A 72,089-nucleotide genomic window follows, 5' to 3' on the forward strand; every position below is an offset into this window, starting at 1 on the left:
GTGGTACAATGTATAGAGTACTCAACCTGGGTTCAGGAGGACTCAAGTTCAAATTCTGCTTTTGCTAGCTAGCAAGTCACTTAACTTTTGTCTGCCTCGATTTTCTCAAAGGTAAAATAATGTAATTATAGTATATTATGTTATGATATCACATAATATATGTTATATTTTATGATGATGATGATAATAATAGTATCTACCTCATATGTTTGTTGTGAAGATCAAATTTATAATATCTGTAAAGCACTTAGCACAGAGCTTGGCATACAATAGGTGGTTAATAAATGCTTATCCCTTTTACATACCCACCCTCAGTTTCTCTGAGGATCAAATGAGATAATATTTGTAAAGTACTTAGCATATAAGAGGCACTATATAAATGCATTTTACCTTCCCTTCCTATCCATTTGCTAGACTCTATGGATACAAAGACCAAAAAAAAAGCCAGCCCCTGTTCTCAAGGAGCTTGCATTCTACCAAGGAATACAACCATATGAATTCTTGCTCTATAAAGCAGATAGTCTGTACACAGACTATGGATTCAGAGATGACTCCCATACCAGTAATCATTTCCTGTGTGTTAAAGTATAATTTACTTCATTTTTCGTCATGATATTTGGTGATCACCATATCCAGTAACTCCTAATTCAATATTTATTAAGTATATGTTATGTACTCCGTTGTTTGCTAGGTGCCTAGGATATAATTTAACTCCTCAGGTATTTATTATGTATCGATATAAGGAAAATATTTTGCCAGGTGCTAGGGAATAATGATGATGCTAAGCACCTTATAAATACTATCTCACTTGATCCTCTTAACAACCCTGGGAGGTAAGGACTATTATTATTATTCCTATTTTATATTTGAGGAAACTCAGGCAAATAGATTTAAGTGACTTGCCCAAGGTCACATAGCTCATAAGTGTCTGAGGCTGGATTTGAACTAAGGTCTTTCTGACTCCAAGCCCAGTGCTCTGTCCACTGCACCACTTAGTTGCCTAGTTGGGAATACAGTTCAATTCAGTGTTCCTAAATGTACCAGACTCTATGCTAGGCAAGAAGATACAAAGACAAAAATTAAAATAATCACTGTCCTCAAGAAGTTTACATTCTACTTGAAACCATAAATTTCAAATTTTGACAATGTCTTCATTGTTCCTCTTGTAGGGTCTTCCACCTTGAATAAAAGTCCCAAGACTTGTGCTCCCTAACGCCCCCTAATTTCTAGACTATTGGTGATCTATAGGATTGTCATAATACCTGGCATTTCTATTAAACCTCATGTTTTATAAACCATTTTCCCCACAACAAATGTATGAAGTAGATAGTACAAAGACTATTATGTCCATTTTACAGAGGAAGAAACTGAGGCTTGGGAAGGATAAGTTACTTGCCCATGGTCATATAGGGGCAATTTAGAGCAAGGATTCAAACCCAGTCTCTTTCTTTATATGCATTGTAACAATTACCTTCTGCGTCTCATTGTTTAACCAGAGCAGACCAGTTTCCCACTGGTTTTTGACCTCCAAATATCCCAATACCAATGGCCCTCTTAGTCTTCACTTCTATCATCTTATGTTCCAGTAATTTGGGGGGAAATATTGAGATGTGGAATGAGTGGGAACTCCCACTGGATGCACATCTACTTATACTGATGTATTGGTTGATGGTGACCACACTACCTGGCCCCTGGTGATCTGACCCAAGCAGCCTCTTATGACACACAAAGGTCACAGGTGAGGAGTCATGCTAGCTGCATGGAGAGTGTGAGGGGTAAGAAAGGATTGTGCCAGTTCCTTAGTTTACATGTGTGGTCACATAGTACTTCAGGTGATACTGTTGCATCGCATTGTGTCTGCTTAACATGAGATCTCCAGAGAGTGATGTCAGGAAGGACTACAAATTTACCAATAACTAGCCTGCAATTTCTTTATCCTTTGTCCTTCCTGCCAAACATTTCTCCAGCCAACATGGCCAGCTCCCTCTGTCAGAGCTCACTCTGTTGGCTCCATCACCTGAGGACTAGCATCCTATTTAATTATTCCTATCTTACTGTTGTGGTTTAAAACCCAAATACACCCTTTTCCTCCTAGGTTGACCATGTAGTCCTTTGCTAGATGAAATGACTAGGTTTTGTTGTTGTTCAGTCATTTCAATCATGTTCAACTCTTCATAAACCCATCTTGGGTTTTCTTGGCATTGATACTGGAGTGTTTTGCCATTTCTTTCTCCATTTCATTTTACAGATGAGGAAACTGAGGCAAATAGGGTTAAGTGACTTGCCTAGGGTCACACAGTAAGTAAGGGTCTGAGCCAGATTTGAACTCAGGAAGATGAGTCTTCCTAACTCCAGCCTCAGCCCTCTATCCACTGCACCACCTAGCTAGATTACTTAAGTTATCTGCCTCCTTCCCTTTGGCAGACATGACTGATCTGGAACCATGACTGTCAAGGGATTGTCCCCTATGTTAATGAATATTAAAGAAGTTAATCAATGCAACTTCTTGAACATTTAGGTGAATGAATAAATCCCACCCTCTGGTGGCCAGCTCAATCACTCTCAATAGATCAGAATGGGGGAAGAAAGGCATGTTCTTCAGAACTAAGAAAACTTTAGAAGGAAATGGAAAGCTGGATGCCTGAAGGAGAGACTGAATTCAAAACAAGATACAGATAATTGGACATGGTCAATGTGGGAATTCATTTTTTCTTTACAGTGCCTAGTTGTTTTCCCTTTTTCTTTCCTCACCAGTGGAAGGGGGTGGAAAGGAATGAAATTAAATACTTGCTAATTGAAAAAAAAAATTAATAGGAAAAGAAAAAAAAGAGATTGACTTTAACTCCTACGGTATGTCCTAATCTGGTCTTGAAGCATAAAAACCTTGCAGTCTTAAGGGTCAGCCTCCCCAAGAATTGTTTTTAGGGCAATTAAGGACTAAAACAAGTGACTCTTGGACATCTCTAATCAACATTTTTGAATGTTATTCTAATCAGCAAAGGCATCTGGGATTAAAAATTAATTTCCCATTGTCTCAATCCATTCCTCTCAGATATATGGGGCAGCGTGCTGATCTTCTTTTAGTATCTTCATTCTTAGTCCTTTATTTCTAAGCGACTGCAAACTATTGCAAAGTATTTCTTTTTTAGGAATTGCCGCCAAAGGACCCTTTCTGTTAGTAGAATTTCTCTACCACTATTTTGTAATTTCATAGTTGATGCTGCCCAGTCATTTCGGTCATGTCTGCCTCTTCAGGGCCCTTTCTGGATTTTTCTTGGCAAAGATACTGGAGTGGTTTACCATTTCCTTCTTCAGTTAATTATTTTACAAATGAGGAAACTGAGGCAAACGGGATTAAGTATCATGCCCAGGATTACATAGCTAGTAAGTGAGGCCAGATTTGAACTCAGGAAGATAAGTCAACTGTCCACTATACCACTTAGCTGCCCAGTTATGTAGCAGTAGAAGTGGTGGTAGTAGTAGTAGTAGTAGTAGTAGTAGTAGTAGTAGTAGTGTAGTAGTAGTAGTAGTAGCAGCAGTAGTAGCAGCCACAGCAGGAGTAATAGTATTGGTAGTAACAACTAGAGTTTATATAATGCCTTAAAATTTGCAAAGCACTTTACAAATATTATTTCATCTAATGCTCACACCATCTCTGGGAGGTAGGTGTTATTATTTTATTGTCTTCCCCATTTTACACATGAGGAAACTGAGGCAGGTAGAAGTTGCCCAGGGTCACACAGTCATGTCTGAGGCTGGATTGGAACTCAGATTTTCTTGACTCTTTGTCCAGTGCTTTATCCACTGTACCACCTAACTACCTCAGATAAAAATAGGTTGATTTTAGAACTTGATGAAACCTTAGAGCTCATCTAGTCTAAATTCTCATTTTATTGGTGAGGAAAGAGAAGTTAAGTGACTTACTCAAGGTCACGAAAGATAGCACACAAACAAATCCTGGATTCAAACCCAGCTCCTCTGAGCCCCAATCCAGATCTCTTTCTACGGCACCAGGCTGACCAACTCTCACTCTCTCCCCTGACGTGGAGTAAGGATAACTATTGCCCTTCATCTGAGTGACAGCTTAGCTAGGCCTCAGGGGTTGCTGGGCTCAGATCCACAACAGAAAGTCAGTCCTTCTTTCTGAGATAACCCCATTATATCCTGTATCTATTTTGTTTGTACACAGTTGTTTGTTTGCTATTTCTGCTATTAGACTGTGAAGTTCTTGAAAGCAAGGACTGGTTTTTTTTTGCCTTTATTTATATATCCAGTAAAAGCTCCTAGAACATAGTAGACATGTATTGTATTTTGACTAACTGATTCATGACCTAAGGCATGGGAACATGTGTTCCATGCATGTCTAGAATAAGGAGGAACTTTCCATTATCCAGTCCTGAAGAGATGGAAGTAGGAGCAGAGAAAGAGAAAAAAAGAATATGAATTCTCCTGCTTTCACATAAACCCTCAGCTGGTTTTCCTGTGTGGTTACAGAAACTGAAATGCACCTCAGAGGCCGCATAACCCTACTACTTCATTTAAGCCTTAGGAAACTGAGGACCAGGGAGGTTTAGGGATTTGCTTAAGGTTACCCATGTAGCAGATATCATAGGCAGGATTTGTATCCATGTCTAAGCCTGGGGGGCATCTAGATGGCACAATGGAGAGAGCACCGGCCTGGAATTAAAAAGATCTGAATTCAAATCAGGCCTCAGACATTCAGTAGCTGTATGACCTTGGGCAAGTCACTTAACTCCATTTGCCTCATTTCCTCATCTGTAAAATAATCAGCTGAAGAAGGAAATGGCAAACCACTCCAGTATTTTTGCCAAGAAAACCCCAAATGGAGTCACAAAGAGTCAGCCACAAAGGAAACAACACAGCAGCAACAGCAACTAAGGCTGTGAGGGGTAGTAGGTGGTTTAGTGGATAAAGTGCCAGGCCTGGAGTCGGGAAGACTATCTTCCTTAGTTCAAATATGGCCTCAGACACTTAGGAGCTGTGTGACCCTAGGCAAGTCACTTAACCCTGTTTGCCTCAGTTTCCTCATCTGTAAAATGAGCTGAAGAAGAAAATTACAAAGCACTCCAATACCTCTGCTAAGAAAACCTCAAATGGGGTCATGAAAACTCACACATGACTGAAAATGACTGAACAACAATGACTAAGACTGTGATTGATGATTAGAAATTCATACCGAAAATCAATTTTTAAATATCTTAAATTGACTAAGAGATAATGTAAGTTATATTTTGCAAGAATATTATTTATCAGTGCACCCCATGAAGAAACCTGATAGCTATCCAATGGCAGACTGTGCATCCATAATAGTCTACAACTTGACTTCATTTTTATCATTATATGCATTCCTGAGGTTTCTGGGAAATGAATATTGAATCTTATTTTCCCACCAACTTTCATTATAATTTCGGAGGCACAGTCTCACAGAAAACATTTCAGATTCAACATGTAATAAAATTTACATTTAAGAATCTTAATTCTCACTTCAGAGAGCAACGTAGCACTGGGGCTGCCCTTGGAGCCAGGAAGACCTGGTTTTCAAGTACTGCCTCTGACACATATTAGCCTTGTGACTGTTGCAGTCTTTTAACTCTTCAATGCCCCAGAAAATTCTCTAAGACTGTAAGTTCCCCATGAGTTCCTCATCTGCATCAGTAAAGGGACTTTCCACACTGGATATTCCATATGCTGATGAAATCACACATCTGGACCCTTCCCCACACGGTCATCCCCAAAAGTAGTCAGTTCAATTCAAATATTTATTAAGTCCCAGCTATGGGTCAAGGATCGCGTTAAGCACTGAGAACAGAAAGGCGAAATAAAGAAACACTTCCTGGCCCTGGGGAGCTTCCATTCTCCTGATAAAAATACCATGTATACAGATAAGTCAATATAAAATATAAACAAAGCAAATGCAAAATAATTTGGAGGGACAAAACAGGAAAGAAAATAGGAATCTGTAGAGGGATTCACCATGAGTTGGAAGGGAAGAGAGAAAGTATTCCAGGTATAGAGGACAAATGGTTCAAAAATAGGGAAGCCAGAGAAAGGGTATCAGGTTTGCTGTTCAGTCGTTTTTCAGCCATATCTAACTCTTTATGATCCCATTTAGGCTTTTCTTGGCAAAAATGTTGGAGTGGTTCACCATTTCCTTCTCCAGTTCATCTTACAGATGAGAAAACTGAGGCAAATAAGGTTAAGTGACTTGCCCAGAGTCACACATCTAGTAAGTGTCTGAGGTCAGATTTGGACTCAGAAAGATGAGTCTTCCTCATTCCAGGCCCAGTGCTCTATCTGCTGCATTTCAAATCCCACTTTTGATGCTTACTATCTCTATCACCTCAGATAAGTCACTTAACCTACCTCAGGGGCAGGTAGGTGGCACAGTGAGTTAGAGAGTTAGAGTACCAGCCCTGGAGTCAGGAGGACCTGAGTTCAAATCCAGGTTCAGACACTTGCTACCCTAGCTGTGTGACCTTGGGCAAATCACTTAATCCCAATTGCCTTGCCTTCCCCCCCCCAAAAAAAAGTTTCCTCTTCAATAAAATGGTTGGGGAGTTTGGATTTGATGGCTTCCAAGGTCCCTTCTAGGTCTACATCTATGACCCCAAAGAACAGAAAGTAGACAGCTTTGACCAGAGTGTGTGATGGAGGGAGGGAAGGAAGGCTTAAATGCAAAATCTGTCTTAACAAATAATTTGTAGAAGGGTTGCTGAGGCCTTTAAATGCCAAACAGGGTGTGTCCTATTTTATCCTAGGAGGCATCAGGTCTTCTTTAGCAAGGGGGTGCCATGGTGCAAGAAATAAAGTCTCTGCCAGAAGACCCAGGAAAGTTCAAAAACACCTGATGGGAAAATTGAATCATCCAATAAAATAAGACCAGTAGCCCAAAGTCCCTTTTACTTCCTGGTGAGAAGCTGGAATATTAACTAGCCTTCAATTTGCTGAGAAGCCCACCTACCTCCACTAGCATAAATCAGCAGCAGTCTGCAGCCCCAGGCCCCAACCAGGGCTATTCATTTAATTCTCCTTCACAACCCCTGCAAGAAGTCAGCCACATGAATAATCTACTTGCATGATCTTTACAGACTCCTTAAATTATTCCAGCAGAGGTGTCATTCTCACTTAAATGGCCAGTCAAGAGAATGTAAACTCGAAGGAGATGATGGAATTGGGGACAGAAGACACTTTTTTTTAACATGGCCAAGGTGACAAGTATTTTGCTTTGACTATACCTATTCATTACAAGGATTTTGTTTCCTTTTTCTCCAATAGGGAGGAAAGCCAATGAGAAGAAGAGAAAAGAGATTTTTATTTGAGAAAAATAAAACAATTTTGAAAAAGAGAGTGCAAGTGTCTTTAGGGCAGAGATGCTTTTGGTTTTCTCTGTTTCCTCGATATCTAGCACAGTTCTTGGCACATAGCAGATGCTTAATAAATTCTTTCTTGAATGAGTTAATGATGGCCCATGTCTCCATGTACCTTTAAGGTTTAACCAATGACACTTGTGAGTGCTATGACATATTCTGCAGTGGCAGCTATCTGGAAGAACTAAAGTCAGTTTCGATTGGAGCTCAAGAACACACTCCCAGAGACATTGTAAAGAGTAAAAGAGTAAACTCTAAAGAGTAAAAACCATTATTTCAACTATCAATACATGTTTGAGCATCCAATGACTTTAATAATGATTACAAAGAGGTTCTATTTACCTATCTCTTCAGCAATTTTTTGGTGTTGCCAGCAATGATCTTCAAAAAGACATTTTTAACTGTTCCAGGAAGCCAGATTTTCTGTGAATTCCACTAAAGTGGGGAGAGACAGATAGAGAAATCTATTAATCTAGCCATAAGAGAGCATGTGCAAAGAGGGGCTGATTTGTCAATCAGTCAGCAAGTACCTATTGAATCATCAAAGAGTACCTAGTAAAGTTCTAGATGCATGGAATACCTATGGAAGAATCTAAACTAAATAATATAGCATAGCATACCAGTCACAAAATTAGATATGAAGAGCTGGGAAAGGTCTTGGAGATCATTTAATCCAATTCTATCATTTTACAAAAAAGGAAACCGAGGGCCAAGGATGTTTAAGTGACTTAGCCAAGTTCAAACAGGCAGTAAGTAGCAGGGCAGCTCTTGAACCTCAGGCCTCTAAATCCAGATTTGATGCTCCTTACATTCCTGTGGAAACAATGATATAATCTAAATACGAATTTATGTGTGTAATTGCAGGAGTGAGTTGAGGTGCCGGAGGGTGTGGACATTTTTCAGTTAAATGTCTAAAAATTCTTTTTTTCTTGAAAACCATAGGCATTAGCCTTTGGCTAGAGAGCATTATGACTTTGGTTTGGGGGACTAATAGGTTAGTTTGTGTGAGAGCTACTGTCCTATTAATGTGTCTTATTATAAGAAAGAGGAAGAGGAATTGGAATGTGCTTTATTCTCCACTACTTCCACTTTCCCACCATGATTCAACAATCTCTCTCCCAATATAAATTCAGTATTCTCCTTCTTCTTCTTCTTCTTCTCTCTCTCTTCTCTCTCTCTTCTTCTCTCTCTCTCTCTTCTTCTCTCTCTCTCCTCTCTTCTCTCTCTCTCTCTCTCTCTCTCTCCCTCTTTCTCTCTGTCTCTCTCTGTCTCTCTGTCTCTGTCTCTCTCTCTCCCCCACCCCCGCCCCTTCAACCCATTATATGACCCCATCCTCCTTATCATCTTCTCTATTTACTCACCTCAGATCCACTTTACTATATCTTTCAATGACTTCAACACCCGGTTCCCTTTTTTTCCCCACCAAGTGAATTTAATTTTCATATTGACAACCCTTTTAACAATGTAGTTTCCTAATTTAAAAGGGAGTAGCAGTGGCCTGTTGGTTTGCCTTTGAAGCCCACTCAGATCACCCAACAGTTATGCCCTCTTAAGGGGCTCGCCTGGACCTGCCTATATCTCCTAAGATGGAGACACTCTTCACTAGCCTCCTCTGATTGACTTCATTTTTAAAACTTCAGACTGAGACTATCATTCTGTTTCTGCCACTCTTTCTGTCTCTGGCTCTGTCCCACACAATCCTTCTTGCTGCATCTAAAGGATAAAGTTCATCAATAGTGTGAATGGTGTGAACTGAACCAGAAGGTAGACACTTTCCCCCCACCCCTAGGCTTTTACCTTGGCTCTGAGTAACGGGCCTGGGAGTGTTTGTGTTTATTCCTTGTTTTTTGTCCTCAGTTTCAGGTGTGGGTGATCCTCACCTGATTGGGAGTTCTATCCATGCTACTCAGGTGGGTCAACCAGCCTGGCAGGGAAGCCCTGAGGAGCCAGGGGGCCTGGGAATAACCCTAGGTGGGGAAGGGGTTCATCTTGGAACTGGGACTGGGCTATATAGGAACTGAGTTTAGCTAAAGGGGAGGTTAATAGTATAGTTAACAGTATGTCTGTATATTTGTCATCATGCCTTTGAAATAAATATTCGTTTGTAAAAGCTAATCCAACTGTTGGTGACTAAATGGAACTGGGTGCATGGAACTACCCCCTATAACAGAGGTAACATCACTGGGGGAGTAGAGCCATTTGCAGAGAGCTTAGACACCCTGTTTGCCTTTAAAAGTATCAAAGAGCCCTAGGGCAGAGGTGAAAATGTAATACACCTGATTTTCAGGTAGTGAGGGCCAGGGCAGTCAGTGTTACATATAGGATCATGCTTTTAGCTTTGCAAAAGGCCTTAGCAGTTATCTAGTCCAATGCTTCATTTTACAGATGAGGAAACAGAACCAGAGAAATGAGTGCCTAATCTCACCCAAGTCATGCCAGAGCTGGGATTTGAACCCATGTTTCTGTGACTCCAAATTCAGTATTCTTTATACTCCAACACAAGTCCCAGAATGATTTTATCCACTCTACTTCAGCCACCCACAGAGAAAGTCACACCTAGAACTCAACATTAGTTGAAAGTGCTCCACTTACAACAATTCAGACTCTGAATTTATCCTTTCTGATCACATTGTTCCATGGTCTCATTCTACTCTTCCATTGATCTTTTTTCCTCCACTCCCAGCCGGGTTCCAGTTCTCTTCCTCCCAATCTTTATAGTCATTTCAATGAGGAATTGTTTTCTATCTCTGAATCCCATTCCCTCTTGCTCTTGTTCCTTTTATCTTTCTTTGTATCGCCAGTGCTAGCATGACACATAGTAAGTATTAATTAATGCCTATTGACTAAATGTCACTATCAATGCTCTTCTAGTAGCTAACCCACATAGCATCTACCACCTTACCTTTTCTACTCTTACTCCAAGTACTATGCCTCATACACACCTAATATGTGTTTACTGTATTTAATTGAATTATGGAAGTAGGTCATGAAATAGCGAGAATACATTCAGAACAAAATCATGTTATCTAGCCTCAACTGAGTCCTCACTAGCGTAGTGATATTTACCAGCACAGAGCTTTTATTATTTTTAACTTAATACAATCCAATGCTTATATTCCAGTAAAATAATTTAAAGCCAGGCTTTGTCTTTTTTCTAGTTATTCATAAAATATAATCTATTAGTTTCAAGAGTGGCAAATGCCCATTTTTATGCTCATAAAATATGTTTAAGCATGCAGTGCCTTTCCACTTGAAACAGCATTGATAAATTTTCACCAAATTGTAGGGGGCTTGGATGGGACTTGAACTTGCCTTACTGTTGCATGTTTAGATTTCATTCTCTTTGTTCTCGGGTTAATGTATCTGGGAGCACTAAAAGAATATTTGAGGTGGGCCATGGACATCATCCTATCTTCAGCACAGTAATGTGTATAGAAGACATTAGAGGTGTCCATTAATACATTTGGATATTAAGTAGGTTCTACCAAAAGGCAATAACATTTTCTGGAGAGATATGTTGCTATTACTATGCTGTCAGTGCTGAAAATAATAATTGAAAAATTGATGAGATCTCTGGTTATATTATAATTAAGAGTTTGCTAAAGTGAATTGAGGTTCCCTGTAGCAGCACACTGAACAAAGAATCTAAATCTAACTGAACTTTTACAAGAATTCCTGCCTTAACTCTTATTTACTTGAAGGTATTTTAGTGTCAGGACACTGTGGATGGCTTTTTCCATAGCTTCACATATTTCACATTTATCTTTAAACTTGCCTAATTCCACATCTTTGCAAAATCAGTAATGTTGTACCATATTCCCTTTGCTTCATTCTCTCTCCTCTACCATCTTTTCACACACACACACACACACACACACACACACACACACACACACCCTAGTCCTAGTGTCCTCCCTTAAGCTGTCAATTCAGTGCTATAAGTGTGTGTTGCCTATGAGGTCAGATTTAAGCTTTCTTCAAAGCCCAATAAATCTACAGCTGTTATTTCAACCAACGCACCATGGCCAAGATAACTTTGTTATGCTTTTGTTTATAGGGTTCCTGTCAAGGTAGGAAAGACACTACTGAATTAAATGACATGGTGAGAGAATGATTTATTGCAGACACTGTACTTGTAAGGGCTATATATAGCAAAGATGGACTGAGATGTTAAGCAGTGCTCATTCATTAAGTGAAAAGAAATCAAGCATTTTCATCTACCTTTCCAAACTGCAAACTGGGGTACATACTTTTGTCAAATGGCTAAAGCTTCCTGTTTGAAAAGTTTAATCCTATAAGAGCCTTCTTCCAAGCACCTCATTCTCTTCGTGATTTAAAAGCTATTCTTGGCATTAGAGCAGAGAGGAAACCTAACTCCAAAGGGGAGTAAAGTCATTGATTTCTCAGATATTGATAGAAGACTCCCAAGTTCAGCTGAGAAGTCCTTAACAGCATGATTCTTAGACTTTTCCAGTAATGTTTTCCAGGCTTTCATTCTTGATTTTCTATTCTTTGAAAAAGCTTTGCCCCACCTATTGCTATTGCTGTAAATTTAAATGCCATGAATTACATATATTTAAAATTCTACAGTCACTCAAAACCCCGCTTACCCTTTGTACCAGGTATAATCTTTTAAATAGTGTTTTCTTCTATTAAAAAATACCCACAGGCATGTACACAATAGATTAACAGTACATTAAAATACATGAAACACATAAAATATAATCATAGCATTTTCAAGCTCATCAAAGTCAATCCCTTTGTTTTGTGGGTAAGAAAAAGAAAGACCAGAGCAGGGAAATGGATTGTCACGATCACACAAGTCAGCAGTAGACTAACTGGCAATATTCTCCTGACTCCCACCCAACTCTGAGCCATGCTGCAATGATGACCAATATCAATTAGCAGCAGCCAAATGCCAATGTGCAGAAATACATATATTGCCTGACCTGAAACCAAGTAAGCTATAGCTCTGTCAAGTTCCCGGAGCAAGAACAGAATTCTGTAGACTCTAAATAGATTCTACCTACATCAGAAAGAGAGGATTTGGAAAGTACCCAAAGCCTAACCCATTTAAACCTGTATTGGCCATAATTGATACTTAGCCTGCTCTAAAAGGCAATTGGAAAGTCCAGCACTAGTGCATGCTCCTTGTCACTTCTACCATTCATCATTCTTTATTAGCCACCTTCAGTTTACAAATGCTTTTCCTAAAAAAGCCCTCATGGAAATTAAATGCCTCTATGACTGCTAAACGGTGTTTTTACTCTCTGTTTCATGTGGGGCTCTTCTTATCCCCATGAACCTCCACATCCTCATATGTAAAATGGGCATAATAACACTCATACTATATACTTTATATGGTTTTTCTAAGGATCAGATGATACATGTACCACTATTTCCAGAGCTTCAAGTGTTATAGAACTCAGTTTTACTACCATCACTATCAGTATTACTTTAACTGTATATTTTAATTAGAAAAGGAATGAAAAATGCCTCATTGACAGAGCTCTAAAAGAGGAAAATGACAATGAAACACAAACTCATTTGTACACAACTGCTTCTTTCCCTAAAATGTTTATCAGCATGAAGACAGCAAACAAAGCCACCTGAAGAGGATTAGGATCCAGAGCCTACTGAGAGTTTCTCAGAGCAACCAATACTCCTGAAATGGGGCAGCATAATTTCAGATTATGATAACCTTCCCTGTTAATGGGTTTTGCTTGGTTAACTTTTATTGACAAGAATCCACTCCATCACTTTAAGTCCCAGCATTATGGAAGCTTTGAAGACAACTGGCATCCTAGAGAGTCAGGACTTGTCCTAGAGACAATGGGAAGGCTGATGAAAGTTACTGAACAGAAGAGTAGAGAGAAAACAGTGCTGTATTTACTCTACTCTACTTAAAATGTGTGTGACTATAGGTCAGTCACTTAATGTCTCTGGACCTCAGTTCCCCATGTCTAAAATAGCGGTTCAGACTAGATGACCTCTAACATATCTTCCAGTTCTAAATCCTCCATAAACTCTTTAAGAGAAAAAAGACCACTTTTTTATTTTATTTTTTTTATTTTTATTTTATTACACAGACCCTAAGACCTAAGGGATAGACAGAACATAATGTATATAATCAGATAAGGAAAATGCTGAGAAGATATTTCTGACTACATGATGGTGGTCAATTCAGTCTTCTAATTGGAAATCCTGCCTGGGGTATCTCATTTTCAATGGCCTCCATTTATTATGGTATGCCTTTAACTAGATCCTATTTTAATCCTGACATTTTTAGCAAGAAGCTAAAGAGAGATTTAGTTAATTAGTTCATTATGCTCATGTACTCTCCTATCAATTAGCATGATGGTTCTCCAAGTATAGTCTAGGGACTACATTGCACCCACCAGAGTCTTCCAGGTGTCTCATAGATACTTAGATTAAAGTACTCATGTCTATATTATGGCATTTTCCACACTTTTGTTTCCAGCATAGATAAACTCATTTCTTAATTTAATTTTTAAAAATATACTGTGAAGTGATGTGTCTTATTCATCAAATGTTCTATTAATTCTGGAGAAAGACATTTTTGTTCTGCCAAATAAGGAAGGAGTAGAATATGTTCAGTTGCCTTTGTCATGAAGTTATTTACCAACAAGAAATGTGATTAGCAAACATATTTACCTAACCACTAGCTTAGCATATCGTTTCAAAGACAGAGCTCCTCAGTTAATCCATGAAAAGTGCTCTCTTCCCAATTAATCCATTCTTGTTGGTGGCACCACTATCTTTGAAGATGCTAAACTTAGAATAATTTTCTGCTAATTTCTCTCCTTCAATTCTTATACAAGAGCTATCACTAAGTCCTCTGGACTGTCCTTCATTAGATTTCTGAGTATATTGCTTTTTTTTGTTACCATGGCAACAAGCCCTACTATAGACCTTAATCATAGCTCTTATAGCACTTTGTTTGTAACTCTTATGAATTTTCACACGGTACATTTTACAAATTCTAACTCAAAATTATTTACATATGGCTCATTCTACCTGTCAGTACCATTGAGAGCATGAGGATACTACAACCTGTGGAGACAGAAAATGGCATGGGTAGTGTTTTCTCCCACACTTCTGCCCTGCCTTGCCCTTGAGGAATCTCCCAGGAGGAGCTGGGCCTGCTACAAACAGCTTAAGTAGGAAATGGTTACACTGTCACTTCAGCCAAATTATTTAGGGTATAAAGAAAATGGGTATGGTGATATTCTACATAGAAATAAATTGGTCATTTCAGTGAGAAAGTGTGGCAACTGCTAAGACATGACTGAATGAGCATGAGCAGAGAAGTACATCGTTAATCTGAAGTGTTTGATCCTGGCTTTTTCTTGTCTAATGTGATCACTGCCTTAAGTAGGGAATTGTTTGTAGGTGCCTGTATTAGTTCAGGGTCAAAACTAGTCTGTTTCTAAGGCTGTACACTGGCATGCACCAGAATTGCTATAAGTGATAATGAAATCTTGTGGCCAGATTTAGCCTACATCTGCCTATTTGAACTGTATCAACTTAGGTCTTTCATCCAAGTTTCTTGGCCCTAGATTAGAGTCCCCAATGGCAGGCATAAGACATACATAATATCTCCTTTCCTTCCCATAAGTGAGCACCTAGCATAGTGCCTTTCATGTGGTAAGCGCTTTGTAAATGTTTGTTAAATTAAACTTTTGGCTGAATTGATCCACCATGTATGGTAGTTAGTTTTTTTTTTGTCACTGTCCTTTATTCTTGATAATCTTCAAAACCCTCTTAATAAAAGCAGAAAGGATTATTCTTCTCAAGTGTCCTTTTTATCATATTATTCCTTCTTTTCCAATTCCTGCTCTCCATAGCCTCTTGCAGAAAATTAAAATTCCTGTTCATGAGTTCCAAAGTCCTCTATCAATTGCCCCCCCCACTTACTTAAGGGCCTTCTTTCCTCACTATGCCCTGCCATTCTCTCTGCTGTAGTTAGGCAAAATGAGAAATGTGACATTTCCCTCAAGAGATAGCAAAAGAAAAAGAAAAATGTCAGGTTTGCCAATCCTGATTCAAAGCAGAATGTTATCAAAGGAAGGCAAAATAAAATCTAAGCCTACTAACTTGCAAAGTCTCATACTTGTCAAAAATAAATTGATGATTAGATGAGAAGTCTTATGAATAGCTCAGATGTTTGGCTGTAATTTTAAAGGGGAAACTATGAATTGTCCTGATAAACATTTTTTTGTCTCCATCTACTGGAAGCAGAGCAGTTAAACATGCTTATCTATCAAAGCATAAAAATGAAGCCAAACCTTGTCTCAGTAAGACATGTCCTTTCTGTACAGGTAACGAATTCTGAACCTATTATCTGAGGATAATTGAAAAGTGAATGATTCAATCAGAAGTTTTTAGAAGGATTAGGTCAAATGAAGTGGGTCAGTATTTCACATTTCAGATGTTAATGGATTTAAACAGCAGCCTCTCTCTTCCAAAAGCCTAAATACCTAAGATATTCTTCAAATTGTTGGAGAGAAAACATACGATATTGCCTAGAGAAGAATGCATTTAACTCCTTTTTTGGAAAAGAAGGTCTTGGAATTTTATAGCTGTGTAGAAATAGTATTGCCCAGTGAACCTAGAAGAATTGAGATGCCCCCTTTTTAAAAATCTGTCATCAGTTTTGCTGAATGAAATATTCCTTTGGTACTTACTCCCTAAAGGGGTAGAGGGAGAATGAGTGTTTCTCTGTTCTTGTGAGATGTCAGTCATGCAGCCATGAACATAAGACGTCACATGAATCACTTTTCTTTCAGTCATAATCTTTTTTTCACAGTGACAAAAGAATCTCAGGAATCAATCCCAGTCTTCTTTGGGGGTTTTGTTTGAGGACTATGGAAACAAGAGGCATTAAATACCAAGTCAAGGGCTAGGCAAAATGAGGGTGAGTATAAACTAAGTGTCAGGTACATCAAGGAGGGTCAATCCTTAAAGGTTTGTTCCCAATGATATTCATTTTGGAACTCACAAAAAGAAAACATTTTAGGTCATGTAATGTATTTGGGGGGAAAACAATCACAGTGAAAGTCAAGTCAACAAACCTCTTTAAGTGACAACTATGTGCTAGACATTGGTGCTGAAGATACAAAAAAGGCAAATAATAATTCTTGCCTTCAAGGAGTTCACAATCTAGTGAGAAAGACAACATGGAAACAAGTATGTACAATCTAAATACAGGATACATTTAAGATAATCACAGAGGGAAAGTGCTAGAATTATGGCAGACTGAGAACAGTTTCTTGCCAAAGGTGGGATTTTAGCTGAGACTTAAAGGAAGCCAGAAAAGCCAGGAGATAGAGAGGGAGGGAGATGATTCAAGGCATGGGGGACAGCCAGTGAAAATTCATCTAGTCAAGAGATGGAGTGTCTTATGTGAAGAATAGCAAGGAGGCCAGGGTCACTGGGTCATAGAATATGTGGAGGGGAGTAAGCCTGGAAAGTTAAGAAGAAACCAGGTTGTTAAGGGCTTTAAAAGCCAAATGGAGGATTTAATATTTGATTCTGGAGGTTATAGGGAACCATTGGAGTTCATTGAATGGAAGAGGGGGTGACATGGTCAGATCTATGTTGTAGATTACTGAGTGGAGGATCAACTAGAGCAAAGAAAGATGAGGCAGAAAGACCTTCAACGGATTATTATAATAGTCCAGTCATTAGTGATGAGGGCCAGCTCTAGGGTGCCAGCTCCAGAAGAGAGATGTTGCAAAGGTTAAGTCAACAGAGCCTGGAATCAGATTGGTTGTGGGAACATGAGAGAGAGTGAGGAGTTGATGATGACAACTAATTTACATACCCAAGTGACTAGAAGAATGAGCATGTCATTGACAAAAATAGGGAAATTAAGAAGAATGATTTTGGGGAAAGATAATAAGTTCAGTTTTAGACATGTTGACTTTAAGATGTCTATAGGACATCCAGTTTGAGATGTCCAATAGGAAGTTAAAGATATGAGTTTGGAAGTTGGGAGACAGGTTAGGGCTGGATCTGAGTATCACTTGCATGAAATAAATCCATTGCATTCCAATGAATCCATGAGGAGCTGACTAGATCAAGGGATATAAATAGAGAAGAAAATAGAGATTAATATAAAAAGATATACTTCTCCTAGCAATTCTCCTTGTTGTCAGTCAACAAACATTTTTAAGTGTTCACTATCTACCACACACTCTGCTAAGCACTGGAAATACTAAGAAAGGAAAGAAAACATAATTGTTGTCTTTATGTAGTTTTCTAATGAGAAGAGCCAGATGCTCTATATTACTGAGGAGAAAAGGAGCAGAGAAATAGGAGATTGGTCCTTGCCATATCCCCTACTACACTTAGATGTACTGCCATACAACAGCTCAACGATGAATTACAAAGCCCTGACTATGCACCACAAAGGGTCCCTCAGACAGAGACAGAATGGACAAGAAGCTAATGTATCCTGAATCTTTATATGTTTAAGTGTACCTTGGACAATGGCTTTGTCTTTAGCTACATAAAGCTACACAAGTAAAAGTATAGCTTCAGTAGTCAGATACCAAGACAGCTAAGAAGTATAGAGGATGAAGCAATGTACCTGGAGTCAAGAAGACTTCAGATCTGGCTTCAGACACTTACTAGCTGTGTGACCCTGGGCACGTCACTCAAGCCACTATCTGCCTCACTTTCCTCATCTATAAAATGAAGATCTACCTACAGAATTGTTATAAAGATCTAGCAAAGTACCTGGACCATAGTAGGTCCTATATAAATACTTATTCCCTTCCCCTTAGGAAGGAGATATTAGCCCTAGTTACATTAGATAGTAAAGAAGAAATGTGAAGAGAGGATCAACACCTCCTTGCCATACTTGGTGAAGATTAGAGTTAGAGCTATCTAAGCAAATTTTGATCCTGCTCCTTTCCCATCAAAAAACTACCTTGTTTATATATTGACTAACCAGAGCAGTTTATGAGCCCCAGGAGAAAGAGTTGGCATAAGAACAGAAAAATGCCAAATGGGGAATATCTTTCTAATAGTCTATCCATCCCAGTACACCACTGAAAGTGGCACCAAATGATATTTTATGGAAGAGAGTATTAGTTTTCCTCCATGACCTCAATCCCAAACAATGTCAAGAATTTCAGAGAGGGGAAAAAAATTACTGTGCTCCTGGAAAGGCCACTCATTTAAGTCAACAAGTATTTATTAAGCAGCTACTACATGCCAGGAACTGTGCTGAGTATTGGGGATACAAAGAAAGGTAAAAACACAATCCCTGCCCCCAACAAGCTTACATTTTGGTGGAGAAGATAACAGGTATAACAGGTATGCATGAGTATATATAGAAAGTTTAGACAGAGTAGATGGAAGGTACTCTGAGACTTTGTACTCCTCTCAATGAATCAGGTTTTTTCAGTGTGACTTCAACTTTGAATGGATCAGTTACCGAATCCATGTGGACCATTCACAACCCATCCACACCTGGTCACCAGGTATGAATGTTATTCATGCCTTTTTGTAAATCCCCGAAAGGGAAGCTTAAATAATGTGATGAAGGCCTTTCTCAAAGGATCTCTTGACACTCCACAGATACCAATAGAATATGTGAACTATCATAAGTTACCTTTTCCTTTAAGTAAGTGGCTCATCTTTTTTTTTTTCCTGGAAGTATATTTCTCTAATGATATCCTCTACTCCCAGGGGTGGGAAACCCACAGCCTGCAGGACACATGTGGCCCTCTAGGTCTTCAAATCCACAGCCATTTAACTGAATCCAAACTTCACAGAACAAATCCCCTCAATAAAAGGAGGTCACAGGTTCCTCATCCCTGTTATGCTATTCCATGTTTGCGATATGTGGAAGCCCATTCAAAACTACCATGAACCTTTTCATTACCCTTTCACTATTTTTTGCTTTGTCCAGGTATTATATTCCATCATAAAAGGTCAGTAGTGATTCACATGGTTAGTAATCCTTCATTCAATCAGTTTGTATAATATTACTTTGTACATATTCATTAAATTTGCTGTACCAAAGTGCTACTCCAAAGCTTCATTGGGCTTGGAGGGAAGTTTGGATTCATGAAGGCTATGTCAGAATAGCACAAACACTGATAGGTCCTAACAAACTGGAAAGGTTCAGGGTAAAATTCAGTGATCAAATGGTTGCACATCTGTTGTCTAATTATCAGATTAAACATTGAACAATTCACAAGAGCTTGAAAAAAAATGTTCTTTGAGTATTTCCCATATAAGTAGGTTTTTTCCTTCCCAAATGAGTGGCCATTTTCTAAAGGTTAGAGATCAAGTCTTCTTTTGCTTTTGTATCCACTCACGATTAATTCTGTTCTGTGACTAGAAGATCAATTAGCTGAGTTTTCATCAAAAAGGCGATAAAAGGAAATTTTACAGAGGTTAAAAGAAGAGAGGCAATTTAATTTCCTTTGCCCACAACTCTTCCCCTCCCACCCCGCAACCATGAACCTACCAAACAAGTTATTTGTCTAGAAGAAATAAATAATAGCATTGGATTCCTGGTCCATTTAGTTTGTTAGTCTTTGATGCTATTTTCCTAATTCGTCTTCCCCCCCCCACCTTGTTTACCTGAATCCTTGTTTCCTGAAAAATCTGATAATTTGTGATTTGTCTCTGTCTTTAATAAAAATTAGCAAGGTTATACTATATGCCTCAGTGGAACTTTGATTGAATACTTTGGCTTGTACATATTAGACACAATTACTGTCAAGTAGGAAAATCTCTTGGTGGTTCCAGAGCTCCCATTGCTACTCATTAGAAAATCCTGAAGCCAAGAGAGCTGAAGGAGCAAAAGGGTCATGAAAGTGCATTTTTAAAATGGAAAAAAGGAAGTCAATCACTACAATAGCTTTAGGCATTTCACTTTATACTAAATTATCTGGCCTCTTAAAACATACCGATATTTTAGGGAATAGAAGTAGCTAACAAAATTTTCGGTCTATTCCATACCTGTTGATGAATAAAATGAAATGTGTACTGTATCTAGGCTAATTAACAAGCTGCATAGATGTGACAAATAAAGAAGAGGAGTCAGGAAGGATGATGGAGACAGATCAAGACTCCTTAGAGAAGACTCAAGGACAAAGGGGGGCATACAATTAAAGCTGAAAGTTTAGCCTTAAATTGATGCATTTTTATTGCCATTAAATCCAGTATGGTGTAAACATATTTTCTTGGAGGAGGATTTCACCAGTTCCATTTATATGATCATAAAATTTAAATTATTATAGATAAAGTAGTTGTACTTTTGTTAGGTCATATAGAAATGCAACATATTGAAATGTTAGCATCAAGATCTTGGTTCTATTCTTTCTTTCTATTCATTTTTCCTATCATGGATCTGCTTACAATAGCTGTAAAATCATTCCAATTCTAGTACATGGCTTCAGTTCAGGATCCAGATATTAGCATATAAAAAGTTATCTTTTTTATATCCAACTATAGCTCACCCCTGGCTCTGGTTATCTTTTGATCTTTAGTTGGTCAACGCTGTTGGAATTCTCAGTTCCTGTTGAAAATATATCCCTATAAATATTGTGTTATATTATCTTCTGTAATTATATTCAGTAATGATTGGTGCACCAAACAGAAATGTCATATTTATTCCCTTTTGGGTCTCTATACCTATTGTATGCAATTCCATTGTAGTATTTAAGAATACTGGGGTGGCGGAGGTTGGAAAGCAGAGAGAATACTAGTAAATAAAAATGAGGAGACTGGCCCTGGATCAAAAAATACATAATCATTTGGCAGGGAGAGAATGAAAGTAATCATCAATTTGCAATTTTTGTTTGCTTGTTTTCCAAATACAAATTAACACCATCATTGAAAATAGGAAAAACCATGCCTGATTTCCCCTAAATGCATTTAAGGCTGATTATAGGCATGTTCTGTTGATGTAACCAGCCCATCAGCAATGTCTTTTGTCAGTGCTTACACTATACAGACTCCTGCCATATTATCATAGAAATATTGGCATCAGCATTGTAGACTCATGCTGTGAAAAAGGAGAGGAGCCAAAAATATGATAAACACAGTACTCAGTTCAATAATTTTAAATGCTTTTCCCTCTCCAAATTCATGTTCCTTTTTTTTCTGAAATAGTTCTCAAAAATAATGCAAACAAATCAACATTTAGTTGTTTATCATGGTGTGGGAGAATTTTAAAAGTCACCATTATTCATTCCAGTCTTTTGAGGGCTATTTGCATTTCTTTGTGTGTTGGAAAGAACACTTGCTTTATTAAAAGAGCTCCATCTTCTGGTAAATACTAAGAAATAAAGATGCTGATTCACTAAGAAGAAAAGTTCTAAAATCATTTACAAGCTCTAATGAAAAATTGATCCTGTGTGAAAAATATCTAGAACTATATTCTACAGGGAAATAGTGACATTTTTGGTGTTATATTAATTTGCTACTCGTTAACCTTGACCTTTAACCTTTTCCAAGAAGTTTAATGTCAAATGGCTACTAAAATGACCATAAATTAATAAAGTCAAGTTGGGGGAAAAGAGTAAAAAGAATGACAATCTGAATGGAGGTTTTCATGTTGTGCATCAATTGAAATAAATATTTCCAATTTTACCAAAATGGTGTCTGAGGAAGATCCTAATTCCCAATTCACTGGGAACTATTCTGCCCTTAGTAGTTTAAGTCTAATATTAGAATGAAATGAAAAATTCATAAATTATTCATTATTTAACAAAAGGAGCCACAGCAGGGGAAGGATACTCAGCAAGGATATACAGCGTGTTCCTAAAGTCTGGACACATAGGAAAAATGCGTATTTTCAAGAAATGAAATGAATGAAATTTTTATTTAATTGGAATATTAACAAATAACATCTTCACTATGATTTCCATCATTTGTGATGCGAAAGTTGATGCACTTTGCAAGATTCATGTGAACTCCACATTGTCAGCAATTTCCTATGTGTCCAGACTTTAGGGATACCCTGTACATTGTGTACTTCCTGAGTTGATTTAGGTGATTGAAACAGCCTTCTATTGAGTTGTGCATAGCAGTCTGCCAGCCAAGCATCAGATTGATTCTTGTGCCCATTTTGTACTCAGGCCACCATGAAGTGATGTCAACAGCTAAGCCTTTAGTGCTATGAGCCAACTAATTCTTGAGTATGATTTCAACACCTGTTAAGGAAAAGTTAATCTCACTTGTTCAGGATCTGGGGGTACTTACACTACAATCAGGATAACAATAACAGCACAAAGTAAAAAGTTAACCTTTTCAGTAATTTTTTTTGTAGCCACAAGGGAAATATGATCAACAAATCCACAAATAGATATTGAGTGCCTGTAACACTAGGGCATTATCACAGAAAAGATACTGAACTTGCAACAGGTGGAACTATTCATTAGATGAAAGCGAAATTCAGGTATTGTCAATACTCCCAACTGCTGGTTTTGTGACATTTCTTTTATTGCAAAATTGAGGCAAATAAACTGGAAGTCTATGCCACAGTTCTTGGGAAAATCTGAGAGTAGGTCATGGTCTAGAAAAGTTGGGGTTGAACACCTTATAAAAGCAGGAAGCCAACAGGGTAATAGAAAGGACCAAAACACATGATCCTTAACCCTGACTGGAACCAGAGAGTCCTAAGGGTAACTAAGGTAAAGGTTGAGCTCACATCAAAAGAAATATCTGGGATCTCTCTGAGAGAGGAAAATTGTCTTGACGGAATCTCCCTGAGATCACACAGCTAATTAGAGGAAAGGAAAGAATTAGAACCCAAATATCTTAGCTCCCAAGTCCAATATCCTTCTACTTTATACTGAATTTCATAGTAGGGTCAGGTGTATTATGATGAAGTAGCAGTACACCATCATTGATATCATACCCAAATTCCTAGCACTATAGGCATTTAATGAATTACTGCTGGCATAGGAAGAAGGAACTCCACGAAATAATTCTGAATTATTAACATAAGAATGAGATGATATCATATGTCTCATATTTAGTTGATATTAAAAATAATGCATTTCTGCAAACTCTAATAACCCATTATTGCCTGCCTACTCTTTAAAGTACAACTTCAAAGCCATTCCTTCCAGGAGGCTTTTCTTTGTCCCCTCAGATGAAAACAGCCCTTTTTCCTTTGGACCTTACCCTGCATTTTGTTTTGTAACTTTCTTATGCTTATCATGTATAAGAACCTCAATATTCTCCACAACCCACCAAACAATGAAACCCTGGAGAAGCTTGAAAACCAGCAGTTAACAACCAGAAACCCCTTTCCCTGCACATAGAGGAATTTGATGCATCCTTGAGAAGCCAGAGCTAAATAGAAAAATTAACTTTCAAATACAAGACTTGAGAGAAGCATGATCCCCAAGTGATTAATACTTAAAGGTTATGAATAGGCAGTTTTGAGAGGAAGAAATTAAAGCTATCTACGGTCATGTGAAAAAATGCTCTAAATCACTATTGATTAGAGAAATGCAAATCAAAAGAGCTTTTAGGTACCACATCATACCTATCAGATTGCCTAACATGACAAAATAGGAAAATTATAAATGCTAGAGAAGATGTGGGAAAATTGGAACACTAATTCATTGTTGGTGGAGTTGTAAACCGATTCAACCACTTTAGAGAGCAATTTGGAATTCTGCCCAAGGGGCTATAAAAATGTGCATACCCTTTGACCCAGCAATACCACTTTTAGGGCTATATCCCAAAGAGACCATGAAAATGGGAAAATGACCCACATGCATAAAAAATATTTATAGCAGCTCTTTTTTGTTGTGGCCAAGAACTGGAAATTGGGGGGATTCATCAACTGGGGATTGGTTGAACAAGTTGTGATATATGAATGTAATGGAACACTATTGCACTATAAGAAGTGATGAGCAGGTGCACTCAGAAAAAAACTTGGAAAGACATATATGAACTGATGCTGAATGAAGTGAGCTGAACCAAGAGAATACTGTACACAGGAACAGCTACATTGTGTGATGACTGACTTTGATAGACTTAGCTCCTCTCAGCAATGCAAGGACCTAATACAATTCCCAAAGACTTACAACGGAAAATGCCATCCAGATCCAGAAAAAGAAATATGGAGTCTGAATGCAGATGGAAGCATACTATTTGCTCTCTCTTTTTTGTTTTTTCTCTTTCTCATGGTTCCTCCCATTTGTTCTAATTCTTCTATACAACATGACTAATGTAGAAATATGTTTAATAAGAAGGTATACATAGAGCCTACATTGGATTGCATGCTGTCTTAGGGAGGGGGCAGGGGAGGGAGGTGGGGAAAATTTAAAACATATGGAAGTGAATGTTGAAAACTAAAAATAAATTAATTTATAAAAAATGAATAAACACCTATTGACTTGAAAAAAGACAAGCATAAAAAGGTAAACAGGAAAGAGAAATCATAAGGGACTTATTAAAGATGAAATGTTCACATTTCTATATGGAAAGATAATATTTGTAAATCATGGGACCTTTCTCAGAATTAGGGTAGGTGGAGAAATATACATAGACAGCAGACACAGGATGAGTTGAATATCAAGGGATGATATCTAAAAAATAAAATTAAGGGGTGAGAGAGGAATGTACTGGGAAAAGGAGAAAGGGAGAGGTAGAATGGGGTAAATTATCTTACATAAAATAGGCAAGAAAAAGCTTTTACACTGGAAGGTAAGAGGAGGGGAGGTGAGAGGGAATGAGTGAACCTTACTCTCGTTGGATTTGGCTTAAGGAGAGAAAAGCATACACACTCAACTGGGTATGGAAATACAGGAAAGTAGGGGGAAGGGGATAAGAGAGGGGGCTTAATAGAAGGGAGGGCAGATTTGGGGAGGGGGTAATCAGGAGCAAACCTTTTTTGAGGAGGGATAGGGTCAAAGGAGAGAATAGAATAAACAGGGGGCAGGATAGGATAGAGGGAAATATAATTAGTCTTTTACAACATGACTGTTATGAAAGTGTTTTACATGTCTACATATATATAACCTATATTGAATTGCTTGTCCTCTCAATGAGGGTGGGCAGGAAGGAGGAAAGGAGAGAATTTGGAATTCAAAGTTTTAAAAAATGAATGTTAAAAATTGTTTTTATATGCAACTGGGAAATAAGATACACAGGCAATGGGGAATAGAAATCTATCTTACCTGGGGGAGGTAGGTGGCGCAGTGAGTAGAGCACAGGCTCTGGAGTCAGGAGGACCTGAGTTCAAATCCATCCTCAGACACTTGACACACACTTACTCGCTGTGTGACCTTGGGCAAGTCACTTAACCCCAATTGCCCTACCTTCCCCCCTCCAAAAAAAATTAATCTATACTACCCTACAGGAAAATAGAACAGGAAGGGGATAAGAGAAGGAGGGAGGGAAGATTGGGGGAAGGAGTAATCAGAATGCACATCATCATGGAGTGGAGAGAGGGGAGAGATGGGGTGAAAATTTGGAACTCAAAATCTTGTGGAAGGGAATGTTGAAAACTAAAATAAATTGAAATGTCAAAAAATAAGAACCCTATAAAAACCAATCAGACTTTACTTGTTCGGGGCACCCAATTTCACTCAAGGTTCCAGTAGACTTGACCTGTTTCCACCATTCTCCCTGACTTCCTCTCTTTATGATTTTCCTCAATAATGAGATATTGCTTTACTGTCTTATTGTATGATCCATATTTTCTTGTACTGAACTACTGGTTTCCCAAACCTTATGAAACTTATGCTGAGATATCATCTAATAGTCAGTGAGTCAACTAGCATTTATTAATTGCTTACTACATTCCAGGCATAGTGCTACGTATTAGGTATATAGAGAAAAGATGGTCCCTGCTCTCAGAAGTTTGTGGTCTAATGGGGGAAGATAACACACAAACAATTATATAAAAACAAAATATAGATATATAAATAGGTGTGTGTATACATGTATATGCATATATATGTACTGCATATATATACACATATATAATTGGAGATTAAATTGTGTATTATAGCTCTAAATTGGTGTCTTACCTTCCTACCAGAATATAAACTCCATGCGGGTAAAGATTGTTCACCCTGCAGTGGTAGGAAGCATAGCTGGGGAAAATGTGCCCCAGGTGATACATCAATGAATTCTGTTTAGACTTTAATAATTTTATATTAATTTGTGTTTGAGGCAGTAATTGGTGGAATTTTGCCTTTTAAAAAAACTCTTTCATTGACATATTTAAACTCTTGCAGTGTGACAAGAAAAATTGCTTTCTGATGATTGTGTTAGCATACTTAAATAATCAGTATGATTTACATTAAAGTGTAAGTCTACTTTAAGGAAATAGATCTCTTATTGGAGACTTTGATTCTCATTGATGGAAGGTTCATTACCCAGCCTGTTTATTCCAATAGAAGACATATTTCATGTAGAAAACATTTAGTACTGACAAGTGTAAATCCAACTATAACCTGAAAATGCCATGCCAACAGCTTGTCATACCTCACTGACGTTTTTAAGGAAAGCTGCAACCCAATCACTGAAGACCACTCCCGTAGTTACATTGAGAGCCCAGGGAAAGCCTGGTTTTGACTATTGCAACTCAGTGAAATTGCCAATACAACTCAGTAAGCTTTCATACACATTCAGATTCTCTCACTCAGTCATGCAAAGAACCCAAAGGCATCTGACCTGCTAAGTTGTCTGAAAATATGGAACTGTCTTCCTGAATAATTTTCCTCTAAAATAACTCACATACAGTTTGGGATTTATTATGGATTAACTTTTAGGCTGTGAAGAAAAATAACATGCTTCATGGAATGTTCTTGCTAATATAGAAGAACCTGGTGCAGGAGACACATCATAAATACCTTTTGATTGATACAATTTCTTTGAACATTAAAATATACACAGCCACAAAAGCAACATTTTGAGAGCTCTGTCCTATAAAAGATACTGTTGTTCTCTTTCACGGCCATCTATAAAGGGAGCTATGTCAAGAATATAGAAGCAAGCATGGCGTGGAGTAGTAACAATTGTGATGGGAGTGAGAGCTTTCTAAGGACTGGATGGGATAGCAAGGCAGCTCTGAGGATAGAGTGCTGGGCCTGGAGTCAGGGAGACTCACTTTCCTGAGTTTAAATCTGGGCTCAGTCACTTACTAGCTGTGTGACCCTGGACAATCATTTGACCCCATTTGCCTCAGTTTCCTCATTTGTTAAAAAAATGAGCTTTGGTATCTTTGCCAAGAAAACCACAAATGGGGTCATGAAGAGTCAGACATGACTGAAACAACTCAACAACAATAACAAAGGATTGGATGGCATATCTTAAGAAAGCATGCTCTAAGACAGAGAGTTGTAAACTAATGAAACTGACCATAAAATAAAATAATTCCATACAAGAGATCTGGAGGAGGAAGAATTCACAATAGTAGAGCATAGGATGTCATATCAAATAATTGTACGCTGAGGAGGACAAGATAATTCCATCCTTTATGATAACAATCCCAGGAAATCATGAACTTGATTCTTCTCTTCACATGGGTATGAATGAGGCAAACACTCTCCAGGGTACAGTAAGGCTCATGCCCTTTTTATAGGATCTCATCCTTGGCAAATCCCTAGCTTCTGTGTCTAGCTGAAGGAGAATACTGTTCTCTTGGCAAACACTGTATTTAGGATCTTCCAGCAGTTGCATGGCACCTGGTTATCTCAATAGACTGCCTCCCTGGACCATAGTTAGAAGAACTAAGTGAAACATTAGCTACCTCTACCACTTAGTATCATAGCTCTGCAGTTGGAAGGGATTTCCATTCAACTCAACTCCCTCATTTTGCAGATGAAGAAACTGAGGCTTAAAGAGGGTGAGTTGTTCAAAATCACACAGACAGAAAGCTCCAGAAAGTGATATTTGAATCTGGGTCCTTTGCTCACACAAACAACTTTGCTGATCTACAGTGGGGGGAAAGTTTTGTACAAAAATATAATTGAAATCATAAAATAGTAGGGAAAACTAAATGTCCTCTGTTCCTTCTTTAGCATAACTTATTTTATAATTGATCATTGAAATTGTCTGTAGAGCTTGCTTTAAAAAAACCCTACTGAAATCATTTTAAAGGTTTGAATTATTAGCATTACCTACAGTTGACCAAATTTGCTATCATCTGAATTCTTCTCCCCTTTGCATATTTCAGTGCAATGACAAGTGACATGGAGTTTGAAAACTATACTTAGTCACAGTCTTCCAAAAATAGTAATGAGGCAGAATCTCCAGAATGAAATTTTGTTTTGCAATATCAGCTATAAAAGAATCATGATCCCAGAGTTGGAACTGGCCTCTGGGTAATTTAGTCCAACCTGAGTGAACAGCAGCTCTTTCTACAACACCTTGACAAGTGGCCATTCTATTTCCCTATGAAAAACTCCAGTAAGAGGTTATAATACCTCAAAGAGGTCAATGACAAAAAAAGCCCCAAGGTATTCATAGCAGCAAAGTGACAAAGACTTGGAAACAGAGTCAACGTCTATCAAATAGGATTGTGGTACTTTAATGTCATAGAATATATTGCTATACTATAAGACATTTTAATATGATGAATACAGAGAAGCTTGGGAAGATTTGTATGAACTGATACAAAGTAAATTATGTAGAACCAAGGAAACTATATTCACACTGACTATACCAATCTCAATGGGAAGAACAATGATGATAAAACAATGAAAACAATTCTACTAAATGAAAATGACCAAGTTTGACCCTAAACAAATATATGAGAAGGCATCTCTCCTCCCTTCTTCCCAGAGGTGGGAGACTATGGATGTGTGATATTGCAAATAATATCAGCTTTTAAAATATGTTGGTTGGTCCTTTATTATAACAGATGGTTCATTGAGAGGCACATTGGAAAATGTAAGTGATTTAAAAACAAAAATGATCAATAAAAATTTATTTTTTTTAATTTAAATTTATTTATTTAACATACTTGGTTTTCAGCATTGATTTTCACAACAGTTTGAATTACAAATTTTCTCCCCATTTCTACCCTCCCCCCCACTCCAAGATGGCATATATTCTGGTTGCCCTGTTCCCCAGTCAGCCCTCCCCTCTAGCACTCCCCTCCCCTCTCATCCCCTTTTCCCTTCCTTTCTTGTAGGGCAAGATAAATTTCTATACCCCATTGCCTGTGTATCTTATTTTTTAGTTGCATGCAAAAACTTTTTTTTTGTTCTTTTTGAACATCTGTTTTTAAAACTTTGAGTTCCAAATTCTCTTCCCTCTTCCCTTCCCACCCACCCTCCCTAAGAAGTCAAGCAATTCAACCTAGGCCACACGTGTATCTTTATGTATAACCCTTCCACAATACTCATGTTGTGAAAGACTAACTACAGTTTGCTCCTTCCCAACCCATCCCACTTTATTGAATTTTCTCCCTTGACCCTGTCCCCTTTCCAAAGTGTTTGTTTTGATTACCTCCACCCCCATCTGCCCTCCCCTCCATCATCCCCCCCTTTTATTTTTTTTATCTTCCTCCCTCTTCTTTCCTGTGGGGTAAGATTCCCAACTGAGTATGTATGGTATTCCCTCCTCAGGCCAAATCTGATGAGAGCAAGGTTCACTCATTCCCCCCTCACCTGCCCTCTCCCCTCCTCCCACAGAACTTCTTTCCCTTGCCACCTTTATGCGAGATAATCCACCCCATTCTATCTCTCCCTATCTCCCTCTCTCACTATGTTGCTTTCTCATCCCTTAATTTCATTTTATTTCTTTTAGATATCTTCCCTTCCTCTTCAACTCACCCTGTGTCTGCTCTCTCTCTTTTACATACACACACACACACACACACACACATATATATATACATACATACACATACATACATATACACATAGATATATACATACATACACATTCACTTCTATATATACATAAACATATCTATCAATCTATATATATATATATATATATATATATATATATATATATATACATGCATATTCCCTTCAGCTACCCTAATACTGAGGTCTCATGAATCATACACATCATCTTTCCATGCAGGAATGTAAACAAAACAGTTCAACTTTAGTAAGTCCCTTGCAGTTTCTGTTTCTTGATTACCTTTTCATGCTTCTCTTGATTCTTGTATTTGAAAGTCAAATTTTCTATTCAGCTCTGGTCTTTTCACTGAGAAAGCTTGAAAGTCCTCTATTTTATCGAAAATCCATATTTTGCCTTGGAACATGATACTCAGTTTTGCTGGGTAGGTGATTCTAGGTTTTAATCCTAGCTCCATTGACCTCCGGAATATCTCATTCCAAGCCCTTCGATCTCTCAAAGTAGATGCTGCCAGATCTTGGGTTATTCTGATTGGGTTTCCACAATACTCAAATTGTTTCTTTCTGGCTGCTTGCAGTATTTTCTCCTTGATCTGGGAGCTCTGGAATTTGGTGACAATATTCCTAGGAGATTTCTTTTTGGGATCTATTTGAGGAGGCGATCGATGGATTCTTTCAATTTCTATTTTGCCCTGTGTCTCTAGAATATCAGGGCAGTTCTCCTTGATAATTTCTTGAAAGATGGTATCTAGACTCTTTTTTTGATCATGGCTTTCAGGTAGTCCAATAATTTTTAAATTATCTCTCCTGGATCTATTTTCCAGGTCAGTGGTTTTTCCAAGGAGATATTTCACATTGTCTTCCATTTTTTCATTCCTTTGGTTCTGTTTGATAATATCCTGATTTCTCATAAAGTCACTAGCTTCCACTTGCTCCAATCTAATTTTTAAAGTAGTATTTTCTTCAGTGGTCTTTTGGACCTCCTTTTCCATTTGGCTAATTCTGCCTTTCAAGGCATTCTTCTCCTCATTGGCTTTTTGGAGCTCTTTTGCCATTTGAGTTAATCTATTTTTTAAGGTGTTGTTTTCTTCAGTGTATTTTTCAGTATTTTTTTGGGTCTCCTTTAGCAAGTCATTGACTTATTTTTCATGGTTTTCTCACATCCTTCTCATTTCTCTTCCCAATTTTTCCTCTACTTCTCTAACTTGCTTTTCCAAATCCTTTTTGAGCTCTTCCGTGGCCTGGGACCAGTTCATGTTTTTCTTGGAGGCTTTTGTTGTAGCCTGTATGACTTTGTTGTCTTCTTTAGGCTGTATGTTTTGGTCTTCTTTGTCACCAAAGAAAGAAACCAAAGTCTGAGACTGAATCTGGGTGTGCTTTCGCTGCCTGGCCATATTCCCAACCAACTAACTTGACCCTTGAGTTTTTCAGTGGGTTATGACTGCTTGTAGACTAACGAGTTCTATGTTCCACGTTTGGGGGGGAGGTGCCAGCACTACTCCTTCCCCAAGAACCCCCAGCCCGGGCTGGGCTTAGATCTTCTACAGGCTGTGCACTCCTGCTCTGATCCGCCACTTAATTCCTCCCACCAGGTGGGCCTGGGGCCAGAAGCAGCAGCAACTGTAGCTGCCCCACCTCCGCTGCCCCCGGGGCTGGAACCCGAACCATGAATTCCTTCCACTCCCGCAGCTTTTCCCACTAACCTTCTCCGCAGTCTTTGGTGTTTGTGGGTTGAGAAGTCTCGTAACTGCCGCAGCTCACTGATTCAGGGCGCTAGGGCATGCTCTGCCCAGTTGCTGGTCTTGTTGGTCCACGCCGCTCAGGCTGGGCTCTGCTCCACTCCGTTCCCAGCTCCCAGCTCCCAGCTCCGTGTGGGATAGACCTCACCCAGGGACCATCCAGGCTGTTCTGGGCTGGAGCCCTGCTTCCCTCTGCTGTTCTGTGGGTTCTGCCATTCTAGAATTGGTTCAGAGCTATTTTTTATAGGTTTTTGGAGGGGCTCGGTACAGAGCTCATTCTAGTCCCTGCTTACCAGCCGCTATCTTGGCTCCGCCCTAAAAATCTATTTTTAAGTAAATTTTGAGAGTTAAAAAGAAAGAGAAAGAAGGCAGGAAGGAAGGAAGGAAAGAAAGAAGGAAGGAAGGAATGGAGGAAGGAAGGAAGGAAGGAAAGAAAGAAGGAAGGAAGGAGGAAAAAGAAAAGTTCCAGTGAAATAGTACATAATACTTCTCAGAGCAGTCCATTTTTAGACAGCCCTCACTGCTAGAAAGTTTTTCCTTACACTGAATGGAGATCTCTCACTTTGAAATTTCCATCCTTTGTTCCTAGTTCTGCCCTCTAGGGCAAAACAGAATTAGTCAAACTATTTTCCACATGGAGGCCCTTCAAATTTGTGAAGACAGTTATCTTGTTCACTCTAAATTTTCTCTTCTTCAGCCAAACATCCCCAGTTCTTTCAACAAGTTATCATATGGCTTGAATGTAAGTGATCCCAAGTTCTATGAGCCCATCTTGCCAGACAGACACTTTAACTGTTGGGTGATTATTGGATGAAGAAGAGAAGAATGTCTTAACTGGTTTTAGAGCTGAAAAAGGCAAGAGACAACTAACACTTATGAGATAGGTACCAGGAGAATGGCCTTGGTTTACCCTCTTAAGTGAGGAATCAATGATCTCATACAGGTGCTTATAGTTCACCTACCCTGTCATTTGAATTATACATGTTAAATATTAGCTTAGATTCGGTAGCAGCACAGGATTAAACTTCCAATGCACAGAGGTCCTAACAAGGAAATAAAGATTCTAATTATTAATATAGCTATGTATAAATGTACATATAGAAATATATCCTGTAGCAAGCAATATTAATTAACATCTTCTGAGTGAGAAAGGCTAGCACATGCAGTTACCAAATTCTAAGAAGCAAAATCACTTCTATACATAATTTAAAATGGAGTGTAGTGGAGATTATATATAATGGAAAAATGTTACAGAAGTTAAAATTTTGTTGATCCTGCCACATTCAGTCTTTTTCATTCTACTTGAAGAAATGGCATTTTCTGAAAAGAAAAGCATTCAAAATAGAGTGCACAAATAAAACATTTCCTGGCTCTCCAATAGAAACATAAGGCCAAAAGAATATATTAATTTGTCAGTATGCATGTAAATGTGGCTAAGCAGAAATGTGCCAGAGAAATAAATACATTCACAGAAAAAAAATAACAGTAAAATGCAGAATATAATTAAATGTGGTAAATTATAGCCCATTCATAGACAAACAGATGTACCATTGACTGTGTCAATGCATTGTCTAAATATTAGTATGAAAAGTGGGATAATGAGTCAATTATGTGGCTACAATTATGTTTTAGATACTTGCTATATATTATTTGGGATATTGTATTTATATAATGCAAAGATACTTCAAAGAATTTGCAATCTTATTATTGTGTATTCTTCTTCTACCAGCATAGATTGTAACTGAAATAAGCCTTCTCATCCTGAAAGACTCTTGTCCATGTACTTCCATAAATACTCCTCCAAAAAAATAATGAAGAATTTTTTCCAAAACTCTTAATATTCCATGGATGTCAATGTAGCACCTAGGAAACATCCCTGACCAACCCAACTCTGTTTCCAGTCCTCTATTTCCTTGATGATATTTTACACTACTTCTTAAACACATATCATCAGTGATAATATGCTATAAATAAGGCACACCCATCATACATCTCTCCATTGTCCTTTGAGTCACCCTTTGAGTTTGGCTTCTTTGGGAAATGTGATAAACTATGCTTTACAATCACATAGTATTACATGAAGTATGTAGATGTTAAAAAGGTAAGGTTGTTGTTTATTTTGGGATCGAGTCTGGAATCATTGAAAGAATTTTACAATTTCCCATATCAAGACCACCTTGCTCTTTTTATCCTATTCAGTCCTCAGAGTAGTTCTATTTATTGTCCATTTGTAGATCATATATTGTAACAACAATGTTACTAGCAGCTGCTGTAGAGGTGTAAGGCCAATAACACCAGCACACAGGAGGGCTGCTAGTACAGGTTCTTGATCTGCTTTTCTAAAGAAAGCAACTTTAAGGGGTTTACAATCTCACTTTAATTAAACATACGTATATCATTCACTTAGTTCAGGGGAAAAAGTCAACACCTTGAACTTCAGAGAAAACACAAACAGGAATTACAAGCAGAAATTATATAAACAGAGCAAATAACACAAATCAGTACAAAGGGCTTCTGTCCATAGCAATACATACATATTTATCAGAGAGCTAAGCACCAACACCTGGTACTAATGGCTACCCAGAGTCTCGTCTGGCCAAATCACATGAACACTCTTCCAATGAGTGAGCCCTAAAGCAAAATGCTAACCTCAGAGTATACATACACTTCTTCAGGGTCAGAGAGTGTCACAACCATGTGAATCAAACTCGTGTGATTTAGGCTTTTTGTGACTTAAACAGGTCATCAAAGACTCTTGATTCAATCAAAGGCAAGGCTCAATCAAAGCCATTTGATTGCCTTAGTGCTGAGAAGCACTCCAAAAGAAAAAACAGCAAAAAGTCCCACTTTCCTTGTCATTACACACACACACACACACACACACACACATATGTATGTATGTATGTGTGTATGTATGTATGTATATTTGTGTGTATGTATACACATACACACACATATATTCTGATAGACTATCTCAACTTGATGCTCATTTAATTGCATATAATCTCATCTAGGAAATATGAATTCTTCATCTGTTGGAGTCCCTGTCACATTCTGGGGGCAATCAGCACAATGTCATTTTACCATCTATATATAGGGCATCTCTCTCCCATTTGGACTCTATAAGATAGCCTACATGGCAATGGTAAAGACCTTTGTTTGACAAGCATATGTAGAGTATACACAGAGCAGTAGAGTGGCTAGAATGCTGGATCTGGCATCATGAAGCCTTGGGTTCAAATTCCATGCCTGACACTTACTATCCATTTGACCATGGGCAAGTCATCTAACTTTTCAGAGCCTCAGTTTCTTCATCTATTAAATAGATGTATTAATACTTTATATTGTTGTCATGATTATTTGCAAAGTTTTACCTCAATTGTTTTACAAACTTGAAGGTGATATACATTCAAATACTCAAATGGATCTGGGGTTTTTTCAGTTTGGATGTTTTCTCCAACACTGCAAATGATACAAACATCCTTTGTGGCTCTTAATTATATCTTCCTGTAAGTTCACCCCAGCAGATCCATCCAATGTACTGGAGGCCTTCCTTGACTTTTTCTGACATCAGTAGGTTACCAGTGAAATACCTGGGTTGTTTTACATATCATCCCTCACCCTTGACATATGGCCAGTCCATCTTTTCTTTCTGTCACACATCAATTTTCGATAGCTTTCACTCCTGCTCCTCTTCAAAGTTCAATATTAACTATACTTTGCAGCCCTCCTCCTACCATATACTTCTCTATTGCCTTTATGATAACACTCATTTTCATATACTTTGTAGATGCTTATGTTCCATGTTTAGAGACAGAGAACAATACCAGTAGAATAATTATATTAAAAGTTGGGCCTTTGTTTCTAGGAAATAGTTGAGATTGTTAAAGGAATTTTATAATTTCCAACAAGAAATCTTGACCATTTTCTTTCTCTTGTTTAATTCTGGGTCCAATTCCCAATTATCTATTTGTATTGTCTGTCTTAACTATACATACTGATGGACAAGCTCTATAGGTTATTCTTTAAAACATGTTATAAGTTGGAAAATAGACATGTTTTATATATTTAGCCATTCCAATGTAAACAGCCAATCCAAACTTTTTGAATGATTTTGGGCAGTAGCAATTAGCACAATGTCACTCATAAATAAGAGTATCTGGAGAACCATCCACAGGCAACCTTTTTAAACTTTTTAAACTCACTGACTCTTCTCTATTACTATTGCAATACCCTTGGTAACCATTCATCAATGAAACAAAAACCTATGGAAAAAATATATATGTGAGTGATGTGAGTGTGTGTGCATGTGTGCGTCTGTGTGTGTGTGTGTGTGTGTGTGTGTGTGTGGGAGGGGGAGAAACACTTTTTGTAAGATAGTCTTAAAGGTTAGATTGCTATTCTTTTTCCATGCTTTTTTTGGTAAGCAATAATCACATGGAGGTGTCTCACATTCTGCATACCTTTCAATTAGTTACACGACTGGAAATACATAATACAATATGAATAACTTCTGTGAAAGCCTTTTTCTCATATTCTCATCAAGGATACCTTCAACACATACATAGACTATTCTCATTAAGATTTATAGAGAAGAGGAAGTATGCATATTAGTTGATAGTTACTTATGGAAAATCCACTAGACTAAATGATGTTGCCCCGCACAATAATGTAATACTGTCCATATGTAATATGTGAGCAGTTAATTATCCTGTTCCCTGAATCAAGTGCTATGAACAGATTCTAGCTTACTTTCACTATTTGTCCTGATAATTTGATATAATATAAATAATCCATATCTTATTTTTCATACCTACAATATTTCATTAAAGAGGATTTTCCTTATATTTCAAAAGAATTATCCCTTGCCTACTAATGACATTAAAAATGCATTGTAACTTTTAGCATGAGTGCTAATTATCATTACTGTAACATGATACATATTAAAAGGACTAGCATTTGTATAATTATTTGTATATTGCTAAAATATTATCTGTGGTCATAACTTTCCTTGTGTAAAGTGAGATCAGAGATGTGAAAGTTGTTTTAAGAATTAAAAGTACTACATAGTTGTTGTTTTGGGTTTTTTTGTCCAAATCCATGGAACTCATTAATGTAGAAAGCATTTAGTGAGAAAACTCCATCGACCAAAGATGATTAGTAACTTCTGTGATTAAAAATCTTGGAGAGTTAGAGTGGCACCAAGAGCTTGTCTTGGTCAGTTTCACAAAGCCTGCAGAAATTGAACTCAGGCTTTCTTGGCACTCTACTCGTTATTCCACACTGCCCCTTGTGCTCTATAAACAGGATAATTTAGAATTCCAAAGTTCTTCCTTCCTGGTAGAGAAAAACTTCAATCTCTATTTGAGTTAAAAGATGCCTTTGCACAATGCAGCCATAGAAATGTGGATAGCTTTACTTTTCACATTTCAAAACAACTTTTGTTCAGATCTGGTTCAAGAGAAATGTGCAAAATAGGGGATATTTGTCTTCAAGCCTACTGCCTAGTTCCAAGTTAAACCCTCTTTATGACCTTCTGCCCATCCTCCCTAACTTTTCACTTTCTTCTCCCCTACAGGAAGCTAGTAGATAGAATACTGGACCTGGAATCAGGAAGATCTGAGTTACTTCACCTCTGTCTCCTTCAATTTTATTATAAAATGTTAATAGTAGCACCTCCCCCCCCCCCCAGTTGTAAGGATCAAATGAGATAACATATGTAAAGCACTTAGCACAGTGCCTGAAACATAGAAGGCATTTAATAAATGTTTGTTTTTTTCTTTCCCTCCTTCTTTTAATTTTTTCCTTCCTTCCACAATGAAAGTTTGACATATTTAATGTTAATTCTCTGCTTGTTCTAACAAGGCACCCCTCTGAGGTCTCCCACTTTTTCCCTTCCTCCGAGAAACTTACTTCTGTACCTCAGTACTCCAAACTCTACTCTTTTCTTTCCAGAATGATAAAGTGTTAATATGAAAAAAATAAATAATTGATGCTTTGTTAATTTTGCATTTCCTCCTCTTCTATGTAACATTTGTGCATCCAAGTAGTGGTATTTTTGTACAGCAATGCCTCAACTCAAAAGTCTTGCTAAAGGTAGAGGTTTCAGATTCTGTAAAAATTGGCATGAGAAGATACTTGGAGAAGTTAGGATTTTAGAGTATTTCTTCAATCAGACAGCAAAACTAACCCATCTGCTTTGTAAGCCTACATACAATGCTAAAATATAGTTTTATGTTTTAAGAAAAAGAAAGCATTTTGGTCTTTAATTGCATCAACAAATCTCTCAATTCCCCACTAATGTCCTATTAAAATACCTCACCCTGGCATGGAGATGACCCTGAGTTCTCCAAGAGTATGACAGCAGAGCATGAGCTCTCTCAGTTTCTAACAACTTGAAAAAAGTTTGAGTGCCAATATGCCTGTCATCTAAAGAATAGGCTAGCTGTTTTGAACCAGGAGGCTGGTCACGTAGAGATAAATTCTCTTTTTTGACCACAGCAAATCATGAAAACCATCAGCTAAGGCTTGCAGGGTTTGCAATCTGCAATGATGGAGGGAATACTCCCACTGAAGAAATCACCGATCCTTGAAATAAGAAATCTCAAAATATGGTGCCCACATCTTCTGATTCAGAGAGTTTGGAATAAACCTTTGATTAATGAATGTAATCATTTCATACAAGGAGTTTTGTCTCTAATCCCTCATCCTTTTACCTACTATTAGTCATATCCCCAAATGTGCCAAAGGCATCTATCCTTCAGTCTGGTTTGACAGTGTATAATTGAAATGATATGGTAAATTTTTTCTCCATCAGACCAGTCCAATCAGAACAGTGATTGGGAAGATTTTCTACAGAGGAAAATTTTCAAGTTTTCAAAGTACAAAAGATCAAAGAGTCAACATTATAAGAAAGAGGAGTAAACAGAATAGGCAATGTAATTGGAGGACTACCAGGAAAATTATAAAATCATAGGTTGTTAACTATTAGAGGCAGAAAGTATATTCAAAATCATCTAGTTCAGTTGCCTTATTTTATAGATGGAAAACCTCCAGGAATATAGCTCAAATAACCTAGCTCTTCAGCCAATAATTTTTCTATTATTTTATTTTGCATCTGACATTCCAAAGTTAGAAACTCATTCCTTTGAATTCCAAAGACTTGATCATCTGTAGGAGTCCAGTATTTATGTGCAAATACTACTAGCAGTAGGAACACCTAAGTAACATCAGCTAATACCTTATTAGGGATTCTATCAGCAAAATTAAACAAAGCCCTTTAGAAACGTAACACAGCAAGAGTGCTAGAAGAGAGAGGAGGCATTCCAGGAGGTATAGAGGTAAGGAAGATGAAAGTAACAGGAGTGATGAGAAGGTTCCAGTCAAGTGAGGAGGACACTGACAAAGATGAACTGCAATTATTTCGTAGGACCATAGATTTAGAGCTTGAAAGAGCCTTAGAGAGGGGGCAGAGCAAGATGGCAGCTGGAAAGCAGGGACTAGCATGAGCTCCCCCCGAGTCCCTCCAAAAACCTATAAAAAATGGCTCTGAACCAATTCTAGAACTGCAGAACCCACAAAACAGCAAAGGGAAACAGGGCTCCCACCCAGAACAGCCTGGATGGTCTCACACAGAGATGGGAGCGGAGTGGAGAGGAGCAGAGTCCAGTGGGGGCTGCATGGACCAACCAGACCAGGAGCTGGGTGGAGCATGCCTTAGCACCTTGAATCAGTGAGCTGCAGCGGTTACCAGACTTCTCAACCCCCAAACACCAAAGAAAAGAGAGAAGGTTAGTGGGGAAAGCTGCAGGAGTAGAAGGAGTTCGAAGGTTCGGCCACCACCCCAGGGGGCAGTGGAGGTAGGGCAGCTACAGAAGTTCAGCTGCAGTTGCTTCTGGCCCCAGGCCCACCTGGTGGGAGGAATTAAGTGGCGGATCAGAGCAGGAGTGAAGAGCCTGCTGGAGATTTAAGTCCAGTCCAGGTTGGGGGTTTTTGGGGAAGGAGGAGTGCTGGTGTGGCAGAGTTGGCACATCCCCCAGGCGTGGAACATAGTTGTCTAAAACCTACAAGCAGTCATACCCCACTGAAAAACTCAAGGGTCAAGTTAGTTGGCTGGGAATATGGCCAGGCAGCAAAAACGCACCCAGATTCAGTCTCAGACTTTGGTTTCTTTCTTTGGTGACAAAGAAGACCAAAACATACACACAGAAGAAGTGAACAAAGTCAGAGCCTACAACAAAAGCCTCCAAGAAAAACATGAACTGGTCTCAGGCCATGGAAGAGCTCAAAAAGGATTTGGAAAAGCAAGTGAGAGAAGTAGAGGAAAAATTGGGAAGAGAAATGAGAAGGATGCGAGAAAACCATGAAAAATAAGTTAATGACTTGCTAAAGGAGACCCCCCCAAAAATACTGTAAAATATACTGAAGAAAACAACAGCTTAAAAAATAGACTAACTCAAATGGCAAAAGAGCTCAAAAAGCCAATGAGGAGAAGAATGCCTTGAAAGGCAGAATTAGCCAAATGGAAAAGGAGGTCCAAAAGACCACTGAAGAAAATACTACTTTAAAAATTAGATTGGAGAAAGTGGAAGCTAGTGACTTTATGAGAAATCAAGATATTATAAAACAGAAACAAAGGAATGAAAAAATGGAAGACAATGTGAAATATCTCCTTGGAAAAACCACTGACCTGGAAAATGGATCCAGGAGAGATAATTTAAAAATTATTGGACTACCTGAAAGCCATGATCAAAAAAAAAAGCCTAGATGTCATGTTTCAAGAAATTATCAAGGAGAACTGCCCTGATATTCTAGAACCAGAGGGTAAAATAGAAATTGAAAGAATCCACCATCCTCCTGAAGAAGATCTCAAAAAGAAAACTCCTAGGAATATTGTTGCCAAATTCCAGAGCTCCCAGATCAAGGAGAAAATACTGCAAGAAGCCAGAAAGAAACAATTTGAGTATTGTAGAAACATAATCAGAATAACACAAGATCTAGCAGCTTCTACGTTAAGAGATCAAAGGGCTTGGAATATGATATTCCCGAGGTCAATGGAGCTAGGATTAAAACCAAGAATCACCTACCCAGCAAAACTGAGCATCATGCTCCAAGGCAAAATATGTATTTTCAATAAAATAGAGGATTTTCAAGCTTTCTTAGTGAAAAGACCAGAACTGAATAGAAAATTTGACTTTCAAACACAAGAATCAAGAGAAGCATGAAAAGGTAATCAAGAAAAAGAACAAGAAAAAGAAATTGCAAGGGACTTACTAAAGTTGAACTGTTTTGTTTACATTCCTACATGGAAAGATGATGTGTATGATTCATGAGACCTCAGTATTAGGGTAGCTGAAGGGAATATGCATATATGTATATATATATATATATATATATATATATATATATATATATACACACATATCTTTATGTATATATATATGTATATGTGAGTGTGTATGTATGTATCTATGTATGTGTGTGTGTGTGTGTGTGTATATATATATATATACACAGAGAGAGAGAGAGAGAGAGAGGGGGCACAGGGTGAGTTGAAGATGAAGGGAAGATATCTAAAAGAAATAAAATAAAATACAGGGATGAGAGAGAAATATATCGAGAGAAGGAGATAGGGAGAGATAGAATGGGGTAAATTATCTCGTGTAAAAGTGACAAGAAAAAGCAGTTCTGTAGGAAGAGAAGAGAAGGCAGGTGAGAGGGAATGAGTGAATCTTGGTCTCATCAGATTTGGCGTGAGGAGGGAATACCATACATACTCAATTGGGTATCTTACGCCACAGGAAAAAAGGAGGAAGAAGATAAAAATAAAGGGGGGATGACAGAAGGGAGGGCAGATGGGGATGGAGGTAATCAAAAACAAACACTTTCAAAAGGGGACAGGGTTGCAAGATGGCGGCGGGTAAGCAGGAACTAGAGTGAACTCCGTACCGAGTCCCTCCAAAAACCTATAAAAAATGGCTCTGAACCAATTCTAGAATGGCAGAACCCACAGAACAGCAGAGGGAAACAGGGCTCCCGCCCAGGACAGCCTGGATGGTCTCTGGGTGAGGTCTATTCCACACGGAGCTGGGAGCTGAGAGCTGGGAACGGAGTGGAACAGAGCCCAGCCTGAGCAGCGTGGAACAACCAAACTTTGAGTCGGGCAGATGGGGCCCCTAGTGCCCTGAATATGTGAGCTGCGGCAGTTACCAGACTTCTCAACCCACAAACACCAAAGACTGCAGAGAAGGTTAGTGGGAAAAGCTGAGGGAGTGGAAGAAGTTCGCTGTTCGGGTTCCAGCCCCGGGGGCAGCGGAGGTGGGGCAGCTACAGCTGTTGTTACTTCCGGCTCCAGGCCCACCTGGTGGGAGGAATTAAGTGGCAGATCAGAGAAGGAGTGCACAGCCTGTTGAAGATCTAAGCCCAGCCCAGGATGGGGGTTCTTGGGGAAGGAGCAGTTCTGATGTGGCAGAGCTGGCACCTCCCCCCCAAACGTGGAACATAGAACTTGTTAGTCTACAAGCAGTCATATCCTACTGAAAAACTCAAGGGTCAAGTTAGTTGGCTGGGAATATGGCCAGGCAGCGAAAACACACCCAGATTCAGTCTCAGACTTTGGAGTCTTTCTTTGGTGACAAAGAAGACCAAAACATACAGCCTAAAGAAGACAACAAAGTCATAGAGCCTACAACAAAAGCCTCCAAGAAAAACATGAACTGGCCCCAGGCCATAGAAGAACTCAAAAAGGATTTGGAAAAGCAAGTTAGAGAAGTAGAGGAAAAATTGGGAAGAGAAATGAGAAGGATGTGAGAAAACCATGAAAAACAAGTCAATGACTTGCTGAAGGAGACCCAAAAAAATACTGAAAAATACACTGAAGAAAACAACACCTTAAAAAACAGACTAACTCAAATGGCAAAAGAGCTCCAAAAAGCCAATGAGGAGAAGAATGCCTTGAAAGGCAGAATTAGCCAAATGGAAAAGGAGGTCCAAAAGACCACTGAAGAAAATACTAATTTAAAAATTAGATTGGAGAAAGTGGAAGCTAGTGACTTTATGAGACATCAGGATATTATAAAACAGAACCAAAGGAATGAAAAAAGGGAAGACAATGTGAAATATCTCCTTGGAAAAACCACTGACCTGGAAAATAGATCCAGGAGAGATAATTTAAAAATTATTGGACTACCTGAAAGCCATGATCAAAAAAAAGAGCCTAGATACCATCTTTCAAGAAATTATCAAGGAGAACTGCCCTGATATTCTAGAGCCACAGGGCAAAATAGAAATTGAAAGAATCCATCGATCGCCTCCTCAAATAGATCCCAAAAAGAAATCTCCTAGGAATATTGTCACCAAATTCCAGAGCTCCCAGATCAAGGAGAAAATACTGCAAGCAGCCAGAAAGAAACAATTTGAGTATTGTGGAAACCCAATCAGAATAACCCAAGATCTGGCAGCTTCTAAATTAAGAGATCAAAGGGTTTGGAATATGATATTCCGGAGGTCAACGGAGCTAGGATTAAAACCTAGAATCACCTACCCAGCAAAACTGAGTATCATGTTCCAAGGCAAAATATGGATTTTCAATAAAATAGAGGACTTTCAAGATTTCTCAGTGAAAAGACCAGAACTGAATAGAAAATTTGACTTTCAAACACAAGAATCAAGAGAAGCATGAAAAGGTAATCAAGAAACAGAAACTGCAAGGGACTTACTAAAGTTGAACTGTTTTGTTTACATTCCTACATGGAAAGATGATGTGTATGATTCATGAGACCTCAGTATTAGGGTAGTTGAAGGGAATATGCATATATACATGTTTATGTATATATATATATATATATATATATATATATATGTGAATGTGTATGTATGTATATATCTATGTGTATATATATGTATGTGTATGTATGTATATATATGTGTGTGTTTATATATATATATATATATATGTATGTATATATATGTAAAAGAGAGAGAGCAGACACAGGGTGAGTTGAAGATGAAGGGAAGATATCTAAAAGAAATACAATGAAATTAAGGGATGAGAGAGCAACATAGTGAGAGAGGGAGATAGGGAGAGATAGAATAGGGTGGATTATCTCGCATAAAGGTGGCAAGAGGAAGCAGTTCTGTGGGAGGAGGGGAGAGGGCAGGTGAGGGGGGAATGAGTGACCCTTGCTCTCATCGGATTTGGCCTGAGGAGGGAATACCATACATACTCAGTTGGGTGTCTTACCCCACAGGAAAGAAGAGGGAGGAAGATAAAAAAAAATAAAAGGGGGGGATGATGGAGGGGAGGGCAGATGGGGGTGGAGGTAATCAAAACAAACACTTTGGAAGGGGGACAGGGTCAAGGGAGAAAATTCAATAAAGCGGGATGGGTTGGGAGGGAGCAAAATGTAGTTAGCCTTTCACAGCATGAGTATTGTGGAAGGGTTATACATAATGATACATGTGTGGCCTAGGTTGAATTGCTCAACTTCTTGGGGAGGGTGGGTGGGAAGGGAGGAGGGGAGAGAATTTGGAACTCAAAGTTTTAAAAACAGATGTTCAAAAACAAACAAAAAAAAAGTTTTTGCATGCAACTAAAAAATAAGATACACAGGCAATGGGGCATAGAAATTTATCTTGCCCTACAAGAAAGGAAGGGAAAAGGGGATCAGAGGGGAGGGGGGTGATGGAGGGGTGGGCTGACTGGGGAACAGGGCAACCAGAATATATGCCATCTTGGAGTGGGGGGGAGGGTGGAAATGGGGAGAAAATTTGTAATTCAAACTGTTGTGAAAATCAATGCTGAAAACCAAATATGTTAAATAAATAAATTTAAATATAAAAAAAGGGACAGGGTCAAGGGAGAAAATTCAATAAAGGGGGATAGGTTAGGAAGGAGCAAAATATAGTTAGTCTTTTACAACATGAGTATTGTGGAAGGGTTATACATAATGATACACATGTGGCCTATGTTGAACTGCTTGACTTCTTAGGGAGGGTGGGTGGGAAGGGAAGAGGGGAGAGAATTTGGAACTCAAAGTTTTAAAAACAGATGTTCAGAAACAAAAAAAATATTTTTGCATGCAACTAGAAAATAAGATACACAGGCAATGGGGCATAGAAATGTATCTTGCCCTACAAGAAAAGAAGGGAAAAGGGGATGGGAGGGGAGTGGGGTGACAGAAGGGAGGGCTGACTGGGGAACAGGGCAATCAGAATATATGCCATCTTGGAGTGGGGGGGAGGGTAGAAATGGGGAGAAAATTTGTAATTCAAACTCTTGTGAAAATCAATGCTGAAAACTAAATTTATTAAATAAAAACAATTTAAAAAAAAGAAAGAGCCTTAAAAGTCAAAAGGAATCCAACTCCATTTTTAAAGATGAGGAAAATGAAACCCAGAAAACTGAAGAGAATTACTCAAGGTCAAAGAGGTAGTAAGTAGCAGAGCTTGGAATTCAAACCCAGACCCTCTAACTCCCAATTCATTGTTCTTTTCACAGTACTATGAATCCTCATAATGTAATAGAGGAATGGCACTGAGATATAATAATGTCATTACTGATCATTACCAACGCCTACCTTATTGGCCAATCAAATTAAAGGTTGCTACTGCATAAAATTTTAAAATTTATCCCCAGTGGCTATGCACCTCATCCAACACCAAAGGATACTCTATACTAACCAGAGAATCGATTGCCTTTCTCTCCTTAGCCTCTTTGGTATGTAGCATCCCTTATTTCACTGGGCTGAAGGTTTGGTGTGGATTTATCCCATCAGACTGTGATTCACTATGCCGGGACCCACTGATTACCCCTTCATTATGTAATTGCTTGTGTTCCATGACATAATGAATATTGTATGAAACTTTAATGAGAATAAGAATGAATAAAATAGACAACATTAATTTGATTGTAAACATATTTAATTGTAAGCCTCTTTTTTTCCGCCCCTTATGCCTGCATACCAGGCAGCAACTTCTCTTTGACATGCGTGCCCAAAATTCAGGACCTTAGTTCTGTACTCTAACTATTCCTATGGGGAACTAGCAAGGCTTCCAATCCCAGGGCTTTATGACACTTGAGAATAACACTAGTTATGATCAATATCCAGTTCATTAGGACAAATCAGGAGTACAGATTGCATCTGTTGGTCTCCCCTGAGATGGCATTGTCCCTACAAGTAAATGCATCTGAAGCTATTGTCTTTTCTAGGTGTCTTCCATCTACAGTTGTGGCTATTTTAATTCTTGCTTATTGAACTGAAAATCTTACAAGCTTTGATTTGTCTATACAACTCATTTTAGGGGGAAAATGGTACATATAACAAGGCAATAATGTGAGGCTAGAAAATTAGGTTGTAGTCAGGGTGAGAGTTTGTTTTTATCCTATAAATAACAAGACTCCATTCTTTAGGCAGACTTAGAGTAGCACGGGCCACCTGTAGCAACAATTTGGCTAGCAGCTGTTGTGAGGGTGAAAGACCAACACAAGCCCAACAACAAGAATGCTGCCAGCACAGATTCTTTTGATCTGCTTTACTAAGGAAAGTAAGGTTAAGGGTTAACAATCTTACTTTAAACCAACATACAAATATCATTCATTTAGTTCAGGAGGAAAAGCCAGCAAACTGAACTTCACAGCAAATACTAACAAGTTACAAACATACACAATACAAACAGACCAGATCACAATTCATGGTATTTTTATTTATTTTATTTTTTAAATTTTATCATTTTTATTTAATATTTTAGTTTTCAACAATGATTTCCACAAGATTTTGAGTTACAAATTTTCTCCCCATTTCTACCCTCCCCCTCATTCCAATACGGCATATATTCTGACCTCCTTGCTTCCCAGTCAGCCCTCCCTTCTAACACCCCACTCCCCCCACCCATCCCCTTTCCCCTTATTTTTTTGTAGGGCAGGATAGATTTCTATGCCTCATTCCATATATATCCTGTTTCCCAGCTGCACTTTTTTTTGAGCATCTGTTTTTAAAACTTCGAGTTCCAAATTCTCTCCCCTCTTCCCTCCCCACCCACCCTCCCTAAGAAGGCAAGCAATTCAACATAGGCCACACATGTATCATTATGTAAAACCCTTTCACTATACTCATGTTGTGAAAGGCTAACTATATTTCTTTCCATCCTATCCTATCCCTCTTTATTCAATTTTCTCCCTTGACCCTGTCCTTTTTTAAAGTGCTTGCTTTTGATTACCTCTTCCCCCTATCTGCCCTCCCTTCTATCATCCCCCTTTTTTTTATCACCTTCCCCTTACTCTCCTGTGGAGTAAGATACCCAATTGAATGTGTATGTTATTCCCTCCTCAAGTTAAATCCAATGAGAGCAATTCACTCATTGCTCCTCACTTGCCCCCTCTTCCCTTCCCACAGAACTGCTTTTTTTTTACCACTTTTATGTGAGATAATTTACCCCATTCTATCTCTCCCTTTCTCAATATATTCCTCTCTCACCCCTTAATTTGATTTTTTTTTTGGATATCATCCCTTCATATTCAACTCACCCTGTGCCCTGTGCATACATATATATATATATATACACACACACACACACACACACACATATATATATACATATATATGTATACACACACACACACACACACATATATATATATGTATGTATATTCCCGTCGACTACCCTAATACTGAGAAAGGTCTCATGAATTACACACGTCATCTTTCCATGTAGGAATGTAAACAAAATATTTCAACTTTAGTAAGTTCCTTATGAATTCTCTTTCTTATTTACCTTTTCATGCTTCTCTTGATTCTTGTATTTGAAAGTCAAATTTTCTTTCAGCTCTAGTCTTTTCATTGAGAAAGCTTGAAAGTCTTCTATTTTATAGAAAATCCATATTTTGCCTTGGAGCATTATATTCAGTTTTGCTGGGTAGGTGATTCTTGGTTTTAATCCTAGCTCCATTGACCTCCAGAATATCATATTCCAAGCCCTTTGATACCTTAATGTAGAAGTTGCTAGATCTTGGATTATTCTGATTATGTTTCCACAATACTCAAATTGTTTCTTTCTGGCTGCTTGTAGTATTTTCTCCTTGCCCTGGAAACTCTGAAATTTGGCGACAATATTCCTATGAGTTTTCTTTTTGAGATCTATTTGAGGAGGCGTTCGGTGGATTCTTTCAATTTCTTTTTTACCCTCAGGTTCTAGAATATCAGGGCAGTTTTCCTTGACAATTTCTTCAAAGATGATGCCTAGGTTCTTTTTTTGATCATGGCTTTCAGGTAGTCCAATAATTTTTAAATTCTCTCTCCTGGATCTATTTTCCAGGTCAGCGGTTTTTCCAATGAGATATTTCACATTGTCTTCCATTTTTTCATTCCTTTGGTTCTGTTTTATAATATCTTGATTTCTCATAAAGTCACTAACTTCCATTTGCTCCAGTTTGATTTTTAAGGTGGTATTTTTTTCAGTGGTCTTTTGTACCTCCTTTTCCATTTGGCTAATTCTACCTTTCAAGGCATTCTTCTCCTCATTGGCTTTTTGGAGCTCTTTTGACATTTGGGTTAGTCTATTCTTTAAGGTGTTATCTTCTTCAGTATTTTTTGGTTCTCCTTTAGCAAGTCATTGACTTGTTTTTCACAATTCACAGTCACCAAGAAACCATCAACATCTGGGTTCACAAGCTGGAGGGCTCTTAATGACAGCTGTCCAGAGTCTCCACATCCACACTCCTCCAGGAGTGAGAGCCCCAAGCAAACAACTCTGTTCTCTCTTTTTATACAGTCTTTAAATGTCATCAAATATCATCTGACCAAGCAGAACTTAGGTGCCTGCTATTGGCTGTGGTCTTAGAAACTCGCCTTAGGGCCCTGGTAGCTTCCTGCCTCTCTCAAACTAGGGAACTAGTTTGCTAACCAGCCTGGGGTTTTGCACCTAGTAAAACTCAATCAAAGACACTTAATTAGGTTAGCATTCTAAAACAGTAAAAAAGTCCCACCTTAATCACCAATACACCACCCTGCCCCCACTGCCTGTAAGTCCAGGCATTTTCTATTTCACCCTTCTGCTAGGGTTTTCAGGTACACTTAAGGGGTCTGAGGGTACCTAGGCACCCTGCAAATGTCTCCAACACTCACTGATGGTGTTCCCTCAATTATAGGTGAGGTCCATTGAACCCTAGTTCCATTTAGCTGCTAACAAATAAGCTTTTACGAAGACATATTTACTTGAAAAGGCATAATAATTTCCTCCAAAACACATATATAACATATATAACTAAATAGCCCATTCTGCTACCCCAAAACGGAAATGGCCTCCTGAGGAGGCAGTGAGTTCGTCATCACTGGTGGTATTTAAAGATAGGTTGGGTAATTACTTGAATGTCAGTGTCTGTCAGCTCTAGGAAAGCAATAGGATCAATATCAACACCAATTAATCAATAATTAATGAGCATTTATGAAGTACTTTGTGTCAGGCTAAAGGGTTGGGGATACAAAGAAAACAATCTCTGCTCTAAAGAAGCATATGTACTCATTGGAGATACAATGTGTAAAAAGGTACAGCCAAGGTGCAAATGGAGTAGAACAAAGGTAGCCTTAGGGTAATTTTGTAACCTCCACTAAAATCCCTGCTAGGTAGGCTAGATGAGTCTGGTTTTGGTTTGTTTGCTCGTTGGGTTTTTTTGTATTATTTAAAAAAGCAATGAAACCATGTTTGAGACTTGCTCCATTTAGGCTTGAACCATTGCCATATTTTAGTAGTCTCCTGAATATAAAAGCTCAGACTAAGAGAAATCAGGCTTCTTTCTGAAAAGTCAGATCACAAACCTGACTACCAAATTGGCCTTCATCAGGCCCATTCCAGAACAAGGTTAGATCAGATGTCCTTTGGAGTCCCTTCTAATTACCAGATTCTATGAGCCTACAAAAAAATCATAGTTTGCAAAGAGAATGTTGAGCTAATATTTTGAAGGAATCTCTAACATATAGTAGGTGCTTAATAGTTTTTTCATAGACTGGTTAGGCAGGGGACTGGGTAATCAGTGCTCAATGTGAAAAATAAGAATGAAGAGATGAAGGTTGAAAGAGGAAGATAGGATGCAAAAGTTTGTGCTTTGACAGCTTCGACAATTTTGAACCTGCTCACCACATTTTAGGAACTACAAAATAGACTTCCAACTAACAAAATAGACATCCAAACTAACTCTCCTTCCCCATTTTTCTTCTCCTCCTTTTTCTTTCTTCCAAGTCTCTCCCATCAAGATTAACGGGATCCAAGGACTGTTCTGTTCATTTAGTTCCAGCTCCTCAAATATGTGTATCACTAATTATTTGGGCATGGCAAGTTGTAATGGAAAGAATATTGGCCCTCAGTTTCCCCATTTTAAAATGATTATAATAGCACTTACACAACCTATTCAAACAGGATTGTGGTGATGAAGGTGCTTTGTAAAATATATACTTTTCTTAAACTGAAAACTAAGGGGGAATCCCTGCTTATCAGAAAACAGAGTATGGTACATGAATGCAATGGAATATTTGAACACCATGAGAAACGATAACAGAATAGTATCAGGAAGCTGGAAAGTCCTCTATGAATATAATGAAATGAACAAAACTAGGAAAACAATTTACAGAATCATAATATTATAAAGAGAAACAAGTTTGAAAGGCTTTAGAATTCTGATCAATGCAATGACAAACAATTCCAGAGGATTGATGATAAAGCAATAACCTTCTGCCATAGGAATGACAGGCTGAAAAGGCAGAATGGAATGTCAATTTTTGGAACCGGACAATTTGCCAAATAATTTTGTTGGATTATGCATATTTGTTGTGAGAGTGATTTTTTTCTCATTGTTTAGTTGGGAGAGGGAGAGAGAAAATAAATGCATGTTAATTAGAAGAAAATAATAAAAATTAATTTAAAAAATAAAGTACCTTATAAACACAAGGCATTATTGTTTATGGATGAAAGTGGAATTTGTATGAGAAGGTTTCCAATGACTTGCTAATTTTACAAGCTTACTCCATCATCTGTCCCCATGACTTTGGTGATATGAGGATGCAACTGGAATGCTTTTATCCTAGATATTCACTCACCCAATTCTTTTCCTTTCTATAAAACATTCAGCCTTTGATTCATCGATCCACAAAATCTTAGATGAGTTTCCTAGTCCCTGTTTAAAATGAGTTTGGGTGAGAAATAATCCTTGTTTCTGGTTTACCATTCCCTAGAGTAATTTTTCAAGTAGCTACCCTTTCAAGTCTTCTGCTGTAATCATGCTCTTTGATATAAGTTTGTCATGAGTATGGTTGTAATCTGCTGGCAGCAAATGAGCTGTAGGTTCTTTTTCCTCCTCTGTCATGTTGAAAATGTATTTGTAAATATCTCACCTAGCTTGTATTTAAGCTTTCTATCATGACCTTTTCTTTTAATTTCATTCTCATTCTTGTAGTTATTTAGATTGCTTCCATATCTCATTAGTTATTTTCAATTGAATCCAATTCAACAAATATTTATTAAGTGGCTACTATATGTCAGGCACTGTGCTAGATACTGGAGACACAAAGGCAAAAATTAAACAGTCCTTGTACTCATTGAATTTACAGTCTCTTGGTGTTACTACATTTTAAAAATATGAAGTCGAACACTGGTAATTCCAAAAAAGTGGAAGTTGGGAAGGTTGGGGAAAATTATTTTAAATTCATGAACATTTCAAGTTATGAAATATTGTTAAAGTGGCAGAGTCTTTTATTTGTTTGTTTCTATGTTTATTTACTTATTGCTTTCAGGAACTCAAATTAAGCTGTTGCCTAGTAGAGGTTTTTAGGTGTTAAGATGTAATGAATAGCTGAATAAATCTTAATCAGTGCATAAATTGTTTATATGTAAATGTATCCTAAAATTCATGAAAACTGTTTGCTATCTTAATACCAAACCTTCTTCTTACAATTATGTTTATATTATAATTAGCATAGCAAAGCCTTTCCCTCCTCAAAAATAGTGCAAAGACACTCTTCAATGCATTCCCTTTTTGAATTATCATAAATGTTAAGTGAATGGATTCCACATTAACAAAAGTTTCTGGTATCTCCATTCTACACTATGTAGCTCATTATATTTTTCTCTACTTGATTTTTATCTTCAGTAACTCCATGCTGTGTTTTCCTAAAATATCAAACCCCACATTGTTATCTGGCTGTCAATTTACATACCTGAAGTAATTATATTTGACATAACTTTACAATTAATACAAAATTAAATTGACAGACTACTAAGTGTATTTATTCAATGGTTACCACTTTGAATCAATTAATTCTAGAATTAGTCAACTTTTCATTTCTAAGTACTCCCATTTTGAAAATCAGACTGTTCCACTTGGCGCGAGTTTTAGAAATCATCTAGTCTAGTGATGTTAAACTCAAATAGAATTTTGTTTTCATTGTTGTTGTTCAGTCATTTTCAGTCATGTCCAAATCTTCATGAGCCCATTTGGGGTTTTCTTGGAAAAGATACTGGAGTGGTTTGCCATTTCCTTCTCCAGCTCGTTTTACAGATAATGAAACTGAGATAAACAGAGTTAAGTGAATTGCCCAGGGTCACACAGCTAGTAAGTATCTGAGGACATATTTGAATTCAGCTCTTCCAGATTCCAGTCCCAGTACTCTATTTGCTACACCACCTAGCTGCCCTCAAATAGAAATGGGGCTCACTAATTCATACATAAAAATCCCTGTGGACCTCATATTTTAGTTTTAAAATTTAACAGTTTAAAAATATAACATTATTTATTTTTATTTTGTGAACTATTTCCCAGTTATATTTTAATCTGGTTCTGGATGCACTCAAGAGTTTTGTGGGTCATGTGCCTGAAACCTCTGATCTGGTCAACATGCCCTCTGACCCTTTACTACTATTCAACATTACCATTTTATAGAAGAGAAAGATGAGTCTCAGGAAGACTAAGTTTCTCAAGGACACATGGCTAGGAAAGTGGCAGTGCCTCAGCTTGAATCCAGGCTCCCTGATGACTAATCCATTGTTCTTTCTTTCCTCTTTCCCAGACTACTATGTTTTATTATTTTTTTAATTTTATTTTATTTTTAATTTATGAAATAAAACAAGCATTTCTATAACAAAGTAAATTATTTTTTGGTATTTTATTTTCCCCAGTTACATGTAAAAACAATCTTAACATTCATTTTAAAAACTTTGAGTTCCAAATTCACTCCCTTTCTCCCTCCCTACTCCGCAACCCCATTAAGAAGGCAAATAATTCAATATAGGTTATACATGTGTAGTAATGCGAAACAATTCATAATAGTCATGTTGTGAAAGACTAACTATATTTCCCTCCATTCTATTCCCCCCCCCCCATTTATTCTATTCTTCCCCCACCTTCTCTTATCCCTTTCCCTCCTGCTTTCCTGTATGGTAAGGTAGATTTCTGCACCCAATTGAGTTATGTATGTTACTGCCTACTTAAGCCAAGTCTAATGAGAGTAAGATTCACTCACTCCCTCTCATCTCCCCCCTCACTGTAAAAGCTTTTTCTTGCCTCTCTTATGTGAGATAAATTACCCCCATTCTACCACCTCCTTTCTCTTTCTCCCAGTGAATTCCTCTTTCTCACCCCTTAATTTTATTTTTAGATATCATCCCTTCATATTCAACTTGTACCTGTGCCCTCTGTTTATATATACTCCTTCTAAATATCCTAATAATGAGAAAGGTCTTATGAGTTAAAAATATCATCTTTCCATGTAGGACTATAAGCAGTTTAACTTTAATAAGTCCCTTATGATTTCTCTTTCCTGTTAACCTTTTCATGTGTCTCTTGAGTCTTGTATTCGAAAGTCAAATTTTCTATTTAGCTCTGGTCTTTTCTCAAGAATGCTTGAAATTCTTCTATGTCATTGAATGTCTATTTTCGCTCCTCATAAATTATACTCAGTTTTGTTGGGTAGATGATTCTTGGTTGTAATCTTAGCTCCTTTGACCTCTGAAATATCATATTCCAAGTCCTCCAATCCCTTAGTGTAGAAGCTGCTGAATCTTGTGTTATCCTGATTGTGTTCAACAATACTTGAATTTTTTCTTTCTGGCTACTTGCAATATTTTCTGCTTGAGCTGGGAACTCTGGAATTTGGCTACAATATTACTGACAGCTTTCATTTTGGTAACTCTTTCAGGAGGTGATTGCTGGATTCTTTCAATTTCTATTTTATTCTCTGGTTCTAGAATATCAGGACAGTTTTCCTTGATAATTTCTTGTTTGTTTGTTTTTGGCAGCGCAATTGGGGTAAAGTGATTTGCCTGAGGTCACACAGCTAGTACATGTGCCAAGTATTCAAGGGTTGACTTGAACTTAGGTCCTCCTGACTCCAGGGCCGGTGCTCCATTCTAATTTTTAAGGAATTGTTTTCTTCAGTGAGTTTTTGGACCTCCTTTTCCATTTGGCCTGTTCTGCTTTTTAAGGCATTTTTCTCCTCATTGGCTTCTTGAACCTCTTTTGCATTTGGGTTAGTCTGTTTTCTTAAGGTGTAATTTTCTTCAGTATGTTTTGTGTGTGTGTCTCCTTTAGCAAGCTGTTGACTCATTTTTCATGATTTTCTTGCATCACTCTCATTTCTCTTGCCAATTGTTCCTCTACTTCTCTTACCTGATTTTCAAAATCCTTTTTGAGTTCTTCCATGGCCCAGGACCAATTCATTTTTTTCTTGGGTGTTTTCAATGTAGGAACTTTGACTTTGTTGTCTTCTTCTGAGTGTGTGTTGTGATCTTCCTTGTCACCATAGTAGTTTTCTATAGTCAGAGGTTTTTTTTTTTCCATGTTTGCTCATTTTCCCAGCCTATTACTTGAGTTTTAAACTCTTTGTTAAGGTAGGGCTCTGCTTCCAATGTGGAGGGTGAACTGTCCCAAGCTTCAGGGGTTTTGTGCAGTTGTTTTCAGAGATCTTTCTAGGACCTATAAGTTTGGAGTTCTTCCAAGGTGATATGATCTAAGGAGAGGTGTTTCCTCTCCTTACTTACTGTGCTGTGGTCTGTGAGTGACCACAAGCACTGTTTTCTGCCCTGGAACTGTGAAGAGTGGCTCCAAACCACTATGGCCTCAACTTCTGCTATGCTAGGGCTCCTCTTCACCTTGGAACTACCACCTACGACTGTGACCTGGATACAAGTTTTGCTTCAGTGCTAGCAAAGAGACACCTGTAATCTCCCTCTGACCAGTTGTTTGGTCTCCTTATCATCCATATTTTGCCTTGGAGCATGATACTCAGTTTTGCTGGGTAGGTGATTCTTGGTTTTAATGCTAGCTCCATTGACCTCTGGAATATCATATTCCAAGCCCTTCGATTCCTTAATGTAGAAGCTGCTAGATCTTGTATTATTCTGATTGTGTTTTCACAATACTCAAATTGTTTCTTTCTGGCTGCTTGCAGTATTTTCTCCTTGATCTGGGAGCTCTGAAATTTAGTGACAATATTCCTAGGAGTTTTCTTTTTGGGATCTTTTTGAGGAGGCAATCAGTGGATTCTTTCAATTTCTATTTTGCCCTGTGGCTCTAGAATATCAGAGCAGTTCTCCTTGATAATTTCTTGAAAGATGATATTTAGGCTCTTTTTTTGATTATGACTTTCAGGTAGTCCAATAATTTTTAAATTATCTCTCCTGGTTCTATTTTCCAGGTCAGTGGTTTTTCCAATGAGATATTTCACATTGTCTTCCACTTTTTCATTCCTTTGGTTCTGTTTTATAATATCTTGATTTTTCATCAAGTCACTAGCTTCCACTTGCTCCAATCTCACTTTTAAGGTAGTATTTTCTTCAGTGGTCTTTTGGACCTCCTTTTCCATTTGGCTAATTCTACCTGTCAAGGCATTCTTCTCCTCATGGACTTTTTGACAATTTTGAACCATGAACTCCTTTCACTCTGTCCCCCACAGCTTTTCCCACTAACAGTCTCTCTTGTCTTTGGTGTTTGTGGGTCGAGAATCTGATAACTGCCACAGCTCCCTGATTCAGGGCGCTAGGGCCTGTTCCACCCGGCTGCTGGTCTGGTTGGTCTTGCTCCCCATGCTAGGCTCTGCTCTGCTCCACTCCCAACTATGTGCATGATAGATCTCACCCATTGACCATTCAAGCTGTCCTGGGCTGGAGCCCCGTTTCCCTCTGCTATTTTGTGGGTTCTGCAGTTCTAGAATTTGTTCAGAGCCATTTATTATAGGTTTTTGGAGGGACCTGGTGGGGAGCTCACTCAAGTCCCTGCTTTCCAGTCACCATCTTGGCTCTGCCCCCCATCCCCCCAACTTTGTTTCTTAAAGTAGAAATTGTTAACTTCAGAAGGATTGTAGAAAAATTCCTAGCATCCAAGAAGACAGGAGTTCCAAATGACTCTTTGGTAGTCATGGTAGTGTGACATATTATTTATGTTTCTACCCACACATTACTGCAACTTCCACCCCATCATCTTGTTAAAAATAAATCAATAATCAATAATATTTATAGGATCTTTACTTACCTTTGTATCATCTCTTTACCAGAAAGATGGTATTTTGGCTTAAAATAGAAATCTTGCCATCTTATTCATTTTTCCCTGTGGTGAATGGGCAGATTGAAGCCAGGAAAATTGTGGAAGGACAGTAGAAAAAAGTTTTAAGTGTTACTATTTTAGGTCATTAATAAGATTAATCAAATAAGAACCTCTTCTTGTAAAATTCACTCCTTCCTATCTAGATCTTTACTACTGACATTTATGGACCTCCAGGCCACTCTCTGTGCTCCCCAATAAGTTCAGTACTAATTTCACAGTCTTCTTTTCCATTCCAACTATTAACCCATTCATGTATCTCTGCCCCTGCCCCTCCTCTAGAGGGCCAAACCTTCCAGTGAATTCTCTTTTAAGTTTCTATTTGTGAGAAATATTGAATAATCTGATTCATGTTTTTTTTTAAATAGTTCCCATTATAATAAATTAATAAACATTTATGAAGTGACTAATATTAACTAGGCATTATGCTAAATATACAAATACAAAAAAAGAGACAAAAGATAGTCCTTGCCCATAAGGAACTTACAGTCCAATGGGAGACACAGGATGCAAACAAATATATACAAAGCAATCAATATAAAGGATAAATAGGAGGTAATTGAAAGAGAGGAGGGACTAGAATTAAGAAGAACTGGAGAATCCTCATAGAAAGTGGGATTTCATTTGGGACTTAAGGGAAGCCATGAAGGTCAGTAGTTAGAGTAGAGGAAGGATAATTATCCAGGCATGGGGGGACAGCCATGAGGGAAATCCCCAAGTTGAGCTTTAGTCTATATATTTAAAGCATACATTTATATGGTGCTTTAAGGTTGATAAAGTGCTTTTCTCACAACTCAGGGTGAGGTTAAGAATCATTATCTCCATTTTATAGTGATGAAACTAACAATTAAAGAATTTAAGTGGAATAGTCTACTGTGGCAGCACTGGTGTCTGATGTGGTATCTGATGCAAATGTATATCTGACTTCAGATACTGTGCCTTTTCTTGTACTCTCTTGTAATACATGACATTTCTTCAAATAACTTATTGAAATCACAATATGCAACATTGATCCATTGTATCCCCTTTGTCTAATAAATCAGTCATTATATTGAAAAAGTCCATTAGATGTATTTGGCATGCCTTTTCTTTAGTAAATGTGGGGGTAATTGCTGCCTATTAGACATCCTGCTCCCAAGCATTCACATATTGACACCACTGCTTAGGTGACATATTTAAATTACTCTAGAGACTTCAAGGTGTTGTTTTGTGAAAAATCTTTCTATGCTTTTGAACTACTCCCTCTTTGAGATGGAAGTTTCTGGCTAAAATAGCCTGATCATTGAAACTCAGAAACTGGCTGCAGCCACAGAAGCAGAAAGCTTTAACTGTGTGGACATACTGGGGAAAAGCATCTTAATATTTAAAGTAATATCAAAGATCAAAAAGATATCTGCCCTTGTGAACACCCTACCACTAAAACTGCCCCATACATACAAATAATATGTCTATTAAGTCATTAATATAATACCTTGATTGTAGGGGGTGTTAATTATTAAATGCTAACATTAGTATTGGATGAAAGATTTTTAAAATATTATTTCTACTCCAATTAGTCTATTCAAATATGTGTTGTTTAAGAAACCATGTGACGTATTTTTAATAAAAAAAATAAGGAATATTTAAGCTCTAAGTATAAACTTTGGCATATCATTCATCTTTACTCTTCTCTGTCATTCCCTCTATCTTTAGTACTTTCTAGAGATTCCCCAAATTGGCACCTTTCCCTTGCCAACATAGGCTGTTTTGATTTGTCATTATCACTACCAAAACTACCAAAATCCCTCCATATTTAATTATTGATAATACATATGTAGAATTTTAGATAGTTTAGCAGACTTGGAGGTCCTATGGACTTAAATCCCATTACTCAAGTTTCATTTTCAGCATTAATGTTGGAAAAAAGATGGCCTGTCCTTGCCAGTCAGTAGGCAAAGTACAGAGTTAAAGTTTGAGGCCACAAGCTAGGTGACCACTCCCCAGTTTGGCCCAATGATTCCAAATGCAGGCCAAGCCTGTTATTTCTCTGCATACAGGTAGTCCACTTGATACCATATGAGCAACAAGAAGCATCCATTGTGTTTTATTACTTATTTGAGTTTTGGCCTACTTTTTTGTATCATGTTTTCCTTAACTTCACTTACAAAGTGACTGATTCACTCCACTCCCCTCTTCTACATCCACTCCCATGTATCATCTTTTCCTTTTTCATCCATTCATTATACTTACTCAGCACCTGCTATGTGGGCAACACCATTTCACCTCCCTTGGGAGCTGATTTGACCTTCAGAAACTTAATGTACCATTCGGCTTCACTATTCTAATTATGGTATTTTAATTTTGCCCATCCCTGTCTATAAGAATAAGACCTTTTTAAGCTGAGTGAAATCAATTCAACATGTGCCACATACTGTGATAAGTAAAGGGGAAAAATAGTTTCTTCCCTTACAGAGTTCACCATCTCTGTCTAAAAGGGGGAAAATCATATGGCATTTTACACATTTTAGTGGGAAAAATTATGAGGAGTTCCTGAATCTTTCAAATTAACCAATTTTCCAACCAAACATGCCCTCATATATTAGCTACCTTAATAATTCTTTAGTCATAAGCACTTACTGAAAAGAAAGGATGATACATGGGTGTAAATACAGAAGATGGGAAGTGGAATGAATCAGTCAGTCAGTCAGTGAAGGTGAGGAGAACATGATACAAAAAAGTAGGTTAACACTCAAATAGTAATAAAACACAATAGATTCTTCTTACTGCTCATGTAGTATCAAGTGGACTAGTAAGCCTAGGACTGGATAGCAGAGGGTATTGATAAATGTGCCTTCTATCTATAGAATCCATTGTAGTTGTGTCCTGCCTGCTATATGAAAGAATTTCTGTAATGACAAGTCTGCTCAATGGAAAATAGGTATACATTACTATTCCTTGGTAAACCAAGTTAGAGATGGATGAGCATACTACCTTTTCTCTTCTGAGGGAGCTAAGTGGAGTAGTGGATAAAGCACTAACGTGGAGTCAGGAAAATTTGAGCATGAGTCCTACCTCAGACAGTTACTAGTTCTACAATCTTGGGCAACTCAGGCTCTTCTCAGCTGCAGTCTCTTTATCAATAAAAGGAGATAATGATAGTTCCTACCTCACTGGGTTGTTGTGAAGATCAAATGAGATGCTATATGAAGAGTGTTTTACAAACTGTAAAGCACTATACAGCATACATGTTAACTATTACTAAGCATTATGACATAGTGGATATTCTGCCCTCAGAACCAGGAAGACCTAGATTCTTGGACACATATTGACTATATGCCCCGGGACAGTTCAATTAACCTGTTAGAGCTCTAATTAACTCTCTAAGAATATAAGTTGAAGTGAAGGTGCCGACCTGCATTGGTAGAGCGAGTTTCTTTATCCGAGAGTTTCCTGAACCAATGAAACTACATATTCAATCTTTATTGATATTATTCTAGCATTTTATTTTAATTCATGCACCTACTCCCAAACTGTAATGATCTTTACATCAGGAATCTGCATCTGTCTTTTTATCATTAAATTCCACCTGTCTTTTTAAAAAATTGTACAACATGTTAATTATTAAATTTGATTCATGATGGCATCTCCTTTATACTTATATTTATAATACCTCTGACAATTATTAGCATCATTACTTCTCCTAAAAAGTGTTACAATTTTTACAAATTTTATTATTATATAATTTTATTAGTAATTTCATTTTGACCTTTATAGAGATCACTTTTTATTAATTCATTCAATTCAATAAATACTTACTGAATTTTGCTATGCATATCTAACTATGCTAAGTATAGCAAACATTTTTCCCTTTTTACTCTAAAACATTTACCAGAAATGTTGAACAATCTGGTCCATTATTGTAGGATTTTTCCTTTAAGTTTATCTTATTATAAAATATATTTGGGGTCAAAAATACATTCTGGTGAATGTTCCATAATTCTAAAGTAAGGACAATAAAAATGAAGCTAGTGCATTGTTGCAACAATTCAGCTAGCAGCTTCTGTGGAGGTGAAAAAACAACACAAACCCAACAACAAGAATGCTGCCAGCACAGGTTCTTTTCATCTGCTTTACTATGGAAAGCAATGTTAAGGGGTTAACAATCTTACTTTAATCCAACATATAATAAGCTCACGTAATTCAGGAGGAAAAGCCAGCAACCTTGAACTTCAGAGCAAATACCAACAAGTTACAAACATACACAATATAAACAGACCAGATCATAATTCATAGTTACCAAGAAACCATCAACATCTGGGTTTACAAACTGGGGAGCTCTTAACAACGGCTGGCCCACTCCTCCTGCCACTCCTCCTATGGCTCAGAGCCCCAGGCAAACAACTCTGTTCTCTCTTTTTATAGAGTCTTTACATGTCATCAAACATCATCTGAGCAACCAGAACTTAGGCACATAATATTGGCTCTGGTCTTAGCAACTCCCCTTAGGGCCCTGGGGGCTTCCTGCCTCTCTCAAACTAGTGAACTAGTTCACAAACAAGACTGGGGCTTTGCGCCTAGTAGGACTCAATCAAAGACACTTAATTAGTTTAGCATTCTAAAACAGTAAAAAAAAAAGTGTCCCACCTTAATCACTAATATATGCTTTAATATCAAATAGTAGGGAGAGGGATAATGGTGATATTCAAGAAAATGATGATCTTAACTATTAGTGAATCTAAAGTTATGAAATCCACATGAAGTCCCCAAAGACACAAGCTGGGTTTTATATAATCCTATAGTTACTTCTCTGGAGGAGATGGTGTAAATAAGGAGTGAAAAAAAGAGGGAGAAAAGGTTAAAGGAACTCTTTTCAATCAGGAATAACTCCAAAAGACTCATGTTGGAAAAGGCAATCTGCATTCCGAGAAAGGGTTACAGAGTCTGAGTGCAGATTGAAGCAAACTATTTGCTCTCTTTTATTTTTGTTTTGTTACTTCTTTCTTATGGTTCATTCTATTGGTTATAATTCTTCTTTACAGCATGACTAATCTGAAAATATGTTTATATATAGAGCCTATATCAGATTGCATGCTGTTTTGGGGAGGGAGAGGGAGGGGGAGAAAATTTGGAAATCAAAGCCTATGGAACTGAATGTTGTAAACTAAAAATTAATTAGTTAACTATTTTTTTTAAATAGGGAATGATAACTTCTAAGGTCAGTTTAAGACATTTAAGCATTTCTTCTGCCTGTGAGCATCAAAATGATTTAATCCAAAGGACTTTGGTTTGACCACAGGTCATTAGTTCTAAGTAACAGTAGGTCCTGAAGGAGATATAGCAAGAGTATTTACTATAATGTATTCCATCCCTGGGATGGAATAAAGAATACAGAGAAGTCTGTTGGGAAGCTGTCTAGCTGCATATAATTTCACACATTTTCAAGTGAATCAGAGATAAAAATAAGAAATCCAATACTTTTTGAAGTTGTCATTTAGATTTATGCTTTTTCTCAGGAGTGGGTTAAATAATCATACCTACAAATCCATAAAGACCTCGGCAATTGGGATGTTTTATAAATTAAGAGGATAATAATTGGTAAACTACACCTATAGATGAGCAATACCCGATGATATTTCTAAAGCTAAATATATTTTTCTAAACCTAATGCAATTTTAACCATGTACGCCTGTATGGGGATATGAAGTTCTATGGAAAACATTTTTCATTGAGAAATTAAGAAACTTTGTGCAAAATTATCACTATGTGGTTTGGTTGTCTAGGTCCTTATGTGTATTTGTGTGTCTCTAAAATTTGAAAGCAGACCAAAAAAAGAAAGTATATGTCTACTTCTACATATAATCACATTTGCTTGAAACCTAAGGTAACAAATGCAGATTTTGTTGGAGTCAACAGAATCAGCATCCCTGATATGCTCCCCTACCTCCTAAAGTCCAGGACACATGGGATTTTCCAGGGCCACTGCCCAGAATATAACACTTTCACATACTTTTTCCATTCTCTAACATAACTATCTCCTCCTTTCTTTTTCCCCCTCTTTTTATATTTTCTTCCTTTTTAAATGCTTGCTTTGCTTAACCTTTATTCTATGCTTATAATTCCTTTTTTCCTCTCCTTCCTTCCTTCTTATCCTTATCATCTTTTTCTCTTCATCTTTTTTCTTTCTTTCTCCATCTTTTCTTTCATTCTCTCACTCCTCTTCTTGGACTGAGAACCAGTAAAGGATATAATATGAGAAGCTCAAGGTCATCTAAGATGTGCCTAAGGACCACTCTAGGCTTCAGTCACCTCAACAGTAAAATAAAAGGACTGGAGTAGCTGATCTCTAAGGTCTCTCCCAAATTTAAAATCCTGTGCTCTGAAGAACAGAGTACAATTCACTTCCTTGAACCACATAAGTGACTCTCAGGGGTAAGATGTGGGTTGTGGCAACAGCAGGAGCAAAAATAGTAGACCTGCCTGGTCATTCGTTCTTTCTTTAATCAACAGAATGACCTTCACTCCCTATTCCGAATACTCTGTCCTGAACATCCCCTTTTCTGAACACCCTGAGGAGATCAAATTAGTTCTGGATCTCCCCAAAGGATTTATATTTCTATTTCAGGGAATTACAAGCACTGGAGAAATTTTATCCCAATTAGACTCACTGACTTTGATTATTCATCATTGGCACTAAAGTCAAACTGAAGTAACAATTTTCCAAAAAGTGTTCCAGCTGTTTTATAGAATTAACCAGCTTTCAGAAAATGTTTAACTTACACAGTGTTTATTTATACAAAATAAATGACTTCCAGCTCCTTGAGGGCAGGGACTATTTTCTTTTTGTCTTTGTGGTCCCATTGCCTAGCACAGTGCCAGGTTCTTAGCTGGCTCTTAATAAAGACTTGTTGATTGATTGATTTTATAACAGGCCGCAGAGTATGGAGGGATATAGTGGAAAGAGGACTAGATTTAGAGTCAAAAGATCTGGGTTCTAAATTACAGTGTGCTGCTTCCTACCTGTATGACCATCAGCAAATCACTTAAACTTTACATGCCTCAGTTTTCTCATTCTTTAAAATAAGTAGGCTACTTCATTACAAACAGAGAAAAGGTGATAGTAAGCATCAACTGAGATAATTTATGTAAAGTGACCTGAAAATCTGATGATACTATATAAATGTAAACTATTATAATTATTATAGTTATATGAATTCAAGGTGTATTTGTGACTCAGGAAACTCTCATCCTAATCCTACCATTAGGGATGATTAAAGTTGCACATAAGTATGAATCTTCACCTAAAATATCAGACAGTACTAACATACCTTACTTCAAGTAAACTAATTTTTGGAATGTTTTTGGTCATAGCAGATATAAAGATTGTTGTAGTTTTTTTGGGGGGGACCCAGTATTTCATCTATTCAAGGAATTTTAATTGTGGCAGAGCAATAATCTATATTTTATAGTTTTAGAGAGATGCCAGAGAAAATAAGGATTAAATAATGTGTCCATGATATCACAGCTAGTCTTTGTCAGGATCTGAACTCTAATCTTCTCAACTTCAGGTATGGTTGGCCCCTTATCAGCTACACCACACTGCCTCTCAGAGCTGTCATTCATTTCAAATAATTCCCTTTCCCTTTAAAATGTGACCACCACAGGATTCCTTTAAACAGGAATCTAAAATGTACCTAAACTTGGATTTACAAAAATCTTGTTTACATAGAACTTTTTAGGAATACATCTATTGTGTAACATGGGGATTCATCAGTTCACAGCTCACAAATCTTAGACTATTTTTTTTACTAATAACTCACAGAGACATGAAATGAAAGTTTATGGTGGGAAGAAATATAAAGAATAAGGAACTGCATCATTGGTCAGAATATTCTTCTTGCCAAACAAATGCCAGAATATTTGAAATTGCTGGGTACAAGAGAGCAATTGTAGTTATAAGTTGATATTAATTAACCACTTTGTGTAACTTGCAAAAAGTCTCTACTAACAACATTTTGCAGCTATTGGTAAGTCTGACTCAAGGTATAAAATCAAAAAGGAAAAATAGAAGAAGAAACGCTATGCTTTAAATGTCACAAAAATAACTCAAGAAGTCCTGCTTAAGTCAATCTATAAATGAATAAATTCTGACAGAATCACAGTATACAATTGGGAACATTGACTTCTTAACTCAAGCTTTTATTTTCCATCAAAATTGATATTTTCCTTATCATTCTGCTGAATCCAGCCTGGCTCTACAGAACATACCTCTAGAGTTATTATTAAAATAAACTAGTAGAAGGAAGGCTGGTTAGGTGGTGCAGTACATAGAGTGTTGGGCGTGGAGTCAGGAAGACTCATGTTCTTGAGTTCAAATTTGGCCTCAAGTATTGACTAGCTGTGTGACCCTGGGCCAATCACTTAACCCTATTTATCTCAGTTTCCTCACCTATAAAATGAGCTGGAGAAGGAAATGGCAAAACATTCCATTATCCTTGCCAGGAAAATCCCAAAGTCACAAAGAATCAGACATAACTGAAAACTACTGAACAACAAAAAGTGCAAGGAAACTTTTTTATGTATTTACTACATAAAAAATTTCATTTTTGAAGGCTGGATCAGCTCTAGCAATTCAGTTGTTCTATCCCCACTGCTCAAAGTTTCTTTTATATGTGCACTCATTTGAGCTTCCCTTCAAAGATGAAGAAATCAATTTGCAGTTCATTTCTCCAGTTAAATAACTCTCATTTTTAAAAACCATTTTAGATAGATACATTTTTGCCTTCCATAACTTGTCCTTCTTATGTAGCCCAAGATAATTCTTTCCAATAAAATTATAATTTTTAAGAAAAACAACCTTTACTCAGATTTGTCAGATTTTTCCCTTTTCACTGCTGACCCATTCTTACTTCATTCTAAAGATAACTCCCATTATCATTCAGTTTGTTATAATTTGGACATGCCCATGTCTCTGAGTATGTGTGTTCTAAGTTCCAAAAAGGATCAAATGCCTATATCTGAAAAGAAAAGAACAAAACAATCAGGATGCTAAGGACTGGAGGAGAGAATGTGGCTTAGCTGTTTATTTGACCTCCTAATAGTTTATCCCTTGCAGATGCAATTAAGTAAAAGGAATGGGGCTTTCCCTCCAAAAAATATAAACTAAATAGTAATTAAAACACAAGCACATTTAAAAAAATAAAAGACAATACTCTATGGATTTAATTATAGCAAAAGACTGACACTTGTGGAAAGAAAATGGTATTCAAGTTAAACCTTCCATGAATCTCCTCAATACACAGAATCAAAAAGGACACTCCAGTAAGTTGACCCGAAGACCCATTAGAGGGTAGAGGGTAGGCAGTTTGGTAACTGAATGTCATAATGATAATAATTAGGTAATAGTTATTGCCAGCTCCCATCAGGCAAGGGTGTTCTCCTTCTTCACAGAGTCATTCTGGCTTTTTAGAGAAAGTAAAGAGAGAATGAGGATGACCCTGTAAAGTTAATCCCATTCAGCAGATATTAACATTAGCAGGTTAGTTTTGGTTCAGAGGCAGCCACCTACACGCTGCAACACTTGTATAGGTATATAAGACCTCACGAAAGGGACTAAAAATCTTTCTTCCAAAGGAGTAGGAGTCTTTTTGCTATTGATGATGCCACTGACCCCTGTCCAACTTAAGTGTCCTCACTGGGCTTGGAATGTCAGCAGTCAGACCCAGGCTGAGTCAGCCTAGGCCAATAGGATCTTGGGGTGGGTTCTGAGGTAGAGCAGGATGCTACCAGGGAAGAGCAAATTACATAAAACTGGAAGTATGAACTCTAGGTCAGTGTGCAGAAAGCTTTTGCCTAAGGCTGGCACTAAGTGTTAGCTAAAGCCCATCCCTGAAGTATGTAGCACAATCAGTCCCACCATTCTAAATGATTAATTATGCATGCAAAAACTAAAGCTTAACAAATATCCAAAAAATACTTTAGGAAGAATTCTTTTCCTTTTCCTGCGGCTGCAGTCATTCTCTAAAAGGGAATAATCACGGCTATTAAAAAGGTCCTACTTGTGCTATTAGAATGCTGTAAAAACTCCCCCGATCTATTTTTGATTATCTGTGTTAAGGTCAACGTATAACAACTCCAAGTGGTGGATATCAAAAATTCCAGTAGTGAAAACCCAACTTAGAAAGAATGAGAATTTTTTCCAGGTATCCAATTCTGTTCCCATACTCATTCATCTTCATTTCCCACTTTATGCCGCTGATAAACACAGGCATAGATAGCGTGGGTCAAGTGTGCTCACACACTCTAAATCATAACACCGACTGATGACAACTGCCCCTGCAGCTGCTTGGAGCTCAGTATATGGTGCTTGCAGATTGTTCATCTTCTGTTCTCAAAGAGCACCAATGACATCAACAGGGCAATGTCTTGACTTGCAAGTGACTTGGATTTAAGTGAGGCAGAGCTGTGCTGAGTCATTGGCCTTACTCTCCCCCAGAGTCATCAGAGTTCAGTGGCAAGACATAGGGGTCAATACAACTGGTGATGGCCCCAACTAGTCTTTTTAAGCTAAGGTCTTTCCCAGGTCTCAGTTTGTCTGGGGCAATGCCCACTCAGTATTTAAGGGTAGGTAAGAATTGAGGCAAAATATGGCCTAGTTTGCCTTGATAAAAGAATCAGTCTGGGAGGGAAAGATTGCTTGGACACACAAAGACCACGGCCTCCTCCCCAACATTGTACCTCACCCTGCCCCCACCCTATTCTTTAAATTTGTTCCCCTTATGGGTTCAAGATCAGAATGAATGGATAGCACCATAGTTGGATAACTGATTCTTAGTCTCTATCAGTTGGGGAAAAAGCAGGATAAAATGGGTAGAAAAATGGATATCTATAGAGTTAGAGAGCCTAGGTTTAATTACCACCTCTGATTACCTGTATACATTGGGAAGTCACTTTTTATGTTTCTAGGTCTAAGTTTGCTCATCTATAAAATGAGAAAGTTGGGCTAGATGATCTCTAAAATCTCTTCCCACTCTTTTCTCTGGCCGTCTCTTATGACTAAAATGCTCTCTCTTCTCTGCTCTGTCTACTGACCTCCTGGATTGATTGAAGCCCTAACTAAACTAAAATCCCATCTTTTACTGGAAGACCTCCCCAACTCCACTTAATTCTAGTGTCTTTGCTCTGTTAATTATTTCCTGTTTATCCTGGATATAGCTTGGGTTGTATATTTTTTTTTTACCTATTATCTGCTCCATTGGAGGGCAAGCTCCTTGAGGTCAAGGACTATCTTTTGCCTCTTTTTGTATCCCAGACCTTAGCACAATGCCTGGAACAAGCAGATACTTAAAAAGTGTTTATTGATTGATATTAATTGACTCTATGATCCTATAACATTGGGGGAGCATTTCCATTGGCACTTTTCATGAGAACTTCTGTTAAGTCAGGTTTCCCCCATCCTATACCCTGGCGGAGGGCAGGTCCCCTGAGAACATTCTCACAGGGAATGCCAAAACCCACTCACCTCCACATATGTCTATGGAGATATACAATTTTTTTTCATAGAATTTCAGAGATGAAAAAGACTTTAGTGCTGTCATCAACCTTCTGCTTGAAGGATTCCAGGGAGTTCATTCTCTTACAAGGTGACCCATGCTATTGTTGGGGAAAAAATTCATTGTTAACAATAAGAATGGTTGAAATATATTGCTTTGAACTATTCAGTGCACTTTGCATATGTAATCATGTGATAACAGTCTCACTAACAACCCTGTGAGGAAGGTATTATAGATCCTACTCAACTCCACATTATAGGTGAAGAAACTGAAGTTAAAGGACTTTGAGTCATCTGTCATGACCATAAGTCACAAGGGAGTGTTAGACATAGGATTTGAAGCAGTCTTCCATATTATCATTTGTTAGAACATTCTTCCCTATGTTGAACTGAAATGGGACTCCATTTAACTATAACCCATGTTTCCTACTTCTCACCTTTTGTGTTACCCAGAAAAATAAACAACAGCCTGTCAAATATTTGTAGATAGCTATTAAGTCTTCTTCATGTTAAACATCACCACCTTTCTTCTTTCTTCATATTACATGGTTTCCAAACCCTCCTCTGGGGAAAATTATGAGCACAATACTTCTCTGATTACTAGGGCACCAGAGCTGAACCTCAGTAATCCTCTCTACTCTAGCTTTTCGGCCAAGGCACAAAGACACACAAAGGGAGAAAGGCTACGCTCTCTAAGTCCTGGTCTAGTAAGACAAAAAATCCCAACTCCTGTGGTGGTGATGGTAAGGGGAAGGGGAGATTTATCTTATTTAGATCAGGACTTAGAAATCACAGCCTTAGGGACAAATACCGACTGCTCTGAGTCCAGACATCCAACCAGTTCTGAAATCTATTTGATTATGTTATCACCTAATCCATATCCATCTTCTCCACAAAAATAGCACGAAATACTTTATCAAATGCTTTTATTAAAATCTAGGCAAGTTGCATTGGTCAGAGCACGTCTAGAGAATTATATTCAATTCTAGGTGTCATATTTTAAGCGAATATTGGGTTTTGTCCACCAGAAAGTAAACATGATAATGATAGGTTACCTCTACGACAAGTCCATCAAGGTGTAAAGACAACACTTTTCTGAGTTTACTTATGATAAAGTTATTCCTTTGTTTACTCTGGATACTATAGTGAGTCAGCATGGTGTAGAGGAAAGAGTGCAGAGCTTGGCAACAGGTCACCCAAAGGCTGAATCCTACCTCTGACACTTACTAGCTATGTGGCTGATGACAAGTCACTTAACCTCTAAGTATCTAAGTTTACTCATCTGCAAAAGGGGGATAACAATACCTATAGCACCTTACTTACAGGTTAAGTCACTTATGTGTGCCTTAGTGTCTTCATATGTAAAATATGTATAATCATAGTGCCTCTTTCCCAGGATTGATGTGAGGATAAAGAGAGAAATGACTATAGTATACTTGGTAACTTTTAAAGTGCTATATAAATTTCATCAGCATCATTTTATACACATACTCAGATTTACCTATCCTTTAAAAGTTTTTGCTTGCCCATATCAATCCTTCAAAGTATCATCCTATATCTCTCTGCCAACATCAAAAAAGAAGAAGAGGAGGAGGAGGAAGAGAAGAAACCCTTTACACACATTGCCTCAACTTCTTCACCTATGACTCATACAACTCAATCTTAACGCTTGTAATCTGGTTTATAAACCTACCATTTGGCTGAATCTCCTCTTTTTAAGGTCACCAACAATCTCATAATTGCTAAATCCAGTGACTTTTTCCTCATTCTTCATCCTCTATGACCTCTTTATAGCAATTGAAGGGTTGACTACACTATCTTTTTATATACATGCTCCTCCATGGGTTTTAATGACAGTACTATCTCCTACCTCTCCTCTTGTGTACCTGGATATTGCTTTTTTAGTGTTCTTTGATGGGTCATTATCCATATCCCAACCCCTATCCATAGTACCCCACCTTGTCCTAGACTGTTTATTGTCACTTTCTTTCGGCAGTTTTATCAATTTCCGTGGGTTTAGTCATCACCTTTATGCTTTTGCCTCCCAAACACACACACACACACACACACACACACCCGGTGGGGGGTGGAGAAGTGGGGGGACAGGAGGGGGAAAGGGAAAATAAGTTTGTCTTTTCTTTTAGGTTCATCTAGTTCTGGTTCACAACTCTCTTTCTCTGAGTGAGACGAGATAATGAAATATTTGCTTTAGAAGACGTCCTAGAAAATTATTAGTGTTAACAAAGGACTTTTTCACCCACTCTGTTTAATTATGTCAATAAGAAAAGCACAATTTGCTGTGAATAAGTCACAGTGCAGATAATTGAAAATTGGCCATAGTTATCTTTGTATAGCATAAAACAAAGGTTTAGACAAAGGGAAGGCTTTTACTCCTTTTGAGTCTTTGATAAATCAGGTGTTTTATATTTTATAGCATATTTCAGATAGATCTACACACAAAAAATTTTATGTTATATTCAAGTTTCTAAAATTATGTACACTAAAACAAACATACATTTGATGGATTTCTGAAAATTTGTTAACAAGTTGTTTTAATGTTGTGCGGACAGGCTTTACAGAGCATTGTGGATAAAATAGATAAATTTCAAATCTTTTGTAATGGTAGAATGTACACAATGGGAATTTCTGACAAGATTCATAAATCTCATGATAGAATTGATCCATATAAAATACATTTAGAGAAACCGTTTGCAGAAAGCAAATTTCAAATCACTTTGTTCTCACATATCTATTACAGGGAAATTGTACTTTATGTGCTAATTATTAGTATAGATAGTAAGACAACCTAAGAGAACCACTGAGGCAAGGAAGGGACAGGTTCCTATAATTACTTGTGCAGGAAGATTGCTCATAGATTTTCACCAGCGCTGGTGCTGCATGTAGCCAATGAATTTAATCAAGAAAAACTAATATAACTACTTCTGGTATATTCAAAATTCATTCATTCACAGTGATCCAATATGCAAGAAAAGAAGGAGTGAGACAGGGCTCTTGGCATATCAAAGCAGCTCAGTTATGGTGGTTTATGATTCTCAGGTGGTTTTCCTTCTCCACCTGTGTTTAGGTCCTGCTGATTCACCACCCATCATTATGAGGAGATCAGGAAGTCATTTCCTACCTGTGTTTCCTCCTGTGCCTGGAGCTGAAACACTGTGTTGCTCCAAGGGCTATGAACAGTTTGGGCCATTAGGAATTTGCTCTATGATAATTCTGTGCCTTCAGGCTCAGCAGAAACTGCTTATCTGATAAACACTTTCTGAAATCACTCCTTCCTTTCAAAGCTTGCCCGGTAGGGGCTAAGAACAGAACCATAATCAGTTTACAGGTAGTCTCTAGTCTATAAGCAGTTTGTGCTTGAAAAGTCCATTTATAAGTCAATGCCTTGGAACTTAGTATACATTTTCCTACTTCTAAAAATGTTTCAGTCTTGCTCATTAAAAAAAAAAAAAACTGAACATGTATTTGAATTACAATAAATTTATAATGAAAAGAGGAAAATATTGTTGCAACAAAACAGAAAATAAAATAGAAGAGTGATCTTTAATACCAAACGAGGAAAGACAGGTTTAATCAGATGGGAATGAGAAGAGAAGCCAGATGGAGTGTTTCCTATAGATTCTAAAGGAGATTTCTGGGTAATTTCAAGGACTTTAGAGAATGATAGATGGCTTTATATTTTGGTGATTCTTCTACTTGTCTGGCCTCTCCTTTTCTCTTTTAGGCATTCTACTCCTTTCCCCTATTCCCCTGAATATGGATGGATAACCCAAGGCTTTATCCTCTTTACTTCTTTAACTACATTCCTTAATTTGGAGAGATCATCTATTTTTATGGATTGTTACTCATTGGAGTTCCCCAGTAGACTAGGAATCTTCAGAGCTCGACAATAACATATTCTGGCAGATAATATTCTGTAAAACACAAACACACATGCATATACACTCATACACACATCCTACATGCTCATGCATATACACAGATTTTTTCTTAACAAAACAAATA

Source organism: Trichosurus vulpecula, chromosome 5, assembly GCF_011100635.1.
Source record: "Trichosurus vulpecula isolate mTriVul1 chromosome 5, mTriVul1.pri, whole genome shotgun sequence".
Lineage (NCBI taxonomy): Eukaryota > Metazoa > Chordata > Mammalia > Diprotodontia > Phalangeridae > Trichosurus > Trichosurus vulpecula.